At 53.2% G+C, this 66,409-nt stretch overlaps 6 protein-coding genes, 1 long non-coding RNA gene and 1 other non-coding gene across 12 annotated transcripts in view; 4 read left to right on the forward strand and 4 right to left on the reverse strand.

Moving 5' to 3' along the window:
• Positions 1–2,136, forward strand: part of ZBTB7A (zinc finger and BTB domain containing 7A) — a 19,013-nt gene extending 16,877 nt beyond the window's left edge. For both annotated transcript variants that reach the window (XM_036399435.2, XM_036399436.2), the window contains exon 3: positions 1,490–2,136. In XM_036399435.2, the coding sequence (XP_036255328.1) occupies positions 1,490–1,937 (448 nt within the window). In that variant the 3' untranslated portion in view covers positions 1,938–2,136. The remainder of the gene's footprint in view (positions 1–1,489) is intronic.
• A 9,116-nt stretch (positions 2,137–11,252) lies between these two features.
• LOC118696845 (uncharacterized) lies at positions 11,253–12,513 on the reverse strand. The gene is made up of 2 exons (XR_008508848.1): positions 12,319–12,513; positions 11,253–12,169 (listed from the first exon to the last, which is right to left on the reverse strand). It is a non-coding gene; the product is annotated as an uncharacterized LOC118696845 (long non-coding RNA).
• Positions 12,514–13,830: 1,317 nt separating this feature from the next.
• On the reverse strand, positions 13,831–28,952 carry PIAS4 (protein inhibitor of activated STAT 4). The gene is made up of 11 exons (XM_036399442.1): positions 28,882–28,952; positions 25,735–26,158; positions 21,994–22,078; positions 20,842–20,883; positions 20,464–20,554; positions 20,029–20,157; positions 19,842–19,947; positions 17,406–17,479; positions 16,723–16,883; positions 14,934–15,064; positions 13,831–14,504 (listed from the first exon to the last, which is right to left on the reverse strand). The coding sequence occupies exons 1-11, from the start codon at positions 28,906–28,908 to the stop codon at positions 14,299–14,301; spliced, it is 1,476 nt and encodes a 491-aa protein (XP_036255335.1). The 5' UTR covers positions 28,909–28,952; the 3' UTR covers positions 13,831–14,298.
• Positions 28,953–31,129: 2,177 nt separating this feature from the next.
• On the forward strand, positions 31,130–40,625 carry EEF2 (eukaryotic translation elongation factor 2). Its single transcript, XM_036399416.1, has 15 exons — positions 31,130–31,232; positions 31,846–32,060; positions 32,785–32,966; positions 33,063–33,274; positions 33,947–34,125; positions 34,394–34,499; positions 34,761–34,874; positions 35,032–35,170; positions 35,788–35,983; positions 36,126–36,384; positions 36,594–36,701; positions 36,783–37,136; positions 38,086–38,268; positions 39,111–39,243; positions 39,977–40,625. The coding sequence occupies exons 1-15, from the start codon at positions 31,230–31,232 to the stop codon at positions 40,168–40,170; spliced, it is 2,577 nt and encodes an 858-aa protein (XP_036255309.1). The 5' UTR covers positions 31,130–31,229; the 3' UTR covers positions 40,171–40,625.
• LOC118697177 (small nucleolar RNA SNORD37) lies at positions 34,557–34,625 on the forward strand. The gene has a single exon (XR_004981733.1). It is a non-coding gene; the product is annotated as a small nucleolar RNA SNORD37 (small nucleolar RNA).
• A 177-nt stretch (positions 40,626–40,802) lies between the features above and the next one.
• DAPK3 (death associated protein kinase 3) lies at positions 40,803–46,653 on the forward strand. Of its 2 annotated transcripts, none has more exons than XM_054517368.1 (9): positions 40,803–40,871; positions 41,705–41,850; positions 42,976–43,336; positions 44,061–44,190; positions 44,346–44,394; positions 44,537–44,563; positions 44,648–44,815; positions 45,243–45,288; positions 45,427–46,653. In XM_054517368.1, the coding sequence occupies exons 2-9, from the start codon at positions 41,789–41,791 to the stop codon at positions 45,967–45,969; spliced, it is 1,386 nt and encodes a 461-aa protein (XP_054373343.1). In that variant the 5' UTR covers positions 40,803–40,871; positions 41,705–41,788; the 3' UTR covers positions 45,970–46,653. The 2 variants fall into 2 exon arrangements, with proteins under 2 accessions (XP_054373343.1, XP_036255338.1); XM_036399445.1 differs by having other exon boundaries at positions 44,663–44,815.
• Positions 46,654–48,733: 2,080 nt separating this feature from the next.
• NMRK2 (nicotinamide riboside kinase 2) lies at positions 48,734–54,866 on the reverse strand. The gene is made up of 8 exons (XM_036399476.2): positions 54,706–54,866; positions 53,105–53,195; positions 51,944–51,992; positions 51,578–51,749; positions 50,684–50,755; positions 49,669–49,775; positions 49,173–49,258; positions 48,734–49,080 (listed from the first exon to the last, which is right to left on the reverse strand). Exons 1-7 carry the CDS (start codon positions 54,729–54,731, stop codon positions 49,173–49,175), a joined length of 603 nt encoding a protein of 200 aa, XP_036255369.1. The 5' UTR covers positions 54,732–54,866; the 3' UTR covers positions 48,734–49,080.
• Positions 54,867–65,968: 11,102 nt separating this feature from the next.
• Positions 65,969–66,409, reverse strand: part of ATCAY (ATCAY kinesin light chain interacting caytaxin) — a 14,605-nt gene continuing 14,164 nt past the window's right edge. For all 3 annotated transcript variants that reach the window (XM_036399459.2, XM_036399457.2, XM_036399458.2), the window contains one exon: positions 65,969–66,409. This exon is cut by the window's right edge and continues 1,652 nt beyond it. The gene's annotated coding sequence lies outside the window, so the exon portion shown is untranslated.

Raw genomic sequence — 66,409 nt, forward strand, 5'->3', positions numbered from 1 at the left:
TCCATGCTATTTATTCCATATTATTCCTTTGCTCTCCTTCCCCATCCACGGCCCAGGGCTGGGAACAAATCCCTTCCCCATTCCGTGGGAGGGGTTTGGGAGGGGGTTTGGGGTGTGGCAGGAGGAGGAGGGGGCTGCTCCAGCCGGGTGTTCCCGCACCCAGCCCGGCCCTGCTCAGGGATTTTTGCTCCCTGGCGTTTCCTGGTTCCTCTGCGGTCACAGGGGGAGGAGCAGCACCCATAAAAAAAAAAAAAAAAAAAGAGAAGAGTTTGGGAGGTTATAAAATGCCAAATTGTAATTTCACGAGCCACTTCGTGTGTCACTCAGAGCTGGACACGACCTTGGGGCTTTGATCCTTCCCCGGAGCTTTAGGATTTCTGGGATCCTGTGGGTACAGGGAGAACGTTCAGGGCTGGGATCTGAGTGATCCGTGCAGGAATGGGGTGGATCCGCCTGGGAAGGGTCGGGCAGGTGCTGGGGAGGGCAGCAGGGGCTCCCCTGCCTGGCCACGTGCTCGGGGCTGGGTTTGCCTCCAGGAAGCAGCGATGGCTCAGGTGGCCCTGCTGGGCCCTGGCCCAGCCCCAAATGAGCCATGTGTGACCCCATAGCTGTGACCAGCCTGGGCTGGGCAGGGTGTGACCCCATAACCCTGCTCAGACTCTATGTGGGGCACTCTGTGACCCTATAACCCTGCTCAGACCCTGTATGGGCCAATGTGTGACCCCATAACCCTGCTCAGACCCTGTATGGGCCAATGTGTGACCCCATAACCCTGCTCAGACCCCATATGGGGCAATGTGTGACCCCATAACCCTGCTCAGACCCCGTATGGGGCAATGTGTGACCCCATAACCCTGCTCAGACCCTGTATGGGCCAATGTGTGACCCCATAACCCTGCTCAGACCCTATATGGGGCACTGTGTGACCCTACAGCCATGCTCAGACCACATGTGGGGCAATGTGTGACCCCACATGTGACAGTGTGTGACCCTACCCTCTCACCCTGCACTGGGTGATGCTCAGCCCCACAGCAGGAGCTGCTCAGGCCCATTCCAATGTCCATCCCCACACCAGGAGCTGCCCAGGCCCATTCCAGTGTCCATCCCCACACCAGGAGCTGCCCAGGCCCATTCCAGTGTCCATCCCCACACGAGGAGCTGCTCAGGCCCATTCCAGTGTCCATCCCCACACCAGGAGCTGCCCAGGCCCATTCCAATGTCCATCCCCACACCAGGAGCTGCCCAGGCCCATTCCAGTGTCCATCCCCACACCAGGAGCTGCTCAGGCCCATTCCAGTGTCCATCCCCACACCAGGAGCTGCTCAGGCCCATTCCAGTGTCCATCCCCACACCAGGAGCTGCCCATTCCAGTGTCCATCCCTGCTCCAGCCCCGTCCCAGTGCCACCCACGCCGTGTCACCTCCTCCACACCCCTCCCTGCCCCTCCACGCCCCCAGTCCGTCCCTGACGTGTCCGTGTGTCCCCGCAGGCAGGACAAGCTGAAGGTGCACATGCGGAAGCACACGGGGGAGAAGCCCTACCTGTGCCAGCAGTGCGGGGCCGCCTTCGCCCACAACTACGACTTGAAGAACCACATGCGGGTGCACACGGGGCTGCGGCCGTACCAGTGCGACAGCTGCTGCAAGACTTTCGTCCGCTCCGACCACCTGCACAGGCACCTTAAAAAAGATGGATGCAACGGGATCCCGTCACGGAGGGGCCGCAAGCCGCGGGTCAGGGAGGCCGGCGGGGCCATGCCCCCCACGCCCACGGAGGACGGGAGCACCCCGGCCCCCGAGCCCGAGGACACGGCCGCGGGCAGCGAGGAGCAGCAGCAGCAGCAGCAGCAGCACTTTGAGGAGAATTCCAATAACGAAGCGCCGGGATTGAATGTAGCAGGAGGGTCGGATGAGGGTAATGAGCAAGGACTCTCCTAAACCAAAAAAAAAAAAAGAAAAAAACCATAAAACCAACCCCAACCGATGAAACGATGAAACCTGAAAAAAAACAAAACAAAGTCACAAAATCTAGTTAGTACTTTTCCTCCGATTTTTCTCTTTAAAAGATGTTTCTCTCCCTTTTTTTTAAGGAAAAAACAAAAAAAAGCTACAAAAAAAAGAAAAAAAAAAAGAGAGATATTATATATTAACGTTTTCCAATCTTCCCATCGTAAGCGGGGCTCTCCCCCAAGGATCCCTCATAGCCAAGGACCTTTTCTTGGAAAGGCAAGGACGCTAGGGAAGCACGAGGTGGGGATGGAAAGTGGCTCTGTCGCATGGAAAAGAGCTTCCATGTAAATCCAAAGCTTTATTTTGTGTCCAAACACATGTTTAAAAAAAAAAAAAAAAAAAAAAGAAAAGAAAAAAAAAACTTATTTCAGAGAGAGATCTATTTAAGAAAAAAAAAAAAGGAAAAAATAGAAAAAAAAATAAGGAGAGGTAGGAGTTGGAAGGGCTGTGGCAGGGCGGGGTTTGGGATTTGGGGGCCGGGGGCTCCTTCCCAGGAGATCGGGGTCAGGATTTGGGGTCTGTCCCCCCAGCCCCCCCCGAGTGCGAGGCTCAGTCGGGCAGCGAGGGCTCCGGGTGGGGAAAAAAATTGCTGGAAATTGCTGGAAAAATTGCCTAAAAAAAAATTTTTTTTAAAAGAAAAAATCATGTGAGAGAAGGCAGCAGGTTCGGCAGGGTTTGTGTCGGGCACCCGGGGCTGGGGACGCTGGAGATGGGGACAGGGCAGGGCTGGGGCCACCAGGGTGGGGACACCAGGGTGGGGACACCAGGGATGGCTCAGCCGTGCCGTGGGTTCAGTGTCCATCCCTGTGTCCGTCCCTGTGTCCATCCCTCTGTCCACCCCTGTCCCTCCCATTGTCCCCACATCCGTCCCCACCCCGCAGTGCCCAGGAAGTGCCTGAGTCAGCCCAGCCCCCGCTGCCGGCAGAATTTGGGGCTGGGGGGTCCCAAATCCCCCCCAGGGAATTTTTCTTTCCCCCTCCCCCTTCCCTTAGGGAATTTTTTCCCCCACCCCCCCCCCCCCCCCCCCCTTTCCCCCAGGGAATTTTTTCCCTCCCCAGCACGGCCCCAAAAACGCCTCCAAATCCCTTTGGCAAAAAGGTTCTTTGGGGTCTCCCCTAAAGGAGCAGGAGGCCTTTGGGAAAGGGGGAGCAGCCTGGCCCCCCCCAGCCCCATTCCCACAAAGAAAAGAAAATAAAATATATATAAATATATATATATATATCTAGAGATGCTCTATGGCTGGAGAGGCGGGTCCCGACCCTTGGGGGGAAAAGGCACCTTTGAGTTGGTCACCTGTTTTCTAAATGCACATTTTTAAATGCTAAAAAAAAAGAAAAAAAAAAAAAAGAGTAAAAAACCAGAGAGATTTTAAGCCCTTTTATTTTCAAAGCACTTTTTAGATTCTCTTCCTTTTATTTTAATTTGTTTTTTTGGGTTTTTTTCCTTTTTTTTTTTTTTCTTTTTTTTTTTTTTTTTTTTTTTTTTTTGGTGTTTTTACTTTCAAAAGAAAAAAAGCAAAGAGCAGGTTTTGGCCGAATGTATTTTGGAGAGGGAGTGAGAGGGGAGTGTGTGCTGGGGAGGGTGGGGTGAGTGGTGGGGCTGGGGGAAGAGATGGATGTTTATTTAATGCAGAAAAACAAAAAAAAAAAGCAATAAAAAATTCCAAAAAAAAAAAGCTTAAAAATAATAAAAAAAGAAAAAAAAAAAAAAAAAAGAAAACAAAGAAGTCTTAGCACTTTGCGATGGAACGGGTACTTTGAGCTCACTTTATCTTAATTTAAAAAAAAAAAAAGCAAGATTCAAGATGTTTACAAGTCAAAAAAAAAAACTTTAAAAAAAAAAAAGACTTCTACGGAGAAAAAAAAAATATTATTAAAAAAAAAAGCCTAAATTTATTTTTGTAAGAAAAAAAAAATGTGTATATATATATATATATTTAACAAAAAAAAAAACCTAGAAAAAAAATACAAATATAGGCAGAATCCAAGTGAGATTGGAGGATGGGAGGAAGATGCTAATTAGGTTCTGTGACATGCCCTGACCCTCGGGAATTTTAAATAGAAAAAAAAAATCCATGGAAGCTTGAATTTTAGGCAGGAATCCTGGGGGTTGTGGCTCGCTCGCTGCTCCCCACAGCCTTGAGGAGGTTGTTTGTTTGTTTGGGGTTTTTTTGGGTTTTTTTTTTTAATTATTTTTTTTGTAGAAATAATTTTATTTTTACGATGTTTTTTTTTAGCCAGTGCCAGCGCAGAGGTGTTGGGATCCCTGTGGATTTGGCAAAAATCCCACCTGGAGCAGGGAAATTGGGATTTGGGCTGGGAAATTGGGGTTTGGGCTGGGAAATTGGGGTCTAGAGCAGGGAAATTGGGGTTTGGGCTGGGAAATTGGGATCTGGATAGGGAAATTGGGATCTGGAGAGGGAAATTGGGATACGAGCTGGGAAATTGTGATTTGGAGGGGAAAATTAGGATCTGGGCAGGGAAATTGGGATTTGAGCTGGGAAGTTGGGATCTTGGCTGGGAAATTGGGATCTGGATAGGGAAATTGGGATATGAGCTGGGAATTTGGGATCTGGAGAGGGAAATTGGGATACGAGCTGGGAAATTGTGATTTGGGCTGGGAAATTAGGATCTGGGCAGGGAAATTGGGATTTGAGCAGGGAAATTGGGGTCTGGAGCAGGGAAATTGGGATTTGGGCAGGGAAATTGGGTTATGAGCTGGGAAATTGTGATTTGGAGAGGAAAATTGGGATCTGGGCAGGGAAATTGGGATCTGGGCTGGGAATTGGGATCCAGGCAGGGAATGCCCCGGGAAGGAGCTGGGGGGACCCCAGATCCCAGGGATTTGTGTCCCTCCCGTTCCCCCTTTGGGCAGGAAAATGGAGATCCCGGGTGCCTGTGGGTCCCCAGCCCTCCCTGAGCAGGAGATTTGGGATCTGGGCAGGGAATTCCCATCGGGAAGGGGTCGGATCCCAACCCGGGGGCTCCGGGCAGGGCCGGCCCCTCTGGCAGCACCGGCTGAGGGTTTTTTTTTGGGAATATGCAAAGAAAATTCCGTGTGGATTTGTAAATAGAGACTTGTGGAGGTTCCTGTTGTGCTCGGGGTTGTGGTGGCTCCTCTGGTCCCGGTTTTTGGGGGTTTTGTTTTTATTTTTTTCCCCCTGTGGATTTTCCCACCCTCGCTGCTGCTTTTTCCTTCCCCCATTCCCAATCCCGAGGGAATCGTGGGGGCTCTGGGGGAGCAGCACCGGGAGGGGGTGAAGGGGGTGGGAGCTTCCAGGTGTGCAGAAAAGGGGGAAAAAAAGTGGGGGAAAAAAAGGAGGGGTTGGTCAAAAGAAAGGAAGGAAAAAACGGGGGAAAAGGAAATTGGAGGGGAGAAATAAAAGAGGGGAAATAAGGGAAAGAAAGGGGGGGGGGAGAAGGAAAAATGAGAAATGAAAGGTGGAAAAAAAAAGGGGGGAAAATGAGAAAAGAAGGAATAAATTGAGGGGGGGGGGAGGGCAAGGGGAGAAAAATAGGGCAAGAAAGAAGGAAAAAAGGAAAAATGCAAAGGAAAAGGAGCACAAAGGAGGAAGAGGAGAGAGGAGCAGACTCAGGATTCCCCCAGCGATGTCCCCGTGTCCCCCCTGTCCCCTCCCTGTCCCCCCCACTGGCAACACTTTAGCACAAGGTGAAGTTTGCACTAAAAATAAATCAAGAAAAAGAAAAAAAAAAAAAAGAAAAAAATAAAAAGCTCCAAATGCCCCAGGATTGTCCCTGTCCCGTCGCCTTAAAGCCCCCACCCCAAAATCCCCCCCCGTAGCTCAGCATCGAGATTTTTGTCTTTATTCTGATTAGTTTTAATTTAATTTGAGGTTTTGTTTTGGGTTTTTTTTTTGTTGTTTTTTTTTCTTTTTTGAATCCAGGTTGGGATGAAAGTGTTGCCAAAGAAAGTGCTGAGTTACGGTGGGAAGAGAGAGAGGGAGAGAGGGGAATAATAATAAAAGTTATTATTAATAATAACAATAATAATAATAATACATGACGAAATAATAAAATCTGGATCGAAGCCAAGCAGGGGCAAGGGGAAATAGGGAGGGGAAAAAAAAAATCTTTTTTTTTTATTATTTTAAAGAGGAAGAAATTTGTGTGTCCCCCCTTTTCCTTCCCCCATCCCACCTCCCCTCACGGGGGTCAGCCCGGGTTTAGGGGGGTTAATCCAGGTTTGGGGGGCAGAGCCCAGGTTTGGGGGCCTCAGCCCAATTTTGGGGATTAATCTGAGTTTGGGGGGATTCAGCCCAATTTTGGGGATTGATCTGGGTTTGAGGGGGGATTCAGCCCAATTTTGGGGATTGATCTGGGTTTGGGGGACTCAGCCCAATTTTGGGGATTGATCTGGGTTTGGGGGACTCAGCCCAGGTTTATGGGGTTTGATCTGGGTTTGGGGGACTCAGCCCAGGTTTATGGGGTTTGATCCTGGTTTTGGGGTCTGGGGGTGCCAAGGGAGGGCTGCAGCCCCTGCTGGGCTGGGAAGGGACAAATTTGGGGTTTTTTTTTGCCCCAAAATGGGCTCTGGGGGGGTCCTGCCCCCCAAACTGAGTGCGAGGGGTCCCATTTCTCATTTTTCCACAGGAAAGGGCTGATTCCCCCTCCCCACCCCAAAATTCTCCTTCATTCCCCCCTTTAAGCTCCCCCCAACCCTTTAGAGCCTCCCCAGCCCCAATTTCCCCCCCCCCAAATTTAACTATTTAATAATTTAATAATAAATCAAGACAAAACCCCCTGAATTTCTCTCTCTAAAATTTTCTAATTTGGTTTTTTTTTGTTGTTGTTGTTGTTTTTGATTCACGACCAAGAAAAAAAAAACAAAAAATTAATTTCAATCAAGAGAAACAAAAAAAACAAAGAGCAAAACGGGATGGAAATTTTGGGGCGGGGAGGGGGCAAAATGCTGCATTAAATTGTGTTTTATATAATAAAATTATCTATCTATCTTATCTATCTATATATATATATATATATACACAGCAAGAGCTGAAATGTCCCCAGGGACGGGGGGGACACCGAGCTCGGCCCGGGGACCCCAAAGGATGCTCGAGGTGGGGCCACTTTATTATAAATATTAATTTTATTTTCATTTTTTTTCCCTTTTTTTGGTTTTTTTTTTTTGTTTTGTTTTCTGGTTTTTTTTTTTTTTTTCCTGCGTCTTTCTATATAATCTATTAAAGAGATTCTTTATCTTCAAGCACTCGCAAAGGTTGCAGCGGTTTTTATGTGTTTTTTCCAATTTTTTTTTTTGGTTTGTTTTCTTTTTGTTTTGGTGAGGATTTTCTCGGGGGTGGGTGGGGGGGAGGAAAAGGAGTGAGGAAAGGAAGAGAGAACGAGAGAGAGAGAGAGAGAGAGAAAAAAAAGAAATATAAAGAAATATATGAAAAAAAAAATAAATAAAGCACAGAAAAGACATTCCATAGATTGTAACTTTGATAGTTCTTTATAAAGTGGGGGGAGATGAGGAAAAAAAATAAAAACTATGACAAAAAACGACAAAAAAAAAATTAAAATAATAAAAATTGCACTTTGGGGGGGGGCTTTAAAATAAAAAAAAAAAAAAGAGAGAAATAAACTATATATTAAAAATACACCCGGAGCCCGCTGGATTTCTTGGGGGAGGAGAGGATGGAGGGCACTGGCTCTTTTTGGGCGTGTCCCCCTAATTTTTGGGGGGTATTTTAATGATTTAGGGGGTTTTTTTTTGCTGGTTTTGGGGCTGGGGAGCCCCGGGCAGGGGGAGCAGGGCAGGGGCTGGGGGTTCCCTGGGGTTTTGGGGGGTCCAGGGCCGTGGCTGGGGGGGATTTTGGGGGGATTCCCTCTATTTTGGAGATGTCCAGGGCTGCACAGGGCATTTTGGGGGGAGTTCCCCCTGTTTTGGGGGTTTCCAGGGTTGTGGGGGGGATTTTGGGGGGATTTCTCCCATTTCAGGCAGTCCAGAACTGTAGGGTATTTTGGGGGGCAGGGGCTTCCCCTGTTCTGGGGGCTCCGGAACTGCACAGGGAATTTTTGGGGGAGTTCCCCCTGTTTTGGGGGTTTTTGGGGGTTTCCAGGATTGTGGGGGGGTATTTTGGGGGCTCCAGAACTACACAGGGGATTTTGGGGAGATGTTCCTCCCATTTCGGGGCGCCCAGGGCTGCTCTGGGGACGGGATTGAGATGGGGGGGGGGACTCTGCCTCAACCTGTGGCCGTGCCTCAGTTTCCCCGAATGGAACAAAGCCCCCCCTCCCTTACAGAATAACAGCAAAGGGGTGGGGGGGGGGGTCCCACCCTCCCAGTCTGCCCAGTGCCCCCCCCAGCACCCCCGGCCCCATTAAGCGGCTCGGGGGGGACGGAGGGGGGGTTTGGGGACCCTAATCGCGTTTGGGGACAGATGGCCGCGGTTTAAGGAGCCTCAGGGGACACGTTTGGGGTGTCCCCCCCCTCCCCAAACCCCCCCAACCCCATGGGGCCACCTCAAACCGTGACGGGGCAGTGCACAGGTGACCCCACACCCCAAAAATGCCCCCAAAATGCCCCCAAAATGCCCCAAATCTCGATGTGGCCGTGGGGGCAGGAGCCAGCCCGGCCCCCCCAGAGGGCACGGCCGAGGGGAGGGGATTAATTTGTGTCATAATCTGCCTTGTTCGGGGCTTTGGGGCTTTATCCCGGGATTTATGGCCGAGTCGTCTTTCTTAGCGAGACGCCCTAATGCCACTTAACACCTGGGAGCCGCGATTTTCATTAGGGGCGTCAGGGACAATTAGTAAGGGAATAATTAGGGCAGGAGCAGCCGCTGCAAGGGTTTAAGCCCCATATGTGCCTGAGTGTGCAGGGGAGGGGATTGGGGGACCCCCGGTTTGGGGGTGTCCAGGGGGGTTTCAGGGGGGATCGGTCCAAATTTGGGCCGTGCCTCAGTTTCCCTCAATGGGAAAGCTCTGTTAGGTAGTGAAGGCAAGGGGTGGGACAGCGGTGCCATCCTGGGGTGTCCTGTGGGGTGACAGCACAGAGGGGACACGGGATGGGGACGTGGAGATTGTGGGAAGGAGCCCTGTCCTGGTGACACCGGGGACAGGGGACACACGCAGGGGTGACCCTTGGGGTGAGAGCACAGGGGGGACACGGGATGGGGATGTGGAGACGCCGGGAATGAGCCCCGTGCTGGTGGCACTGGTGACACAGGGGACACACACAGCGGTGACCCTTGGGCTGCCAGGGAAGGAGGGGACACCCGCCACAGGCAGAGCTGTCCCCGGAGGGGTCACAGGAAGGGGGCCCGGGGCAGGACGGGCACGGAGCCCCGGGGCAGCGCTGGCAGCCGCCCCCAGCCCCAGCGCGGCCGCTCGGGCAGGGGGCACCGGGGGGGCCCGGCGGGGCCCGGGGGGCAGCAGGGGCAGCAGCAGCCGAGGCCGTACAGGGCGTAGGGGTGGAAGTAGCCGACGTTCACCCTGCCAGGGGAGACAGAGCGGGGTCAGCGCCGAGACCCAAACCCCTCCCAGGGGCCCCCAGAGCCCCCCAGAGCCCCCCAAGCACCCAGAGCCCCTCAGAGCCCCCCGGGCCTCTAGAGCTCCCCAGGCCCTCAGAGCCCCCAGAGCCCCCCAGAGCCCCCCAAGCACCCAGAGCCCCTCAGAGCCCCCCGGGCCTCTAGAGCTCCCCAGGCCCTCAGAGCCCCCCAGGCCCCCAAAGCCCCCCGAGGCCCCCCTGACCTGCGGACGCGGCGCCGGGCCCGCCGCCGGTGGTAGTCGCCCTTGGCGAAGTCCTCCAGGTTGGCCGGGTGGATGGCCCAGAAATGGCCTTTGCCGTTGTCGCTGCGGCCGGCCTTGACGAAGCACTCGTTAAGGGACAGGTTGTGGCGGACGCTGTTGCGCCAGCTCTTCTCCTGTGACCAGAGGGGTCAGTCAGGGTTGGAAGGGTCAGCCAGGCCCGCAGGGGTCACTCAGGCCCGCAGGGGTCACTCAGGCCGAGCTCCCCGGCCTCTCCGTGCCCACGCCAGCCCTGCAGAAGCCGGCCCGGGCTCGGCCAGCGGCACCGGCGCTCTCCCGGAGGATCGGGGGCAGCCGGGACCGGCAGGCTCAGGAACGAGACCTGGGCACCCCCGATGGAGGCACCGACCCGGGCAGGGCCGAGCTCTGGGCACCCCCGATGGATTTCCCGGCGGATCGGGCTCAGCGGAGCCGGCTCAGCTCCCCAGCCCAGTCCCCACCGCTCACCCCAAACCCTGGAAATCGGGGGTAATTCCCAGAAAACGCTCCCGGCCCCACAACCCTCTCACCTTGTTCTTGAAGTAGGGGTAGTTGTCCATGATCCACTGGTAGATGTCGGACAGCAGCAGCTTCTTCTCGGGGGACGAGAGGATGGCGGTGGAGATGAGGGCGATGTAGGACTGGGCCGGTTTGTCCCCGGGCTCCGGCGGGGGCCGGGGGGCGCCCGGGGGGCTCGGCCCGGGGGGCTCCGGGCTGGGGGCGGCCCCGGGCCCCCGGCCCGACAGGAGGTACTCGATGGTGAAGGAGGCTCCGGGCGGGCGCCGGGGCGCAGGTGCCGCGTCCCCAGCCGTGTCCCCAGCGGTGTCCCCCGTGTCCCCCATGGTGCAGGTGCTGCCGGCGAGTGCCGGCGCTCATGGCCCGGTAATTAGTGCAGATTACAGGGTTTGCTAATTGTGTTTTCACAAACGCGCTGCCCCCAAAGCGGGCTGTTTATCTGGCAAAGCCCCGGCTTTAACGGGATTTGGGCCCTTAAGCCTCATAAATAAAATGATTAATCCGCTGGAGGTGGAGGAATTCAAAGTGGCACCGAGGAGGTGCCCGTGGGGACGGGGCCGGGGGGTGCCCGGGGGTGCAGCTGCCCCCCAAAACCCGGGGAAGAACCTGGAGGGGGTGGGGGTTGAACCAGAGCCCTCCAGGCTCCGTTTGGGGCGACCCTGGACACGCTGGGAGATCCTGGGATTGCCCCAGGAGCCTCCTGCCGTGCATGAAAACCCCCAGGTCTCATTTTGGGGTGAGCTGGGAGTGATGCTGGGGACCCTCTGGAGAGCTCAGGAGCCTGGGGAGATCCTGGGGGAGATCCTGGTGACCCCAGGAAGGTTGGGGAGGCCCTGTGGGAAGATTTTCCCCAGAAAGATCCTGGGGATGTTGGGTGAGATCCTCGGGACCCCCTGGGAGAAGATCCTGGGGAATCCTGAAAAGCCCAGGGAGATCCTGGAGACCCTGGGGTGAGAAATCCCAACAAGCCGACACAGAATTAAATGTAAATCTTTCATTTTATTTAACAAACACTATAATTTGAAGAATGTGTACTGAGGGAAAGAAAAATAATTTTCTTTTTTTTTGTTTTGTTTTTTTCTTTTTTCTCTTCTCTTTACAAAACAAAGAAGAAAAAAAAACAGGATATAAGAAAAAAAAAAATAAAACCAACATATGTACAGGAAGAGCTGGCCAACTCCAACAGAAAGCACTAAAACAAGCATGGTGTTTCCAAACAGTTGCTTGGCCTGGAAAATTTAAAAGCAATTAAATTAGAATAAAAAATATTAGGAAAACAACTGGACTCTAAAGCTACTGTGCAGCCGGGGCCGCGAGCACAGAACTTTGTACAGTAAAATTAATCTGGGAGCTCTACCCGGGTTTTTGTCAGTTGTTTTCATCCCCCTTTTCCCACCCCCACCCCCGTTTCAACCTGAAAACATATTGCTTACAGCCAGGAAAGAGAAGGAAAAGCAAAGCCTGGGGCCAAGGGGTGCAGTGTCCCTGTGGGAGCGGGAGCAAAGGGGGCTCTGATCCCCAGCCCTTCCCAATCCCGGCCTGCAGCCAGAACCCAGCCAGGCAGGAGGGGAGAATCCCCCTCCCACAGGGGCTCAGGGACCCCCACGCCATGGGCAGATGGGGGTTTGGGAGAGGAGCCCCCTCCTCACTGTGGAGAGGGGTCTTTGCTTTTGGGCAAGTGGCCAACGAGGATTTAGGGCGGCTCTGGCTGGACCTCGGGGGCTTTTCCCTCCAGGTGGGATTGGCCACGTGTGGAATTCTCTGGAGTGAGGGGGAAGTGCTGGGAAAGGCACCAAGACCCCCCCTCCTCTCTGTGCCCCCCTGGCTGCTGGGGTGAGGGATGGAGGCTTTGGGGTGCCCAGAGCAGGGGAAGGAAGGATGGAGGGTTTGGGGTACCTGAGGGGAGGATAAAGGAAAGATAAAGGGTTTGGGGTACCTGAGGGGAGGATAAAGGGAGGATGGAGGGTTTGGGGTACCTGAGGGGAGGATGGAGGGTTTGGGGTACCTGAGGGGAGGATAAAGGGAGGATGGAGGGTTTGGGGTACCCTGAGGGGACGATAAAGGGAGGATGGAGGGTTTGGGGTACCTGAGGGGACGATAAAGGGAGGATGGAGGGTTTGGGGTACCTGAGGGGAGGATAAAGGAAAGATAAAGGATTTGGGGTACCCTGAGGGGAGAATGAAGGAAAGATAAAGGGTTTGGGGTACCTGAGGGGAGGATAAAGGAAAGATAAAGGATTTGGGGTACCCTGAGGGGAGGATAAAGGGAGGATGGAGGGTTTGGGGTACTCTGAGGGGAGGATAAAGGAAAGATAAAGGGTTTGGGGTACCTGAGGGGAGGATAAAGGGAGGATGGAGGGTTTGGGGTACCTGAGGGGAGGATAAAGGGAGGATGGAGGGTTTGGGGTACCTGAGGGGAGGATAAAGGAAAGATAAAGGGTTTGGGGTACCTGAGGGGAGGATAAAGGGAGGATGGAGGGTTTGGGGTACCTGAGGGGACGATAAAGGGAGGATGGAGGGTTTGGGGTACCTGAGGGGAGGATAAAGGGAGGATGGAGGGTTTGGGGTACCTGAGGGGACGATAAAGGGAGGATGGAGGGTTTGGGGTCTGGCAGTGCCCAGCTACACCAAGCCCCTCGGGGGTCTCAGGCCAGCAGTGGGCACAGGGACACGGCCCCTGCTCCTCACCCAGGGCCAGCTCCCTGCGGGCTCAGGGGGAAAAGCCAGCGAGGTCCAGAGCAAACCAGAGCCGGGAGGAGCCCGTGGGAACAGCAGAGGCCGGGACAGAAACTCTCCAAGACAAAGTCAAAAAGGTGACGCTTCGCAAACTCAAAAGCAACAACGTTTTGCCACCAAAGAGCACAGGAGGAGCTTTGGCTCTGGGGCCAAAGGCTGGGACAGAGAAGTGGAGGGGCCGGAGCGGCGGCAGCGCCCGGGCCCCACCCTCGCACCCGCCCGCGACGGGCTCGGGACTCAAAGAAACCTGAATTGGAGTTACCGAGGTAGTTGGCTAAAAACTGAGATTCCCCCACCCGGCATTTTCTGGAAGGACCCCCCTGCCCTGCTCCTGCTCCTGGTGCCAGGTGTGCCCAGGTGTGGGGGTGGCCTGCAGGTCACCGTCCCCATCCCCAGGCCTGGGGGTGTCCCTGCAGGTCACGGCCGCCGCCTCCAGAACCAACCTCAACGAAAAGGGAATGCGCAGCCCTTGTCAGTCTTCAAAAACACCAAAGTTATTGCACTTCAAAAATACAACAGATCTGTGGTTCGAGCCCCCCCCTCCCACCCCCCCGCCCCCCCCATGGCTTCTGCTCAACTAAAACGAGTCACTACTGCACAAATCTCTACACTTCCCTTGGGATTAGGGTAAAATTCCAAACGTGTCTCTTTACATGAGGTGCAGAGCTGCTGGAGCTCTGAGCTAGAACAGTGCCACTTCCAAGCCAACATCTCACCCCTGGCACCCCATGCCCCCAGTCCCACCCCTACAAACCCCCCTCTATCCTCTCTGGGTTATCCAAGCCCCCCCAGAGCCCTCCCCGCTCCCCCCTCCCGCCCCGCCCCGGACTCACACGTCCAGCAAAACCTTTAGATTAATTAAGGAATGGTTAATTAACAAGAGGATCAAACTGCACACGGCTTTGGAGATGCAGGGGTGGGTGTCCTGGAGGTGTGCAGGGGAGCTCCCCCGATCCCGGGATCCAGGTGAGGGAGGATCCTGCCTGGCTTAAGACACTTTCTTTACTTCAGGCTCCAGTTCAGGGTCAGGCTCTGAGTGGGGTCGTTTTCCAACCAAGAAGCAGCTCAATGGTTTTTGTTTTTTGTTTTGTTTGTGTCGTTTTTTTTTTTTTTGTTTTTTTTTTTTTTTCTTTTTTCTCTCGTTTTAATGAGTAATTTGGAATAGGAAAGTCACAGGAGATGAAGGAGGGATGGAGATGAGGTGGGAGAGGACATTCTCCCCCTCCTCCAGTTTAATAAGCACCAGAGTATTCAAGTCTGTCCGTTGGGAATTCCGAGCCGTGGCTGCAGTCAGCAGGCAGAGACTAAACCTTTCTCGTAGGAGCAGCGTCGTTTGGGCTGGGGTCCCTCATCATCATCATCCTCCTCCTCGTCCTCCTCCTCGTCCTCCTCCGAGGATGAGCTGTCCAGTGTTAAATCCACAACATCCGCCGGAGCTTTGCCGTTCTCGCCGGTGCCGTTGGGGGCGGCCAGGAGCCCGTTCACCTCCGAGGAACCTGGCACGGGGAGGAGGAGCTGAAACCACCCCTGCCCAGCTCAGGCAAGGATCCAACGCTCCTGGCTGGTCAGCCTGGACAAGGGAAGGCTCCAGGGAGAGCCTAAAGGGGCTCCAGGAGAGCTGGAGAGGGACTGGGGACAGGGGATGGAGGGACAGGACACAGGGAGTGGCTTCTCACACCCAGAGGGAATATTGGGGAGAAATTCTTCCTTGTGAGGCCCTGGCACAGGTGCCCAGAGCAGCTGTGGCTGCCCCTGGATCCCTGGAAGTGTCCAAGGCCAGGCTGGAAAGGGCTTGAAGCAGCCTGGGATAGTGGAAGGCATCCCTGCCATGGCAGGGGGTGGGACTGGATGATCCTGCAGGTCCCTTCCAACCCAAGCCATGCTGGAATTGTGTGATTTCCCCCAGGGTTTCCAGCCTTTCTCACCTAGAACCAGGATGGGACACTGAGGGCTGCAGCTCCGCTCCTTCTCGGCTCGGATGGGGCACCAGGAGCCATCCACCAGGTACTCGATCTCATCTGCATCTTCACATTCTGTCAGGATCTTGGACAGGAGCCTGCAGAGGGGACAGGAGGAGCTGTCACAGCCCTGGCACTCAGCAGGGTGTGTGCAGTGGCCCTGGAGCCAAAGGAACCTGCTGCTGGCTCCTGAGCTGAGAGCCCTTGGAGTCACGGACTTTGTTCCCCATAAAACCAGTGCAGGTTCTGACTGTGCAAATCCACCCCAGCCCTTCCCGTCCATGCACCCGAATCATCAACTACCAGCTTAATTAGCTGCAATTAAGGACAGTTTTTCCTCTTCACCCAGTTTCCCAGGCACTGCTTCCAGGCAGGCCCCTGCTGCCCCATCCCATGGGACGTTCCCAGCAAGGCTTTAGCAAGAGGTGAGAGATCCTCTGGCATCAGGAACTCAGCAATCCAACCAGCAGCACTTCCCTTCCTTCCAAGCTTTATTTCCCAAATCTCCACAACAGCCACCAGAACATTCCTGCATCAGGAACACCACGAATCCATGAAAATACTCCTGGAATGAGGCCCTGATTCCAGAGAAACTGGGGACTTGCTTCATTCCCTGTGTCCCAGCGCTTGCTTGGGATGTTTAGTTGGAAATGCTGCTCTGCCAGGCCTCACTCCCTCCTGGACTTGAGCACTTTCCTTCAGGAGGAAGGAGAACTCTTAGTGGAGAGAGTTCCAAGGTCAGGAAAACTTTGTGGCACCCCAGTGGGAGAGTTCCAGCTTTCCCCAGCTCCTGCAGGAATTGCTCCCACAGCCAATCCCATCACCAGCACAGCAACCACCAAGCTGCAGCTCCCAAAAAGCTGACAAGGCCCTGAGGATCCCAGACCTGACCAACCACCTCCCACCCTGCTCAGGAGCCTCGGGCTCTTTCCTGACTCCCAGCACCCAGCTGAGTGCCAGCTCCCTTCCCTCACTTCCAGGGAATCTGGGAAGGATTTCACCCAACAGAACTGGCATCAAACCCAGCCCTGAGCAGGAGCTAAAGTCTGCTGAGCCTTGCCCAGGGACATCCTGCTGCTCCTCATGCAGGACACGGGCATGGCTGACCCGTGTGGGTTCCACAATCCCACCCCTCGCAGCTTCCCCTCCACCTCCCCCTGCCAGAGATCTCCAAGGAACTGGATTTTCCTGTCAGGGTTGGCCAGGGCACAAAGCAAACAGGTTATCTGTGCTGAGGCTGCTCCAGGCTGCCTGGAAAGCCACAGCTCCTGCATCTGCCGAGGCCCACAAGGGCAGCGACGCTGCAGGAGCGCTCGGTGAGGCTGGGCCAGACTGGTCTGCTCACTTCCCTGTGCCAGGGGAGCTGAGCCACCCCAAACATCGCTGCAAACTCTCCCTGCTCTTGAGAGCACCTGCAGTGGAGGCCAATCACACAGCCACGAGGGTGGAGATCATTTCCCAGCAGGCAGGAACCACGTGTGCTGCTCCACCAGTCCTTGGCCAGTGGTCCCAGTCTACAGAAGGCTCCCAGCGTTTGTGGGCACAAAGCTGCTCCCAAACTCACCCCAAAAATGCTGTACCACAAGCCTGTTCCCTCCCAGCACATTCCCACTTGCTCTAACACACCAAAACACTGAAACCAGAATATGATGCACCAGCAGAATAAACTTTCAACAGTTTCAAAGTGAACTTCAACCAAGAGCTGGATGCTGCACCCAGCAGGGAAGGGGAAAGGGCAGAGAGGTGCAAACCTCACCCATCAATGATGAGCTGGTCGTAGGGGGCAGGTTTGTCACACACAGGGCACATCCATGTGGGCTTTTTCTCATTCATCTGTAGGTAGAAGACGGCATCAAAGCACTGCAGGTGTGCACAGGTCTCGGCCCGGCACGGCACCGACAGGCGCATCTTCACCAGCTGTGGAGCAGAGAGCAGAGCATCAGCCTGGACACCTGGCAAGGAACCCCCAGACCCCCTCAGAAAGAAAAACATCTGCCAGTTGGCAAAGCTGCTCTGGGAGTATGGTTTGGGTTCTTGACAAAACCAGGCTAAAACAGAGCTGGAGCTCCTTGGTTCGGGATTAAACTGGGAGAGCTGGGGGTGCCAGTGACTGAAGGGCTCCAGGAGAGCTGGAGAGGGACTGGGGACAAGGGATGGAGGGACAGCACACAGCGAGTGGCTTCTCACACCCAGAGGGAATATTGGGGGAAAATTCTTCCCTGTGAGGGTGCTGAGGCCCTGGCACAGGGTGCCCAGAGGAGCTGGGGCTGCCCCTGGAGCCCTGGCAGTGCCCAAGGCCAGGCTGGAGCAGCCTGGGACAGTGGCAGGTGTCAGGTGTGTCAGGGAAGGTGTCACCCTGTGGCAGGGGGTGTCACTGCAGGGTTTTAAGCTCCTTTCCAACCCAAACTCCAAGTCCATGAGGAGCCTGCAGGGTCTCACCGGACAGATGAGGGACACTCGGACCCCGGTGGTGGCGATTTCACTGTCGGGGTCCAGGCGTAGCTTCTCTTTCACTGCAGGGAGAGCAGAGGACACAGCATTTAACAAAACTCAGCCTTGGCAGGGCTGTGCAGCACAGGGGGAGCAGCTCGCCCCAGCCCTGGGGCGTGTGTGGATCACTTTCCCTGTCAGGGAGGGAATGAACACATGGACCTGGCGTTAATTCCCTCCCGAGCTCAAAGGCAGCAGGAGTTGGGGAAATGTCTCCCCCTGGCACTTCCAGCTCAGAGCAAGTCCCCATCCCATCCTTTTGCCATCAGGTTATCAAGCCTCCTTCAGCACTGCTGGGCTGCCACTCCTTGGCCTCTCCACTGGCCACCTGCTTTATCCCAGAACGTTCCACAGGAGCCACAAACAGGCCCAGAGGCAGCCAGGCAGAGAGCTCAGAGCAAGGCAGCCATGCAAGGCCGGGCACAGCAGCCATCCAGCACAGATCTGGGAAGAATCAGATGTCAGGAAAGGAGGAATCCTGCCCCTGCTGCTGCAGCCTGAAAGGAAAAACCAGAGGAGAAGCAGGGAAATCAAAGAAAGCAGCAGATGGGCAGGTCCCACGTGTGCAGGTCCCACACCAAGGTGCAAAAATCAACAAAACGAGCTTTGAACTGCTCCCAAAGTCCTGAGGAGGAGCTGCTGCTCCCACTGCTGTCTGCAACTGCCTCTGACACTTCCATCACTGTTTTTCTTTGGAGCAAGTCAACCATTTCTTTTGACCTTTTCAGATCATAACAAGATGTCTCCAGACAATGAGGCTACATGCAGCTCTGCAACACCCAGCTTTAATTAGAGAGTGACTTCTCAGATGTGAAATTCCCAGGAGATTACAAGATTTGGGCTTGTTTTCCTCACATTAGGAGCCTTTTCATCCAAGCTTAATTTTTTATGAAGTTCTTTGTAAGAGCCTTCTCTGTGCATCAATTACTGGGAGACCTGGGAAGGAGAATTTTCTAGGATCTCCAGATCAGGATTTTGGATCCAAAGCCATAAATCTGTTCTCAGACAATGTTCCTGTATGAAGTTCTACAGAATTTTATGCAAAGCAAGATGAGTCAGCAGTGAGATGTGACTGAAGCCAAAGGGCAGCTTCAGTGACAGGGAAGTATTTGCAGAGCAGACCAGAGCTAGAAAAGCAAAGTTTAGGATCTCCTCAGGTTGGCCAGTTCTGGATATCCAAACAACTTCCAAGCACGAAAACACGAAGGAGCTGAAGTAAGACATTGCTCTCATTTGGTTTTATTTAAATTCACCAAATAGAACTGATTCCTGCCCAAAATCCAGGTGTCTGCAGGCTGGATACACCTGGAGCCATCACCTTTCCCTGGGAACTACCATCCACCTCCAAGACTGGCAGGCTGAGGAAGCTCAGCGTGGAGAAGAGAAGGTTGAGTGGAGACCTCCCAGAACATTCCAGTCCCTGAAGGGGCTCCAGGGATGCTGGAAAGGGGCTCTTCATTAGGAGCTGTGGTGACAGGACAAGGGGGAATGGTTTGAAGAGGGCAAATTTGGGTTAAGATGTGCAGGAGAAATTCCTCCCTGTGGGCAGGCCCTGGCACAGGGCGCCCAGAGCAGCTGGGGCTGCCCCCGGAGCCCTGGCAGTGCCCAAGGCCAGGCTGGAGCAGCCTGGGACAGTGGAAGTGTCCCTGCCATGGCAGGGGTGGCACTGGATGAGCTTTAAGGTCCTTCCAACCCGAACCATGCTGGGATCCCCTGACAGTTTCTTATCCTTGGGAGGAGTTTTCCAGGATCTGGGCAGTTTTAAAGACCATCAGGATCATGGGGTCAGTTCTCCCACGCAGAATGAAACACTGAGAAGGTTTTGTCCAGCAACATGAGAAATTGGGAATCTTCCACACTCATGAGCTCCAAGTCAGATTCCACCTTGGAAAAGTAACTTCCCCTCATTTCCAGCAATGTTTTACATGAGCCTCACACCGGGAGGATTTACCTGAGTGGTTTGGGATAAGCATCTCTGGGGACCATCTCTTCTCTGAAGCTCTCAAGGCATATCAAAGTGCTGCTGGTGACATCCCAGTGCCACCCCAAGGAGTGCCAGGGACTGGGGCAGCAGGACATTGTCACCAGGATCCCTCGCTCCAGAAAAGTCCTTTGGGAATCCCGAGGTCAGTGCTGCTCGTACTGACTCAGCTGAAGGCATGAAGCCCTTCCAGTCCCAACGACAGCGGCACAAATCCTACATCCACCTACAGGGAGAGCCACCAGAACCACGGCTTTGGGGTGACCTCCCACGGCTCCCACACAGCTCTCAGCAAGTCTGTTCAGATAAAAAGTGGGGTTTACACAGCTGGAGGGGAGCAGAGGTGTGAAAGGTGGTGGTTATTCCCCAGCAGGCTGCAGCCAGGCCCTTCCTGAGCCACTCACCCAGTGCTTTGCAGAGCTCCGGGTGCTTGATGCCGATGGTTTTCAACCTCTGCAGCAGCTCTGCTGAGGTCATCTGCCGCACCAGGTACAGCCCCACCGAGTAGCTCTGCGGAGAGAGGAAGGAGAGGGTGAGGAGGCTGCTCTGCAGGGCTGCCTGGGCAGCTCTGGGGGCTCCCTGGGCTCTCACCTTGCCGTAGTTGCCCCAGGTGACCGTGATGCGGTTGGTGGCCGCTGACAGGTACATGAGGTGGGTGAGGTTGATGGGCCTGCAGGGCCTCTTGGGTTCCACCCCGGGTTTGTTTGAGGGGTAGTAGCCCTAGGGCAGGAAGATTAAATACAGATTATTTATGTTTTTTACTCAAGGTACATCTGTTGATCAGCTCCATTAAATTACACTCAGCCCCAGATCTCAGGGATGGGGGGGAAGGAGCTGAGCACAGCTGGAGCACAATTAAACAGGACCGAGCCTTTATACAGAACAGCTCATTAACAGCATGGCTAATCCATAAAAAAAATTACCTTTAAACTAAGTAGAGCACTTCTATAGTGTGGCATCCATCACATTTCCTTGCACACTCCCCAAACTTCCCCCCAGATTTTCCTCCCCAGCCCCAGTCCTCACCGGCACGGAGCAGTAGCTGTGGTTCACCTTGACGGCGATGTTGGGAGGGTACTGATCCTCCTGGGGGGAACTGGTGTCTGTGTAGCAGATTCTGGGCACAAACAACACATCCCATAATATCCCAACGCTCTGCACATCCCCAGCTCCCACAGCCCCCATCCCAATCCCATCCCAATCCATGCTCCCTCAGCAGAGCCCATCCGGGTGGGACGCTGCTGCTTCTGCTCGAGGTTCAAAAGTGGAGTTTAAGAGGCCCAAGAACAAAAAAGTCCACAGGAAATTCTCTCTGGAGCCATGAAATCCACATTGGAACTTGCTGGAACCTTCCCTCCTCCCCTGCTCTGCCCCTGATGTTCAATGAGCCCAGCCCAGACCTACCTGAGCACCACCTGAACCGATTTCACACCGGGTTGCAACTCCCTGATAAATGAAAGAACAGAAAACTTCTAATTAATTATGTAAAAAAAATCCCTACCCCCAAAAGAATCACCCAAACCAGCTGCCAGACTCAAGAACTTCACTTGTTCCTAATTTTTTAAAATAGAACTTCAAAAAATTACCTCCCAGAACTTTATTTAAATTGTACAATTCCCCCTGCAAATATCAGTGATCCTGTAATTATTATTTTTTTTTTCCTGATGCACCAACCTACAGCTTTTCTCTGGGTTTTTTAAAACTGTTCAGGTGCCTTCTGGTGATTTGTGAGAATTTATAAAAACTGGGTTTTAAGGTCAGGTTTACCTGACAGTGTTCAAGACTCTCTGTGTTTAATTATTCAGCTGAAGCTGCTCATGCAAACCAAGGGACTGAATATTAAGGCCCCACTGTGAATATTGCAACCTCCATCAGGGCTATTCCTGACAGGATTTTAACTTCAATCAGGAAAGAAATGAAAGACACAACAAGGATGTTTTACCAGGAGGCAAAATAACCAAGATATTCTTTCTCCGGCTCTTTAATTTATGACAAGGAGAAATATTGAAAGGTTTTATGTTAAATTTTTGGAGGAATTCTGCGTGAAGGGAGCAGGTCAGGCGAGAGGAAACCTCCCTGCCTGCACTGCCACCTCTGAGGGCAGCCTTTGTTTGACTCAAAAGTTGCATCTGACAGAGGTCAGGGTAAATCCTAATCCCAGATGTTTCCTCCCCACCAAGGAAGGTCCTTTCACATGCAAAGAGCTCCACACTCTGCCTTTTGAACCTGGCCCAGAGGAGAGGCTGCAGCCGCTCACAGCACCAGCCCAGCAGAGAATTTAGGTCATCGATGGTTTCATCCCCACTTTCCTGCCCAAATGCACCATTCCAGAGGGGGATTAGAGCAGCACAAGTGAAACTTAAGGACCTGGATGGGGGAATTTGCAGCTCCCACTCCTCCCAAAGCCCTTTGCTGTACATGAGGAGCAGCCTGGTGTCCTCACACAAATCCTGTTCCCTTGCAGAGAACAAAAGCTTCCACAGGCAGGGAACACTGAGCAATGCTGGAATTATGCAGCTGCATTTTCTGGAACTGTTAATACCCAGTGAGGAGTACCTGGAATTTCTGATCAGCTCCACTTGTCTTGGTGTTAATGCAAAAATGCACGGACTTTCCTGAAGCTTCTCATTATTCTGTGGAACTGAGGAGGAAGAGAAGAGTGTCCATCAAACTGAGAGCAGCAGCTCTGAGCACGAGGTGATTGCCATGCTCTGGTTATCTCCAAGTCTTGTTTTCTCCCACGCCCCAGAATTGCAGTTTTCACCTGTTTTGGTAATTCTGCTTTGATTAAAGCTTTGCTCATTTATTGCTCACTGTTCGGTGTGACCAGCACAGGCTTTGGATCTGATTTTTCTCTTTTTAAATGATTTTTCCTCCCCTCAAACAATCCAAGAGCCATCAGCTCACCACGTCAGCGGTGTCACAGTGTGACCACATCCTCGAGAAGCCCAAGAGGAGACCTGAGCCTGACACAAAAGCCCAAAACCAACCAGACAGAGCAGGCGGGTTCTGGACAAGAGAGAAAACAACCCCAGCAACAAGAGAGATTAGCTCAGATAACAAAAAAACAGCACAAAAAGCAGCTGGAAGAGACAAAACACGGCTTCAAACCCCCTGGCCTTGAGGGTGGGACAGCAGCTCACCCTCAGAGAGGCTGCAGAGAGCCCAGCATTAACTGGGGCCTTTTGCATGCTGATAATTTTAAGATCAAGTGCATTTAATGTGGGGAAGATGAAGCTTGAGACGTGGGAAACTTTTGTCGCAACCTGTGCTTCAATCCAAACACGTTTTATTTTCAGTTTTGTGTCTCTAAGCAAAGTTCAGACCCTGAGCTGCTGAAAGTCACAGGAGGAACACAAAGAGGAAGTGCTAAAACAGCTTTTTAAAAATCATTTAGCAAGAATTGGGTGTTTTGCTTTGTCTCACTTCCATTGCAGGGTTATTCAAAGCCACCAGGAGTTCAGAAGGAGGAAAATGCACTTTCATGTGAAAAAGAGGAGATGGAGGAAGGATAAAACCTCAGCAGCTCTTGGAAGACCTGGGGACAACTTGAGTCACTCCAGGTGCTTCCCCTCTGGTCCCTTTTCTGCTTTAAAAATGCAAATGGAACTTGCAAAAATACATTTCAGAAGTAAGAATGAAGATATCTTTGTGGAACTTTTTGTTTAATTCCAGTTTCTGCCCAAATATCTTCTGACAAAAAACAACCAGCAGAAAATAAAACATTTCACGAGGTATTTTTAGCAGGTGATGATTGACAAGGACAATACCAAAAAGTAATTTTAATGTTTCTGATTAAGAAACTGCCAATAAACTGAGTCCTGCTGATTGTTCAGCCACACAAAGACAAAGCAAACCTGATTAGGAAAATCGAGGGGCTGCCCACAGTTTATTTTGCATTTTTCTCAGCTGGCTCTTTATCCAAAACCTAAACTGCTGCTGGAATAGAAACCCAGAACCTGGGAGGTGCAGCCTGGGCAGGACCTGAAGCTCTGCTGGCTCCGCAGGAGCCTCAGGAGGCGGCAGCAGGGGAGTCAGGAGAGCCCTGCAGGGCCCAGGGCTGGTGTCACCTACCAGGGCTGCCTTTAATGAGCCCTGGGGCAGGGGACAGCGATGGCACCTTGGGACACGCCCGATGGCACCTTGGGACACACCCGATGGCACCTTGGGACACGCCCGATGGCACCTTGGGACACGCCCGATGGCACCTTGGGACACGCCCTGGCAATCCCACGAGCGCACCCAGCCCCCTCTGCCTCCGGATGCCTCCACCTCTTGGAAATTCGTTTTCCTTCAGAATCCCATATTGGAATTGCTGACTAACGCGCATTTAACGCTGCACAAACCGTTCCCCACACCGTTATCGTGTTTGAGCTTGGCTCTGCCACCACTCAGCTGTTTTGTCACAGCATTAACGCCTTCAAGCGAAGAAGAAATTACATAAAATCTGACTAATTAGACCTTTGTCTTTTTGTTTCTGCACAATGAAATCTTTATCTATTTTTTTTCCCCCCAAACCACAACAAATGTATTTTCAGCAAAGCCAGACCAGCCCAAGTTGTCAGAATTCTCTACCAATTGATTCTACGTCACCACATGGATTTAGGAGACACTCAGCAGAACTCAACTTCTCTGGACACGCTGAATTTGCTACCAGAACGTTCTGTTTAACATCAGTTAACAACATCCTTTGTTTCTCCAAATTAAATAATGAAAAATCGGTCCCCACACCCCAGGGAAAAAGCTCTCCTTCCAGTTTTACTGGTTACCCCTCAAAACACACAGAACCACACACAAATAACAGGTCAAAAACACAGTTTGAGGTGTTGCCACTCTCTTTTATCCACGGGATGCTTCAGGTCAGGGATTTTTAGTGCTGAAAACCAGCATTAGTGTGGAACATGGCTCCACAATCCACAGGAACCAAACAAGGTGGGATTCCAAAGTGAGCACATTCCAGGCCTGAGGAAAATCCCAGGAGCACAGGGTTTGGATTGGGAAGGACCTGGAGGATCATCCAATCCCATCCCACAGTCAGGGACACCTTCCACTGTCCCAGGGTGCTCCAGCCAGGCCTTGCACACTGCCAGGGCAGCCACAGCCTCTCCTGCCCTGTGCCAGGGCCTCCCCACCCTCCCAGGGAGGAATTGCTCCCCAATATCCCATCTAAATCCCTCCTCTTTTAGTTTGAAACCGTTCCCCCTTTGCCAGCACCGTCTCTCTCTGTAAAAAGCTGCTCTCCCTCTTTTGTCAGCCACCTTTAGGCACTGGCAAGCCCAGAGATAAATATTCCTGTGTAAATTTTGAGCATGGGGGGAGAGAGAGGGGGAAAGAGGGGAAAAAGAAAGAGAAAGGAAGGAAAAAGAGAGAAGGGGGGAAAGTGGGGGGGAAGAGAGGAGGGAGGAAGAGAGGGAGAGAAGGGGGGGAAAGAGAGAGAAAGGAGGGGAAAGAGAGAGAGAAAGAGGGGAAAGAGAGAGAGAGAAAAAGAGGGGGAAAAGAGAGAGAAAAAGAGGGGGAAAAGAGAGAGAAAAAGAGGGGGAAAAGAGAGAGAAAAAGAGGGGGAAAAGAGAGAGAGAAAGAGGGGGAAAAGAGAGAGAGAAAGAGGGGGAAAAGAGAGAGAGAAAGAGGGGGAAAAGAGAGAGAGAAAGAGGGGGAAAAGAGAGAGAGAAAGAGGGGGAAAAGAGAGAGAGAAAGAGGGGGAAAAGAGAGAGAGAAAAAGAGGGGGGAAAGAGAGACAGAAAGAGGGGGAAAAGAGAGAGAGAAAGAGGGGGAAAAGAGAGAGAGAAAGAGGGGGGAAAAGAGAGAGAGAAAAAGAGGGGGGAAAGAGAGACAGAAAGAGGGGGAAAAGAGAGGGGTCTCACCACCCCATCCATCAGCCTCTCCTGCCACACAACTTTAGAAACTCCTTAAAAACACACCTTATATACCAACTCACGTTTATCAACTTTATTCAACTTCTACCTTATTTATCAATAAGGTATAAGTTATTTAGCAACTTTCTTCAACTTCTACCTTATTTATCAACACCCCCCCCCTTATTTATCAACTTTCTTCAACTTCTACCTTATTTATCAATAAGGTATAAGTTATTTATCAACTTTCTTCAACTTCTACCTTATTTATCAACACCCCCCCTTATTTATCAACTTTATTCAACTTCTACCTTATTTATCAATAAGGTATAAGTTATTTATCAACTTTCTTCAACTTATACCTTATTTATCAACCCCCCCCCTTATTTATCAACTTTCTTCAACTTCTACCTTATTTATCAAGGCCCCGTCTCCCCAAACTCACCTAACTCTGTGGGCTTCAACAGCTCGTCCAGCGTGGTGTAAAAGGGCAACTTGACCAAGCGAACCTCGGGCTTGGCCACTTTGGGGGGCAACCTGCCCAGTCCGTTCAGGTATTTGCCGTAGAGGGCAGGGTAGTCGATGCTGGCGGCGGGCAGGGTCCGGGGCACGGCGCTGCCGCGGTCGTACGAGGAGTGCAGGGCCAGCGCCTCGGCGCGGGGCGGCGGCGGCGGCGCCACCTCCGAGCCCTTCTTGTTGTAGCGAGTCTCGTAGAGCTCCTTGATCTTCTTGAACACCTCGGGGCTGCAGTCAAACTGGACCAGCTGCAAAGCTCGGGTCACTAGTTCGTGTTTTAGTCCGCTTTTACTCCTGCCAACAAAACCCAGCAACATCTGAAGATCTGAGACTCGGAAACTCATCACCATGTTCTGGGGGATAAAAAATTAAAAGATGTTCTCATAGTTATAAAAGGCAAAGGTTTAGTTGTCACTTTATAACTACAAGGCAAGATATTTAAAATTTTCCCCTCAAAGAAAGACCCCCAAACCTGTCCAAACCCGCTGCTGCCATCTGATTTTGGTTCCCATTTATTGTTTGAGCAACACAAACACAGAGATCACCCACTGAAGGACAAACCCACCAGCACAGGCATCAAACGACTCCAAAATCACTTGGACAGATGCTAAGCATCCTCAAGAGAGCTCAGCTGGAAGTAGGAGCGGCCTCAAAGGTCTAAACCAAGAGGCCTCACTTGTGGAAGAGCTCATGAACTCCTTCAGCAGCCTGAGGATCCCGAACTCCCAGAGAAACACGGAAAACTTCATCCCAAATGGTGCCAGTGCAAGGCACAGGGAGAAAATCAACATGAGTTAGGTGAGGCTGAGGTGAACTGGGGCCACCAATCCTGGACTTCCAGATGGGGAAAGCCCCTCCAGAATCCTCCCTACATCCACAGGATCTTTAAAAACCCCACACATTGTAGAGCGCGGAAGGATGCTGAGATTGTTGAGGAGAGCAGTGTGCTCCCAGCAGAACAATGCCAAGCGCTTCCCTGTGATCCCAGCCAGGAGCTGCCTTGCAATTCTCAATTTCAGTGTCTGATAAGCAGCAAAACCCAGCTCAGGGCTCCCAAAATTCCCTCTCTGTGGCAGCCCAGGCCTGCAAGTGTCGGCAGAGTCAAAGGCCACAAGGGAAGCTCCCATCAGGAATTCTTCCTGGCGAATCCACAGCTCCAGGCTGGCGTTTCAGACCCCCAAACAGCCTTAAAACTGCAAAGAAGCAGCTAATAGAGTACACAGGCTGGAAAATTCAAGTTGCCCTGGAATTAAACTTGGTAGATATCCACACGTATTCACTCCACATCCTTCCTGGTTTGTGGGGAAATTCAAGAAGAAACCCCACAAAAAAAACCCAGCAGATCTTCCCCAACCTCTACCTCACTCTTGAATTAATAATTAAAAAGAAAGCATAAAAGATAATCTAACAATCTTTATCATTTCCTGAAATAAACCAGCTACAGATTTTTTTTTTTAAATTTTTTTAATTAAGAAATCTACAACTGTTTCCAGAAACATTTCACAGCCACTTTTGGCTATGTGGGAATTAGATGAGAGAGAAAATGCCACTTGGTTTTCTCCTTTTCCCTTACATATGTCATTTAATCTGAAACCCCAAAAAGCTGTTATGTCACTGTCTGTAGTTAGAACTTCTGGGAGTCGTGATGAGTCCCAAAATATCCCTGATGAGGGAAAAAAAGACTGATGACTAAAGAGGAGAGAAAAGATGTTTAATTGCCAGAAAGTCAGAATTTCAGAGCCCTGCATTCATGGTGCTGCTCCAGCACACACCACCTGTGAAATCCTGGAGGAATCTACTTTGTGCCTCAGTTTTGTTCAACTCAAAAATAGAATCAGGATCGTTAAGGTTGGAAAAGACCTCCAAGATCATCAAGTCTGATGAAATCCCACCAGGATCATTAAAGCGTGCTAGGAAATTGAGAGAACCTTGTCGTCCCCGAGGGATTTGAGGAAAAAAGGTGCATTTGGAAAGATAAATTCATCAAGACACAGCAGCAGGAGGCACCAGGGCATCCCAGGAGCTCGGGAGACAGGAACTCCTCCTGTGGGAATTGCTCCTGGAGCCCCTCACCCAGGACTCTTGGCCTGGAAAGCGGAGCTGGAGCCCAGAGTTTCCATTTGGAAGGAATTTTGAAGGAATTAAGGACGATGAGGTTTGAGCAGCAACTCAACAACAAACCCCAGACAAAGCAACCCGAGGGCTCGAGGTTCCCCGTGCGAGCAGGGAGAGCACATGGAGCGCCGAGATTCCCGACGCTCCTGCCTCTTCCTCCTCTCAGAACGCTCGTGTGGGACGGCTCTGACCCCACCAAAGCCCCTGCGGCCACCGCGGTGCCTGGGGAGCGCTCCGGGACCGCAGGGGGAGGGCAGAGCCCCCCAAAAACCCTCCCCGGCCGGGATGGCTGCCGAGGGGCTGCTCCTGCGGGCGGGAAGCGCTGCCCGGGGAACGCTTCCAGGGAACACCTCAGGGAACACTTCCAGGGAGCGCTCCCCGGCCGCTGCCGTTGCTCCTTAACCGCCCTCAGCACCGGCTGCCCCCGGCTCCCACAGAACCGGGATCCCGAAGGGACCGGGAACGCTCCCGCTGCTTCCCGAGACACAAACCGCCTTGGAAACACAACTCCGAGCGTGGATTCTCCTCACCCCATCCCAGCGGGGCCCTGGGGCCGCCCCCGCCCCCGGCAGTGCCGGTCCCAGCGGTTCCCCGACCCCCGGACAGCCCCGCACCAAGCGCTCAGCCCCGGGGCGGGCAGCGGGACCGGCCCGGGGGGCGCGGGGGCAGGACCAGCCCTCCTTAATCCCGGCAGTTAGCGGGGCAGGCCCGCCGCGGGGACACCCCGAGGAGGGCGGGCAGCACCGCGGCCCGGCCCGGCCCGGTTCGGCCCCGGGAGGTCCGGCGGGGGCTGCGGCCCGGAGGCCGGGGCGGGGCAGTCTCTAAGGTAAAAAGGCGAGGGGGAGGCCCCGGAGCGCCGCCCCCGCGGTCCGCAGCGCCGCCCCCCGCCTTCCCTCCGCGCCGGGAGCCGCCCGGTGCCGGCCGGGCCCCGCGGGCGGGGCGGCGGCGCCGCTTCCCTCACCTTCGCCTCCACCAGCTCCGCCGCCATCTTGGGCCTCCAGCGTCCACCGCGCCGGCCGCCGCCGCCGCCGGGTCACGTGACGCCCTCGCGCCGGGGGGAGGGCGGGGCCGCGCCGCCAGCGCCGCCCAATCGGCGCGCGCGCTCCTCGCTCTACGGCCACGCCCTCCGGGCCACGCCCCGCCAGGCCACGCCTCCCCGGGAGTCTTAAAGGGGCCGCACTCCGCTAAACCGGGGTAACGGCGGCGGGAGCGGTGGGGGCAGGGATGGAGGCGGCCCCGCGGGCACTGCGGGAGGGAGAGGGAGTGGGCGTGGGCAGGCGGTGGGGGCTGCCCCCAAGATGGCGGCAGGTGGTTGCCCCCGGGGCAGGGCAGGGCCCGGTGGGCACGGCCCGAGGCTCCGCCGCCGTCCCGGTGAGGAGGGGATGGGGAAAGGTCCTGGTGCCCCGGTTCCCGGGGAAGGGAAGGCAGGGCAAGGGGATCTCCTGGCCAAAATTTGCTCCATGGCAGCGACGTCCCAGAGACTCCCGAGCCTCCCTTCTCCAGTCAGTGTTTGTGCCCCTTTCTGCAACTTAACACATCGCTAATTAACAACACCTTCCATATAATAATAGTAATAACTGTAATAATAATAATAATAATAATAGTAATAATAATAGTAATAATAATAGTAATACTGTATTGTAGTTTGCATCTTTCTCCAGATAGGCAGCTCCGATCTCTGCTCTGGGAGCAGGAATAGGAGCCCAGGAACGGCTGGAGCTGTGCCAGGGGTTTAGGATGGGGCTCAGGGAAAGCTTCTGCCTCTGAGGGTGGTGGGCATTGCCCAGACTCCCCAGGAATGGGCACATTCCCACCCTGCCAGAGCTCCAGGAGCCTTTAGGCAACACTCTGGGACAGGGTGGGGTTGTTGGGGGTGTCTGTGCAGGGTCAGAAGTTGGACTGGATGATTTCAGGGTAACTCCAGTGTTTGGGGTGAATTGCTGCACTGGGTGAGGTTTTTCAGCACTCTCCTTGCCATCGACCCCACATACTAATTAAAGAAAAAAGCAATTAACAGTTTCTCAGGAAGAGCAGGATGTTAATCAGGTTTCCCAGCTTTCCCTTCTAGGCTGGCAAAAGCCGGGGTCGGTGCTAAAAACCCATCAGATTGCTATGGAAACCCCAAAGGCTGATAATTCATCCTGTCACGGTGGCAGAGCCGGGCCCAAAGCCCTCCTGGGTGTCCCTCCATGGCCATCCTGCCTGTCCCTGCCTCACATGGGCAGCCGGGGCTGTGTGGGGAATTTGGGAGCTGCCAGAGACAGAATTGGGACTGCCCAGCCTGGAGAGGAGCAGCTTTGGGGTGAGCTCATTGTGGCCTCCAGGACCTGAAGCGACCCAACAAAAAACAGAGACTTTGGACAAGGGACAGAGGGACAGGACACAGGGAATGGCTTCCACTGCCAGAGGGCAGGGCTGGATGGGATATTGGGCAGGAATTCCTGCCTGGGCGGGTGGGATGGGATTCTCAGAGCAGCTGTGGCTGCCCCTGGATCCCTGTCAGTGCCCAAGGCCAGGCTGCAGCCCCCTGGGGCAGTGGAAGGTGTCCCTGCCATGGCACTGGATGTTCCTCCGTGTCCCTTCTGACCCAAACCATTCACTCCATGATTCCTGCCAGCTCTAGGGCGGCACAGGGACAGGTTGGAGCCCGAGCCCTGAGCTCAGTGCCAGTCCCGGGCCCGGCGGGGGCTCCGGCCGGTGCTGCCCCCGCGCTCCTCCCCGCCCGCAGGGGGCGCTGCAGCACCGGCCCGCCCGGAGCATGCGCACTGCGGGCACCCTGCGGGACCGGGGCGGGGCGGCCCGGACCCACCGGTGCCGGGGCCGTCCCCTGCCACCGGGCTCGGCCGTACCGTCTGCTCCTAGTGGCGCAGCCGCCGTGCTCGGCTGCCGCTCGGTGATACCGCTATGAGAGCGGCCTCACCGATCCCCGGTGCCCCGGGTCGGTTCTTCGCCCCTCCCGCTGCCGGTTTGACTTTCAACCCGCTGCAGCCCGGGCGGGGCGGGACTGTCCCTGCCGGTCGCTGTTCCCCCGGTGTCGCCTCGCTGCAGTCCCGGTGCAGCCGCGGTGACACCCACGTGGTGCCGGCGAGGCGGAACAGCCTCCCGACCATAGAGTCCGCGGGATAGAGCGGCGCGGCCGCGCACGCGCTCTGCGAAGGCCCCGCCCCTCGGCGGCGCCGCCCTATAAGAGGGCGCCGGCTGACGTCAGCGCTCTCTTCCGCCCGCTCTGCGCTCGCCAGCGAGACAGGGCCGAGCCGCCGCCATTGCCGTGATCCCCCCGCCCCGCAGCATCCGCCGCCATCCGCCACCATGGTGAGCCCCCGCCGCCCGCCGCCGCTCCCGGCGCGATCCGCGGCCGTCGCGCTTCCCGTATCGCCGGGGATGGCGGTTCCGCGGGCGCCGCGGGTCACACGGCGGAGGCTGCGGCCTGTGCTGCCGGGCTGGGCCGCGGCTGCGGGGAGAGGGTGGGGCGGCGAGAGGGGGCCGGTCCGGGCGGCCGTGACACCCCCGGAGCCGGCAGGAGCCGCCGGTGTCGGTGCCGGCGCTGCCGTTGGCCCGCGGGGCTCGGGAGCGGCCGCGCTGATGTGGCAGCGCGGTGGCGGCGCCGGGGACGGGGCGCTGCGGTGCCGGTCGTGCCTTATGTAACGCTGCGGTCTGGGCTGTCACCGGCACCCGCACCGGCCCGCGCTCGGTTTTGGGGGCGATTTGTGCCCTGCACCTGCTGACACCGCGGCTTGAGGGGTCCGGGGCAGGGAGGGGTTGGTGCCGCAGCCCCGCTGCGGTGCCCTTGCTGCGGGTTGTGTTGTCAGCCAGGCAGAGGTGGTGTCACCGCGATTATGGCAGGTATTTATGGGCGATTCGGCTTCCTTGGAATCTCCAAAGCTGTTTTTGTACACGCTGAGTCCCCCTTCTCCCCTCCCTCAAGGTGAACTTCACAGTAGACCAGATACGGGCCATCATGGACAAAAAGGCCAACATCAGGAACATGTCCGTGATTGCCCACGTGGACCACGGCAAGTCCACGCTGACGGATTCCCTGGTGTGCAAGGCCGGGATCATCGCCTCGGCTCGGGCCGGCGAGACGCGCTTCACCGACACCCGCAAGGACGAGCAGGAGCGGTGCATCACCATCAAATCCACGTGAGTGCCCTCCCTCGGGCTCCTGCTGCTCCCTGGGCTGAGCTCTGGGGAGATTGGGCTCCTCCAGGAGGTGGAAGAAAATGCTGTTGGGCTTTGGTCTAGTCCGGAAGCTCATCTCTGCTCATGAGGGTCTTGAATGGTGGAGCAAGTGTTGACTGGCTTGTGCTCAGTCATTGAGCAGTTCTTTGCTGGGCACTGGGGAAGCAGGAGCTTCATACTCCAGTTGAGCACCAGGATTCTCGGATGAACCATGGATGGGGTGTGGAGACCCTTGGGAGCATCTCTGGGGATCCTGGTGGCTGTGCTGCCACAGGGAGTGTGAGGACTCTGAGGGCTGGAAAAGGGGTGGAGAATACGGTTTGGATTGGTAGGAAAATCCTAAATCCATGATTTGGGAATGGAACCCTTTATGGGTGCTGGAGAATGCAGGGAGTTGGAGGAGGTTGGGATTCTGCAGGATGTTACAGTTTAGGAAGGACAGGTTGTAGCCTGTGCTCCTGTTATCTCACACACTGACCTCCCTGGAATACACTTCAGGAAATCCTGGAGCCCAGGATTCAGGTTGGAAAAGATCTCCAAGGTCACCAACTCCAACCTTGTCAACCAGAGCAGAGCACTGGGTGCCACCTCCAGCGGTGGCAGCTTTTTGTGTGGGGCGAAACATTTCTAAACTTTTGGGAAGAATAACACAGATCATTATTTTAACGTTTTCTCTTGCTTTCAGAGCCATTTCTCTGTTCTACGAGCTCTCTGAGAACGACTTGGCCTTCATCAAGCAGAGCAAGGATGGTTCTGGTTTCTTGATCAACCTCATTGACTCCCCTGGGCACGTGGACTTCTCCTCAGAGGTCACTGCAGCTCTGCGAGTCACTGACGGTGCCCTGGTCGTCGTGGACTGTGTCTCTGGTGAGGATTCCTGCAGCTGGAGAGCATTTTGGGGAATTTGGAGCTGGAATTTGGAGCTGGGGATAGCTCATTCCTAACTGCTGGTGTGTTTGGCAGGCGTGTGCGTGCAGACAGAGACCGTGCTGCGTCAGGCCATCGCCGAGAGGATCAAACCCGTGCTGATGATGAACAAGATGGACAGAGCGCTGCTGGAGCTGCAGCTGGAGCCAGAGGAGCTGTACCAGACCTTCCAGCGCATCGTGGAGAACGTCAACGTCATCATCTCCACCTACGGAGAGGGAGAGAGCGGCCCCATGGGCAACATCATGGTGAGGGAGGCTCTGAGCGCTGGGATGGAGCCACTCTGGGGAGAGGGAGCAGCTCCCTCCTCAGGGGGAATTCCCTATCCCAGGTGGAGGACAGGGGATCCTAAGGGTGCCTGAACTCCCAGGCTTGGGATGGCTTGGGGCTCCTGCTGGCTCCCCTCCCAAATTTCCTGTTCAAGGCCTGAGCAAATAAAGGCTGGGATTGTTGCCCAGAGCAGCTGTGGCTGCCCAGTCCAGGAAAGTGTCCAAGGCCAGGCTGGATGGGGCTTGGAGCACCCTGGGATTGTGGAAGGTGCCCTTGCCCATGGCAGGGGTGGAATGGGATGGTTTTTAACGTTGCCTTCCCACCTTAACGTTCCTGGGAAGGGATCAGGGCTGTGGGTGACGGGTTTTGAGGAGAAGCTGGAGGTGTCCATGCCTTCCTGATCCTCCTTGGAGGGATGGGAGTCCTACCTGCACGTGAACCTGAGCACACACCTGGTGGGAGTGGAGGAAAACCAACCCAGTTCTGTGGTGCAGAGATAAAATGGTGCCTGTCCCAGCCCTCAGAGGTGGTCACTGGGACAGAACAATTCAGAATCTCAGTGTCCCGAGGGCCCATTTTGTACTGGGCTGTTTTTGGGATGGGGTGGGCTGAGGCTGCTCCCCTGACCCAGCTCTGCTGTTCCCTCTCAGATTGACCCGGTGCTCGGGACCGTGGGCTTCGGCTCGGGCCTGCACGGCTGGGCCTTCACCCTCAAGCAGTTTGCTGAGATGTACGTGGCAAAGTTTGCTGCCAAGGGAGATGCCCAGCTCAGCCCCGCCGAGCGTGCCAAGAAAGTCGAGGACATGATGAAGAAGCTGTGGGGAGACAGGTGAGGCAATGGTGGTGATTGAAATTCCAGATCAGCTCTGCATGGCTGCAGCCTGGCACTGCAGGGGATGGGTAAAGGGAGGCAGGGCGTGGTTGTGCCAGGTTTAACAGGAGTTAATTACATTTTGGTGAGTGCTGGAAAGCTGATGGAGGGGGAAAGCAGGAAATGGCTCTTCCTCAGCAGCCCTTGGCTCTGCCCTGAGCAGGCAGAACAAGCTGTGTGTCTGTAGCTGAGCATGGACAGTTGTCTGATATCCTTCTCCCTGTAGATACTTTGACCCTGCTACTGGCAAGTTCAGCAAATCTGCCACCAGCCCTGATGGAAAGAAACTGCCCAGGACCTTCTGCCAGCTCATCCTTGACCCCATCTTCAAGGTGAGTTCCTCAGAGTTCCTCCTTGGCCGGTGCCTCCCGCTCTGGGCTTCTGTTCCGTGCGTGATGATGGAAAATTTCTTCACTTTGACCTGACTTGTTTGATTGAAGAAATTCAGCTGTCTGACACACCTGGGGGCACATGGGCTGTGTCTCCTGGGGGAGGCTGGGTGCTGAGGAGGAGCAGGAGTTCTCTGCAGGTGCAGTGGTGCAGCTGCTCCAGACTGGGTCACAGCAGCGCTCCAATGGCTGCTCTTGTCTCAGGTTTTCGATGCAATCATGAACTTCAAGAAGGAAGAGGCTGCTAAACTGATTGAGAAACTGGACATCAAGCTGGACAGTGAGGACAAGGACAAGGAGGGCAAACCCCTGCTGAAGGTGAGGCTGGTTTGAGTTCTCTGGGGAGCAGCTGAGCAGTTGTGCTGCTCCAGCTGTGTCAACATCAACCTACTTGGGGGAGACTGGGAGGTGGGGAAAGAGTGGGAGGTGAACCCTTGTTGGGAACACTCTGACTGGGTCCTGCTGCTCTACCCAGGCCGTGATGAGGCGGTGGCTGCCGGCTGGAGATGCCCTGCTGCAGATGATCACCATCCACCTGCCTTCCCCCGTCACAGCCCAGAAGTATCGCTGCGAGCTGCTCTACGAGGGCCCCCCTGACGATGAGGCTGCCATAGGTAGGAGGAGCTGCTGCTTTGCTGCCAGGCCTCAGCCCTAGCACGCCTCTAACCAGCTTGATCTCCATGTGCATGGCTCAGGAGCGTCTGAAATTGAGTCTGTGTCTTTTCTAGCGTGGATCAAACAGTTTAGTGGCTCACAGCTTGTTTCTGGAGCACTGAGCTGGTCGAGTAATCTCAGAGTAGCCAGGGGGTCCATGTGAGCCTGGATTTGTTAAAGACATTGCTTGTTGGTGTGATCTTCCATGGAGTCTCAAGGTAGATTGGGTTGGAAGAGATCTTGGAAGTCAGCCCCATCTTCTGCCATGGGCAGGGACTCCTCCCACTGTCCCAGGCTGCTCCAAGCCCCATCCAACCTGGCCTTGGACACTTGCAGGGATCCAGGAGCAGCCACAGCTGCTGTGGGCACCCTGTGCCAGGGCCTCAGCTCCCTCCCAGGGAACAATCCCTTCCCAGTATCCCTCTGGTAGTGGGAAGCCATTCTCCATTTCCTCTTGTCCAGACAAAAGCCCTTGGGCTGGGATGGTGGGTGCAGGTCTTGAGTTGGGGTTTTGGGCTGGGTGCCAGATACGTCAACACCTCTGCTGCTAAGCTGGTCTCTCTCCTCCTCTCCACAGGCATTAAGAACTGTGACCCCAAAGGCCCCCTGATGATGTACATCTCCAAAATGGTGCCAACCTCTGACAAGGGACGTTTCTACGCTTTCGGCCGTGTCTTCTCTGGTCTCGTCTCAACTGGCTTGAAAGTCAGAATCATGGGACCAAACTACACCCCTGGCAAGAAGGAGGATCTGTACCTGAAGCCAATTCAAAGGTGTGTCCTGTCTGGGGTGTTGAGGGGTTCTGGTGCTGTCTCAGCTCTCCTCTCATGTCTGAGGGCCTGTCAAGGTGCTTGGCTATGGGCTCAGTGGGATCTCCTCCCCATCCCAGCCTCACTAACCCAACTTTCCCCTCAGGACCATTCTCATGATGGGCCGCTACGTGGAGCCCATCGAGGACGTGCCTTGTGGAAACATCGTGGGGCTGGTCGGTGTGGACCAGTTCCTCGTGAAGACTGGAACCATCACCACCTTTGAGCACGCCCACAACATGAGGGTGATGAAGTTCAGCGTCAGCCCCGTGGTGCGCGTGGCCGTGGAGGCCAAGAACCCGGCCGACCTGCCCAAGCTGGTGGAGGGGCTGAAGCGCCTGGCCAAGTCTGACCCCATGGTGCAGGTGAGTGCCTGGTGCAGGAATGGATCCGGGGGTGCTGCCTGCACTCCTGGGCAAGTATTGAGTTGGGTGTTGGTCCCTGGCTTGGTGCTCTGACACCAGCAGATCGGTGGGGACATCCAGAGGTAGCTCAGTGGGTCAAACACAACACGGAGAGAGTTGCTGGTGTTTGTGGCTGTGGCTCGTTCTGAAGCTTCACCTGCTGTTCCCAGTGCATCATTGAGGAGTCAGGGGAGCACATCATCGCTGGCGCCGGGGAGCTGCACCTGGAGATCTGCCTGAAGGACCTGGAGGAGGACCACGCCTGCATCCCCATTAAGGTAGAGAGGCTGAGTGCTGGCTGAGCTCAGGGCTGGGGCTTTGTCCAGCTCTGGTGCCTCACGCCCACCCCGTCCCCGCAGAAATCGGATCCCGTGGTGTCGTACCGCGAGACGGTGAGCGAGGAGTCCAACGTGATGTGCCTTTCCAAGTCCCCCAACAAACACAACCGGCTGTACATGAAGGCACGGCCCTTCCCCGACGGGCTGGCCGAGGACATCGACAAGGGCGAGGTGTCGGCCCGGCAGGAGCTGAAGCAGCGGGCGCGGTACCTGGCTGAGAAGTACGAGTGGGACGTCACCGAGGCCAGGAAGATCTGGTGCTTCGGGCCCGACGGCACCGGCCCCAACATCCTCACCGACATCACCAAGGGAGTGCAGTACCTCAACGAGATCAAGGACAGCGTGGTGGCCGGCTTCCAGTGGGCCACCAAGGAGGTGAGGCCTGGTGTCTTGGTCTGGGTGGCATCCAGGGTTCGACACGTCCTTGTTTTTGTAATGCTTCTCATGGAGCAAAATGTAATATCTGGGCAGTGAACAACAGAACTGGCTTCAGGAGGAAAGGTGCTCTGAGGGTCTTGGCCTTATCTAGCAATTATTTTCAGGGTTAGACAGGAGAGGACTGCAGGGTAAATTGACAGACTGGGAACAGCAACTGGAAAGATTCATTTTCCTGTTTACCATTCAGTTTCAGTCTGAGGGAGATTTCAGGCCAGCAATTTCTATGACATTACTGAGACCAAAAAAAACCCCAACCATTTTCCTTGGCCAAATACTTGGGTTTCAGCACCATAAATGTGTGACAGCTCTTGTGGCTTGAACCTCAGATCTGATCACGAGGATGCTGCAGTGCTGGCACAGGGCTGGGACCTGGTGCCCCTTAAGTTGGGAAAGACCTCCTAGAGTCCAACCTTTGTAGGTTTGAAGGTTCATCCTTCAGCAAGGATGTTGAGTGGCACCTGGATAGGCTTTCTGCTCAAGGAGCTACTGCCTACAAGGGTTTGAAGGTTCATCCCTCAGCAAGGAGATTGAATGGCTCCTGGGTGGGCTTGCTGCTCAAGCAGCTGCTTCCACAGAGCTCCTGTGAGCCAAGGGAGCAGCACCTCATGTGGGGACACTGGTGACATTACATTTCGATCACGAGGATGCTGCAGTGATGGCACAGGGCTGGGAGCTGGTGCCCCTTAGACCCCTTAAGCTGGGAAAGGCCTCCCACAGTCCCGCTTTGTAGGTTGGAAGGTTCATCCCTCAGCAGGGAGCTCAGGTGGCTCCTGGGCGGGCTTGCTTCTCCAGGAGCTGCTTGCACAGAGCTGTGAGCTGAGGGAGCAGCACCCCCCGTGGCTGTGTGCCCCGGGTGGTGACGCGTGTCCCCGCCGTGCCCTGGCAGGGGGTGCTGTGTGAGGAGAACATGCGCGCCGTGCGCTTCGACGTGCACGACGTGACCCTGCACGCCGACGCCATCCACCGCGGCGGCGGCCAGATCATCCCCACGGCCCGGCGCTGCCTCTACGCCTGCGTGCTGACCGCCCAGCCTCGCCTCATGGAGCCCATCTACCTGGTGGAGATCCAGGTGAGCAGCGCTCTCGGGATATTTGCCAGCATTGCAGGTGGGACCTGCCTGGGCTTGTCTGGCCCTTGCTGCTGAACCAAACAGTGGCACTGGGGTGTTTGTCCCCACAGACACTTTTGGCTGCCTGGGTCTGTGGTGTTTGACCCCACAGACACTTTGGGCTGCCTGGGTGTGTGGTGTTTGACCCCACAGACACTTTTGGCTGCCTGGGTGTGTGGTGTTTCACCCCACAGACACTTTTGGCTGGCTGGGTGATGCAGTTGGCACATGGGGACAAGTCCAGGCCTGCAGGAGCTCTGGTGGTGCTGGGATGGAGCTTCCCCCCATAACAGGGGCTGCTCCTCAGGTTTGCCTCTGCCAGAGGAGCTTTAAGGAGATGGTGAAGGAAAGGAGTTGGTTCTGATGGAGGGTTTGGATCCAGAGCTTTATTCTGGCCTCTGAATGCAGCACCAGCTCCAACAGAACTCCCTGAGCCCGTGGTTGCTGCTCCTTTGAACCCTGGGGAGAGGGGCGGGGAAGGGGCAGGGAGCCACCAAGCAGGGACAGGAGGGGAGGGACAAAGGACACCTGGATGCCCAACGCCCCCCAGGGGTAGAGGGCATCCTTTGGATCTGCCAGTTACTCAATGCCCTTCTGGAATGCCAGGACTGACAGACAGTGCTGGGCAGGGGTCAGGGTGGGGAAAGGAGAGGTGACACTGACACACCTGGGAGGGAATCTGCAGGGGAGGGACCCAGGTTCTGAGGTGAACCCTGAAATCACAAAGCAGTGCAGCCCCTGCCAGCCCTCAGGGAAGGGGGGATGGCAGCTGGGTGCAATCCTGACTCCAATCTCTCCTGCAGTGCCCGGAGCAGGTGGTGGGAGGCATCTACGGGGTGCTGAACAGGAAACGTGGCCACGTGTTTGAGGAGACCCAGGTGGCCGGGACCCCCATGTTCGTGGTCAAGGCCTACCTGCCTGTCAACGAGTCCTTTGGTGAGTCCTGGAGCCATCCTGGGAGGAGGGAGAGCCTTGGGCAGGGCCTCAGGAGATCCTCGAGTTGAGCTGTTCAGCCAGCACTGAACCGTGTCCCCAAGTGCCACATCCACACAGAGGGGGACTCCAGCACTGCCCTGGGCAGCCATGCCAGGCTGACCATCCTTCTGGGGAAAAAGTTCTTCTTCTGGGGAAATCTCCAAGCCTTCCTTGGTACAGCTTAGGGGTGTTTCCTCTCATCCTGTCCCTGGGTGCCCAGGAGAAGAGACCAAGGTTGCAGAACATTTTGGGTTGGAAGGGGACATTTCAGGGTCTTTCAGTGCCACCCCTGCCATGGGCAGGGACACCTTCCACTATCCCTGGCCTTGGAGATTTCCAGGGATCCAGGGGCAGCCACAGCTGCTTTGGGAATTCATCCCAGCCCTTCCCAGCCAGGAATTCCTTCCCAATACCCCATCTATCCCTGCCCACTGGCAGTGGGAAGCCATTCTCCATGTCCTGCCCTTCCATATGTTTGTCCAAAGTCCCTCCCCAGTTTTAGGCATTAAAAGGGTCTCTAAGTTCTTCTTGGAGCCTTTTCTCCATTCCTACCTCACATTGGTTGGGATCTCAGGAGGCTTTTGAGAGCTGCTCTGGGTTCCTCCATGGAAACAAGGAGAGGGCTATCCATGGACGCAGCATTGAACTACGACCACTCCTGTCCTTACCTCACCTTTTATCTTCTCCCTCGCAGGTTTCACAGCGGATTTGAGGTCCAACACGGGTGGCCAGGCCTTCCCCCAGTGCGTCTTTGACCACTGGCAGATCCTGCCCGGGGACCCCTTCGACAGTGCCACCCGGCCAGCCCAGGTGGTGGCTGAGACCCGCAAACGCAAAGGGCTGAAGGAAGGAATCCCTGCCCTCGACAACTTCCTGGACAAACTCTAATGACACTCATGGAACTCTGGGAGAGCAGGAAAAATTTAATTAATTAGCGTTATCACCCATGCCGCCAGGGGCTATAGACGCCTGTGACCACCATCTTGTTAATTAAATGGGTTTCATAGCGATTTTGAGAACTTCAAATGAGGAAAACAAACAAAAAGAAAAAAAAAAAAGCCTTATAGGTTTCTGTGTTGCACATGACTCATCTTTGCCATTGTAACTAAAACATTTCCACTAGATCTGCCCAATTCTGTATTTATTTGACTCAAAAAAAAAAAAAATACTGCTGCAGAATGGCCTGGAAGGGAGTGGGGGCGTGCTTAAAGAGGACAAGGAAAATGGGGGGAAAGAGAGAGGGGGTGAGGGTGCCTTATCTGCAGCGTGACTGTCCGTCGTGCCCATCGCCGCCTGTATTAGTGCCACTGGAATTAATAAAATTGGATAAATGGTGACGAAAAGTGAATTTTTGGGGTGTTTTTAAGGGTGAGGGTGGCGCCCTCTGGTGGGAGCGAGGGGGTGGTGCTGCCTTGGACCCGCCCATCCGCGGGGCGGGGCCTCTGGCGGGGAGTGGGCGGAGCTTGGGTGCATGAGGCTGCCGCGACGTGGGCAGGGCTTCATGCGGAGGTGGGCGTGGTTTGTGCGGGAGGGGGCGGGGCCTGCTGTGCTGGAATGTGGCGGCGACGACGCGGGCGGCGGCGGCCCAGGTTGGGAACGGGGGCCGGTGCTGCTGAGGGGTCCGTGAGGGGCGGTGTGGGACCGGGAGGGGGACGGGAGGGGCTGTGCGGGTGGGAGAGGGGTGATGGAGGGAGGCTGCGTGGCGTGGGGAGAGAGGGATGGCGCGGGGAGCGGTGTGCGGGGGTTGTGAGGCCTGTGGGGTGGGGTGGGGAAGGAACGGGAGGAATGGGGGGGGCTGTGGGTGTGGGGGCTGTGGGGCTGGGAGGTGCTGCGGGTCGGGAAAGGGGTGGAGAGGGATTGGGGGGAGCTGTGGGATAGGGAGGGGCAGTGTGGGATCGGGTTGGGAGGGGCCGTGGGGCTGGAAAAGGAAGGGTAGGGATTGGGATGGGGAGGGATTGGGGGGCCGTGAGTGTGAGAGGGGCTCTGGGGAATTGGGGTGGGGAGGGGCTGTGGGGCAGGAAAGGCATGAGGAGACGGGGTGGACGGCGGGTGTGGGGCCTGTGGAGCAGGGAGAGGCTGTGGCCCCCTTCCCTTCTCTGTCCCCTGGGTTTTGGGGTGTGGTGAGACCGGGGGGCATCCCCGGGATGAGCCCGTGGTGCTGCCGCACGGCACCGCCCGGCCCGGGGCTGCGCATCCCCCGGGGACCCGGGATCGCTGTGCTGGGTGTCGGTGTGAGCTCCCGGGACACAGCCCCGCTGTTCCCGGTGCCCTGGGTGTCGGTGTGATCTCCCGGGACACAGCCCCCCTGTTCCCGGTGCCCTGGGTGTCGGTGTGAGCTCCCGGGACACAGCCCCCCTGTTCCCGGTGCCCTGGGTGTCGGTGTGAGCTCCCGGGACACAGCCCCCCTATCCCGGTGCCACAGGTGCTGATCCCCGGCTGCTCCCCGCTCCTGACATCCAGCGCTGGCAGCGGCGGGGCGGTTCCCGCTCCGGAGGGCCCCGCAGCCATGTCCACCTTCCGCCAGGAGAGCGTGGAGGACTTCTATGAGATGGGAGAGGAGCTGGGCAGGTGAGGCTCGTCCCGCTGCCTTCTCGGGGGGCTTCCATGGCTGCAGCCCTGCCGGGAGCTTCGCTGGATCCGGCTGCTGCATCCCCCGCGGTGTCCCTGCGCCCCCTCTGTGCGCGGTCAGGCACCTCTGGCAGATAGAGATTTCTTTAAAAAGCGTTAATTAACGTTGTTCCCGGTGGAGCTCCCGTCCGGGGCTGGCGGCTTCCGGCCCTCCTCGCCTGGCCCGGCGCCTGTGGGAAGGATCCAGGGTGACTCAGAGCCCGCAGATGGGATTTAATCAGCCGGGATGCAGAGGCGGCGCTGGGGGAGCCGCCTCGGGATCCTCCAGCGCTGCCCCGGCCGCGCCGTGGCCCCTCCTCGGGCACTTGGGCAGCCAAAGCGTTTTGGGTCACTTAAGTGTTTTTTTTTTTCAAGCAGAGGAACTTCCAGGAGTTGCTGCAGGTTCTTTTGCCTCTCTGTGGCTGGGGTTGTTTGTGAGCCGTGGGGAGGGATGCGGTGGCCATGGCTGGACCCATTCTGCCCTCCAGGGCTGTGTGTGTCCCTGGCCACGATGCAGGGCTGTATAAAGGTATAAAAGAGTCTCCCTGGCATGATTCAGGGCTGTATAAAGGTATAAAAGAGTCTCCCTGGCCATGGTTCAGGGATGGATAAAGGTGTAAAGGAGTCTCCCTGGCCATGATTGAGGGATGGATAAAGGTGTAAAGGAGTCTCCTTGGGCATGATTGAGGGATGGATAAAGGAGTCTCCCTTGCCACGATTCAGGGATGGATAAAGTCGTAAAGGAGTCTCAGGTCCAGGTGCAGTCACTCTGATTTCTGACATTTCCCCTCCACCTGCCTTCTCCATCAGGGCTTTGGGGTCTCCTGGTGACCACTGGGCTCTGGGGTTTGCTCCTGGGGGCTCCTGCCTGGGAAGGAGGAGGGCATCTCCCACCCTGGCTGATCACAGCAGCACCTGAACAACCCAGGGAGGATCGGCAGCTGCCACATTCCTGGCAGGAATTTGCCAGAGCCCGGGAGCGGGTGGGCATCCCCAGATCTCAGCTCATGGCGGGGAAGGCTCATCCTGCAGTGCCCTCCGTGGAGCTGTGGCAGGCAGGACGTGCTGTGCTCCCTCCCCCTGCAGCGGGCAGTTCGCCATCGTCAGGAAGTGCCGGGAGAGGAAGACGGGGCTGGAGTACGCGGCCAAGTTCATCAAGAAGCGGCGGCTGTCGTCGAGCCGCAGGGGCGTGAGCCGCGAGGAGATCGAGCGCGAGGTGGACATCCTGCGCGAGATCCAGCACCCCAACATCATCACCCTGCACGACATCTTCGAGAACAAGACCGACGTGGTGCTCATCCTGGAGCTGGTGTCCGGCGGGGAGCTCTTCGACTTCCTGGCCGAGAAGGAGTCGCTGACGGAGGAGGAGGCCACACAGTTCCTCAAGCAGATCCTGGACGGGGTGCACTACCTGCACTCCAAGCGCATCGCCCACTTCGACCTGAAGGTGAGCTCTGGGAGCTGCAGGAACCCTGTGTTCAGCACTGGGAGCAGGGATGAGCCCCCAGATGGGCTCTGGGAGCTGCAGGCACCCCGTGTTCAGCACTGGGAGCAGGGATGAGCCCCCAGGTGGGCTCTGGGAGCTGCAGGCACCCTGTGTTCAGCACTGGGAGCAGGGATGAACCCCCAGGTGGGGTCTGGGAGCTGCAGACACCCTGTGTTCAGCACTGGGAACAGGGATGAGCCCCCAGGTGGGGTCTGGGAGCTGCAGGAACCCTGTGTTCAGCACTGGGAGCAGGGATGAGCCCCCAGGTGGGCTCTGGGAGCTGCAGACACCCCGTGTTCAGCACTGGGAGCAGGGATGAGCCCCCAGGTGGGCTCTGGGAGCTGCAGACACCCCGTGTTCAGCACTGGGAGCAGGGATGAGCCCCCAGGTGAGCTCTGGGAGCTGCAGATCCCAGTCTGGGAGCAGGGATGAGCCCCCAGATGGGCTCTGGGAGCTGCAGACACCCCATGTTCAGCACTGGGAGCAGGGATGAGCCCAGCTCCCAGGTGAGGTGTGGAAATCAGTGCTAGGGAGTGGGGGTCAGTGCACTCCTGCAGAGCAGTGGGGCTGGAGCTTGGGATCTCTCCCAGCTTGAGGCACTCATCCTCCCCTCTGGAATGAGGAGCCCAGGGCAGCTTCCCCAGGCTGCTGTGTAGGGACAGACCCAGCTCCTCTCCCCCCACAGCCAGAGAACATCATGCTGCTGGACAAGAACGTGCCAAACCCTCGCATCAAACTCATCGACTTCGGGATCGCCCACAAGATCGAGGCTGGGAATGAGTTCAAGAATATCTTTGGGACCCCAGAGTTTGTAGGTGGGCATTCCTGAGGGCTCCTTGGGGTACTGAAAGCTTTGGATTAATCCTGGAGAGACACCCAGCACTCGGGTGCTGCTGCTGCCAGGATGTGTCCATGGGGCCAGGCTTCCTTCCCCCACAATAAATCCATTTTCTTCCCTTTCCTCCTAAAGCCCCAGAAATTGTGAACTACGAGCCCCTGGGGCTGGAGGCCGACATGTGGTGAGTGATTCCCCTCCCGAGCCCCTTCCATGGCTCCAGCAGCCAATCCCCTCGTGCTGCTGGATCTGCCCTCGTGCCAAAAGCTCTGTGTGGCTTCATCCTCCTCCGTGTGGCTTCATCCTCCTCTCCCTCTCTCTTCCAGGAGCATCGGGGTCATCACCTACATCCTGTGAGTATGAGGCAGCTCTGGAGGGGACAGGGCTGCAGGATGAGCCCCCCACCTCGGGCTGGAGCCTTTTTGGGGTGTCCCAAGCCACTCTCTCCTCAGGCTGAGCGGAGCCTCCCCGTTCCTGGGGGAGACGAAGCAGGAGACGCTGACCAACATCTCCGCTGTCAACTACGACTTCGATGAGGAATATTTCAGCAACACCAGTGAGCTGGCCAAGGACTTCATCCGCCGCCTGCTGGTCAAGGACCCCAAGTAAGGGACAGGGAGCACAGCTGGGCTTCCTCTGGGAGAGGGGACAGTCCCCCCTGCCCACCCTGCTGTGCACAGGCAGCTCCTCTCTCCTGCCTGCGCCAGGGTGGGGTGAGTTCTGGGACCACCCCAAGGGTGCAGTAGCTCCACTGGGGTTTGGGAGGGTTTGAGCCAGGCCCCCAGGGCTCAGGGTTTGGGAAGGAGCAGCGGGGACAGGAGGTTCCCACAGCATCCTCTGCCTGTGCTTCCCTTGGGAGGCAGTTTGAGGGGTTGGGGGCTGGACACAGCTCCTGCCTGGGGGGGCCCTGAGTGCAGCAAGGCTCAGCCTGACCCCAAAGGCAATCACAGGATCCAAGCTGCTTTTCCAGGGCTGTAAGAGGGAAAGAGGAGCAGAGCCTCTGCCCTGATCCCAGCCTTGCTGTGTTTGCAGGAAGCGAATGACCATCGCCCAGAGCCTGGAGCACCCTTGGATTAAGGTGAGAAGTGAAAGAATCGGCCCTTTTTGGGTGCCTGACCCCCGAGGCCGGGGCTCTGCTGCTCCCCCAGCCCTGTGGGGGCCGGTTTGGTGTCACTGCCTGTGACACCTGCTGCAGCCACCACTGTCCCTGCCTCAGGTGATCAAGAGGAGGAACGTCCGCAATGAGGACAGCTGCAAGAAGCCCGAGCGGCGCCGGCTGAAGACCACGCGCCTGAAGGAGTACACCATCAAATCCCACTCCAGCATGCCCCCCAACAACACCTACATCAACTTCGAGCGCTTCTCCAAGGTCATGGAGGAGGTGGCCGCGGCCGAGGAGAGCCTCCGAGAGCTGGAGAGGAACAAGAAGTCCTTCCAGGAGGACATCGAGGCGCTGCTGTCCATCTACGAGGAGAAGGAGTCGTGGTACAAAGAGGAGAACGAGAGCATCAGCCAGGACCTGCGGCAGATCCGGCAGGAGCTGCAGAAGACGGAGGCGCTGAAGAAGCAGGCGCAGGAGGAGACCAAGAGCGTGGTGCAGGCGGCCAACGGGCTCAAGCGGCGCTACCGCAAGCTGGAGAACCACTACGAGGCCCTGGCCAAGCAGGTGGCCTCGGAGATGAAGTTTGTGCAGGAGCTGGTGTGGTCCATCGAGCGCGAGAAGCTGCAGAGCAGCGAGGGCGACGGCAGCATCCGCTAACCCTGCTCACCCCCGGGGGCTCTGGTGCCCCTGCTCACCCCTGGGGTCTGCAGTGCCCCTGCTCACCCCCGGGGGCTCTGCTGCTCCCCGGTGCCCCTGCTCCTCCCTGGGGCCTCCGGTGCCCCTGCTCACCCCCGGGGGCTCCACTGCTCCTCAGTGCCCCTGCTCATCCCCGGGGACTCTGGTGTCCCTGCTCACCCCCAGGGACTCCACTGCTCCTCAGTGCCCCCGCTCCTCCCTGGGGGCTCCGGTGCTCCCCGGTGCCCCTGCTCACCCCCGGGGCCCCTGGTGCCCCAGCTCACCCCTGGCCTTGCCGGTGTGCAGGGGGTGCTTGTGCCTCCCTGGAGCCCCCACCTCGGGGGGCTGGGGCTGTGCCACTCCGGGGCTTCCCACGTGCAGCTCCTGCCTGGCTCGTGTCCCTGCCCTCCCTGGGATGTTTGTCCCCTCCTGTCACCCGGGTCCCCTGAGCTGCCCCAGTGCCCCGTGGAGGGGTTGGTGGGCAGGGCTCCCCTCTCACTGCAGCAGCAGCCACGCATGGGCTGGGACCAAGGACTGATCCCTGCGTGGCCTCACGCTCCGCAGGCCCCCCTGCGCCCCACATTCCCCCCAGGCTGCTGCACCCCCTGTCCCCCTGTCCCAGCCCTGGCTCCCCCTTTTCCCACAATAAATAAAGGTTTCTGTGTAGTGGGGTGGCTGCCATGGTGGGACAGGGCTTGGGAGGGAGATAAGGATGTGCCCCGTGGTGACAGCTCCCCCAGTGTGCTCCCATCCAGAGGGACTTCCTTAATTTGGGGGAAGAATGCTTTTTATTCCTTATGAAACCCAGTGCTGGTAGGTGAGCTTGCTGTGGTGGGCATGGAGGGAGGTCTGGGGGTGGTTTGTGGGGTGTTCCCAGCCTGGGGGAGCCCCCAGCTCCTCTTGCCTGAGATCCCTCACTCCTGGGAACAGGGGGGAGCCAGGTCCCAAAGCGTTCTCACGTTCCAGAGAACACCAGAGCACGGAGCACGTTTCCCCCGGGAGCACCGCGGGCTTTCCGACTGCCTGGGGCCCCCTGGAGCCAAGATGCAGCAGAATTTGATCCGGGGGAAGCACCAGCCAAATGCCAGCGGGCGGCAGGCCAGGGTGGCTTCACCTCCAGCTCAGCTCCAGGCCCAGGGCGTTTGCTCCATTTGGGGTTTATTTGTCACTCTTCTGTGTCCCCTGTGGCTCCCTGGGGACCAGGGGGGCTGTGCCCCATGGCCCTGTCCCTGCTGACGTTCCAGCAGGTGTAGGTTTCACCCCCCTGCACGGGACACGTGGACCTGGGATGATTTGATCTGCCCTGGTGTTCCCTGCCAAGGCCCTTGGCTGCCGGGGGAGGTGGCGTGACCGGGGCTGTCCCAGTGTCCAGCACGGCCACCAGCCCTGGCCACGTGAGTGAGGGGACACCTGGGGGCACGCGGTGTGGATCTGGCGCAGCCCCGGCTCTGCCTGCACAGGCAGGGGCTGAAGGGATGGATGGAAACCCTGCAGTGCCGGCTGTTCCCCAGCTGGCCAAAGGTCACATAGTGAGAAACATTTCCTGGATTCTCTTCCTGCCCGGGCTTTGGGTTTCACGCTCCCAAAAGGCTCTTGGAAGTCACCGGTCATTCACCCCGGCCCTGGAGCAGGCAGGGGGATCTCGCTCACGTGGATGCACGAAATGACACCAAAATAGCTCTAAAAAAGCCGAATTTGGGGTGTGATTCACGATGCCACAAGTCTCCTAATCCCGAGGCCTGCAGGAGTTCTGGAATGGGCTGTGCTGCCCCAGGGGCTTCCAGCACTGGGACGTTCCCAGGATGTTCTGCTCCAGCCCCCTCTTAGCAGCTGGAGCTGCCACCCCCCCTCTGTGGACAGAGACACCAAAATGCCTTTTTTAGGCTCCCATTTCTGCTTCCCAGAGCTTGGCAGGCGGTGGGAGCGAGGGCTTTTCCCTTATAAGTCTTCACAAGCCCCAAACGCTTTTGTGCGGCTCAAGCCAACCTGTGCAGGCACAGGGAAACCCCACGGCTGCAGCCCTGAGCTCTGGGCAGTGCTGCCCAGGGTGACAGGTCACAGTCCCTGCCCGGGGACAGTGCCAGCACGGTGGGGTGGGTGTCCCCAGATCCCTTTCTGGCCATGCCATCCCTGCCCAGCACAACTGGGAAAGCATCGGGGTGGGACAAGAGCAAGGAGATGGACCTGGCTCCCCTCGGGCTGCTGAAAGCCCCCCTGGGTGGGTTTCTGGGTTATTAACTTAAAAATTAACTAAAATTAAATTAATTAATTAAAAGCAGCTGCTTTTCCAGAGCAGTTCCTAATTCAGGCCCCAAAATCTTGGGAAGGGACCCCCCAGCCAAGTTATTTCAGTGCTGAGAGCTGCCCGTGCTCATCCCCCAGGCGCTGCATGGGGAGGCCCCGCACGCATTCAGGGATGGCACTGACCCCTCTCAGGCTGAAATCTGGATGCTGTTTTACCTTTCATGCCTGAAATGGCTCCTCAGGAAGCACAGTTCTCATTTCTAATTCCCTGAGAAATCCCCCCCAGTTCACCTCATGGTTTAAATCCACAAACTGAGCCATTCCCACCTGGCTGGGGCCAGGTGAGCACCCAAACCCTCGCAGTGAAGGGAGGAGCTTTGAGGCCACCCAGGGCTGGAATCCCAAACACCCATGAAAAAGGGGCTCTTGTGTTTTGGATGAGCTTCACACCCGTTTTTATTGCAATAAAGCTGAGTGATGAATTAAACCAGGTCCTCAGAAGGAGACTGAAGTGGATTTTTAGTGAGTTGATGATGTTACAAACAAGCCTTGCACGAAGCCTTTCTGTCTGCAGGAGCTCTCCTGTTTTCCCAGCACAGCTCTACTTGCTCTGCTATAAAAATGCCGTTTCCAGCTTCTCTGTAAGCCAGCGGAATATAAAATAATTAAAAAATAAACCCCACCAAGGCCATCCTGTCCATGTGGTGGGAATAAGTTATCCTCAGTTTTCAATTATATACAGAAGGGACTTGCCAAAGGGCAGTGGGAGGGGAGTTCACACAAATTCCCACTCCCACTTCCAAGTATTATTTACATCGCTGTACACGGATCTTCGGGATCCTCCCAACCCTGGAAAAGGAGGAAGGGAAAAAGGGTGAGATCCCAAACTGTGAAATTCCCCAGAACAATCCCTCATCCTCCACCCTCTGGATTTTAGTTACCTATGAGCAATTTAGGAGCTTGTTGTGAATATCTTCAAAGACTTGGTTGTAGAGTTCATCCCTGGACTTCAGGCCATCTAAATAAACTGGGAGAGAAAAGGAGTCAGGCTGGGCTTCCCATCAGGATAAGATTTTAAAGATTAGTTTTTAAATATTTCATATTTTATTGACCCAAAGGACAACTTGGAAAAACAGAACCATCCTGAAAATACAGTGGCCTGTGAAATCCTTATCCATTATAAGGATTATAATTATAAATCCCTTCTTTTCCTTTTGGAGTTTTTTTGTCCCCTCTGAGTCCTTAAGAGTACAAAGCAAAAGGAATAAGTTCTTAGCTCTAAAACTGCCAGTACTTATCCAAAGTAGGCCAGGATTACAACTTGGGAGTAAAAATATCGCCCTGCATCATCACAGTGGAAGCTTCCTCCAATGAAATCACCCAACTCCTTAAATCCCAGTGCCAGGACTGAGGGATTTGTGTTTGGGGAACACTTACCCACGTCCACCCCAGAGTCCTCCATCTCCTTCCTGTGTTTGAGGTACATGGGCCAGACGTGGCCGTCGAAGAGCCCCGGAGGGTCGGGCACGGTGTAATTCCGTGTACTGGAACCACAGCACGGAGAAGGAGCGTCAGGGAGGGGTTAGGAAAAGAAACTCTCATGGAAAGGGTTGTGAGGGAGCAGCACAGGCTGCCCAGGCAGCGCTGCAGTGCCCATGGCTGTGGTTGGGCTCCTGGGGACGTGGTCAGTGGTGAGGGGTTTGTGGCTGGACTGCACCTCAGAGGGCTTCTCCAAGCACAGCCATTCCACGCTGACCACATCAAATCCCTTCCTCCCCTGCCGGGCAAACTTCCCACTCCAATCCAGCTCATGGCGCCAACGCATCCCAGAACTGTCAGTGTCCATCCCTGGCAGTGCCCAAGGCCAGCCTGGGGTGGTGGGAGGTGTCCTGGCCATGGCAGGGCTGGCACGAGATCACCTCTAAGGACCTCCCAACCCCTCCATGACTCCATGAGATGATCTCTAAGGACCTTTAAGGACCTTCCAACCCCAACCAACTCCATGATTTCATGAGATCACCTTTAAGGATCTTCCAACCCCAACCAACTCCATGACTCCATGAGATGATCTCTAAGGTCCTTCCAACCCCAGCCCCTCCATGACTCCATGAGATCCCTTTAAGGACCTTCCAACCCCAACCCCTCCATGATTCCATGATATCACCTCCAAGGACCTTTAAGGTCCTCCCAACCCCAACCCCTCCATGATTCCATGATATCACCTCCAAGGACCTTTAAGGACCTCCCAGCCCCAGCCCCTCCATGATTCCATGATATCACCTCCAAGGACCTTTAAGGACCTTCCAACCCCAGCCCCTCCATGATTCCATGATATCACCTCCAAGGACCTTTAAGGTCCTCCCAGCCCCAGCCCCTGCACGGCTCCATGACCGAGCGCAGTGTGTGAAGGACAGGAGGGCAGGACTGGAGGCACACCCAGCCGTGTTCTCACCTCCTCCTCCTCTTGCACTCGTCGTAGGGCACTGCCAGGTAGTAGCGAAGGTCGAACAGCTCGATCAGAGGCCTGGGGAGGGGACAAGGACAGAACGTGGAGGTGTCACTTTGAATAACAGCAAATGGAATCACCCCAGACACCACAAAAATCTCTCTGCCTCTATGGGATTTGTGTCTGTTGAAGACAAGCCAAGGGTTTGTTAACTCAAAACCATGGGAAGCTTCTTTCTGAAGGCCAGAATGGCCCAAGCAGGGACTTTTCCCACCCAAACACCACCCACTGGTCCTGAGGGGGATCAGAGGGGATCCTGTGGAGGATCGGGCACAGGGCTGGGAACCCTGGCTCTTCCTAGATCACTCCAAAATCAGTTTGCAGCAAAATCTGGGACAGGGCAACTCCCCAGCTCACGTTCATGGAAGTGTCCAAGGCCAGGCTGGATGGGCTTTAAGGTCCCTCCCAAGCCCTCCTGGGATTCCAGGGTCCTCCACAAAACCCCAGGGAGTTGTCTGTGCCACTGAGCTCAGTGCAGGCAGTGTTAAGCAAGCACGGGACAGAATTCCTGTTCCTGAGCTCCAGCAGAGATTCCAGGCAGCGAATGGATCATTGCCTTGCTCTCACCAAGGTGGGGAGGGATGAGGGGGGAGCCTGCAAAAATCCTGCTCTGAAATTCCCCTGGAGTTCAAGGCTGTGCCCCAAATCGGAACCTTAAATTCACCTCACTTCTACATTTAGGAGTTAATTTTACATTTTTTTTTCAGCAGGAAAACTCTCTGGGGTGAGAATACAGAACAAGGCAGGAAGGGGAAATCAGTAAAAAGGAGTTTTTTAGCTCTGGCACGAGGGGTGTAAGGATCTCCCCTGGCAAACCACGAAGAGTTCTCCAAACCTTACTTGTAATTATAAAGCAGGAAGCCTTCAATGACCAATATATGGATATCTTGGGAGGCTGGCTCTCTAGAGCCAGGTGTGACATTCACCCCGTGCGAACGGGCAAACTTCACCGGGTTCTCAATCCAGGCCCGCACTGTGCTCACCAGTGCCTCCATATCCAGGGAATCCAGCACTGGTCAGGAGAAAGGGACACCATCAAACACCATCACACACCACGGGCTCCAAAGCAGAAAACAGATTGAGCTCGGTAAAGTTACAGTTACGGAAATTTACTGTTAAAGCTTTTAATAATGGAAAAAAAAAAAAAAAGAAATACTTAGGAAAAGAATATACATTACTGCATCCTATAGGGAACACTGCTCTTACCATCCCACTGCTTAAAGCCGTCTTCCCCGACTTCTATTTGATCTTGTGGCTGAAATATAGTGAGCAATAAAACATTGCTGCAGCCTCAGCGGGATCAGTTCCCTCCTGTGCCATCGGCACCCGGCCACTACTGCCACACAAACCACCCCTGGGCACTGCAGGGACATCCACACTCCCAGCCTGCCCCAACCCCACGAGCTCTGGGAAGCTGCCCTGGCTCACTCAGACCACTTGGGATAAAGATTTTTGTGTTAATCGCTCGTTTGTTTAATTGGCAAAGTACTACAGGGTGTTGGTTGTAAATCATACAGGAGCTTTAAAGTGCTGATACAGTTAAATAAGTGCTAGAATGTATGGTTTTTTTAAAGACTAGGTATTTGAACTCCTCTAATAAAAATGCAGGTGGGTACACCAGCACTTTGGTTGCTCAGTTACTGCTTTCCTTGTGTTGGCATTCACTCAAAAGGGAAGTTACAGATTTTTATGGAAAATCAAACAGAATGCCTTCCCCAAGGGCTCCTGAGTGATCAAATCTGTGCAGCACAGACTGAGCACACGATGCTGGGGCTGGAGCACTTCATGCTTTGGGGGTGACCCACAAGTGCTGCAAGTCCATTCCTGCATCTCTTGGACTTCCACGTGTGGTGGGGTCCAGGGATATCCTCATTCCCATGAAACCTGCAGGGTTTAGGAACACTCTGCACTCCCAGGCAGAAGGCAGTGAAGCTCTTCTGCATTAATCTCTGCAATATTTTAATTGGGTTCTGATACAGATCTATCAAAGTTCCCCCATAAAACCCCCTTTCTATATCTAAACCAGCATAGAGGTGCTTAAATGCTAAAGCATAATTTAGCAGTCTCATTCTTAATTTAATAAAATAACGTGGGAAATCCCAATATGGAGAAAATCATTCATGCAGAGCACAGTAAATAACCTCTGCCTGAATTCATTCACTAAATTTAAATCTGTTGTTAACACTTAAAGGCTCCTGTGGCATTTATAAAGGTCAGGAACTTCCCACCTGCCCAGTCATTTAAAAATCAAATATATATATATATATATATAAACCCCCACAAAACCAGAAAGCTTGTGACTCCTAAGCTGTCAAAACTGACTTGCCCTGCATGTACAATTAACGCTGCAAGGAAGAGGACACTCACCTTGAAGAAATCATCCTGATGGACCACGCAGCAGTTGGGGAGCGCCTTGACGAGCCTGTTGGTCAAGGTGGTTTTGCCACCATTGGTGACCCTGCAGGGAGCGGGGCGAGACAGAGGTGGAAGAATCGCATTAGAACCGGTCTGGGAGCCACGGGCACCCGCGGCGGGACAGACACCGCTGCAGGAGCCGAGCCCTGAGGGATCCGAACCCCGCCCGGCGGCGGAAGCCCCTGAGGGGACCCGGGAATTGACCCTGAGGGATCCGAACCTCGCCCGGCGGCGGGAGCCCCTGAGGGGACCCGAGCCCCTGAGGGGACCCCGGCATTGACCCTCGGGGTCCCCAACCCCTCCCGCGCCCCCCGTTTGAATTTCCCGCCCCTCCCGCGCCGCTCGCCGATTGGCTGCGACCACCACTCCCCCAGCCCCGCCTTTTCCCCGGCTGCCGATTGGCTGTCACCGCCCGCCCGGTCCCGCCCCTTCCAGCGCCCCGCGCGCGCGCTCGGCCGCGTGTAACGGCCCCTCCGGTTCCCGCGCGCGCGCAACGGCGGCGCTGAGGGGAGCGCGCGCGCGGGGCCGCCATGGCCGGTCCCTCACAACCACGGGGTTGCCATGGCCGGTCCCTCACAGCCCGGACCCCTGAGGGAACGGGGCCGCCATGGCCGGTCCCTCACAACCACGGGGTTGCCATGGCCGGTCCCTCACAACCGCGGCCCCGCTGCTCAAGATGGAGCGGCCTCGCTGCCCTCATACGCCCCATAACCCGTTTAATGTAAAAGCCCTGAATAACTTAACTATTCCTCCTTTTTTTTAATCCCGAGGCAGTATAAATCCCTCGGTCGCATATTATTAAAATATTATTCTAATAACCCATATTACTATTCACTGTTCCATTTCCGGAGCTCTCCCGCCGCACTCTCACACCCCGTCCTAGAACGAGCACACCTTAAATTCTGCTTTTTAAAATTAAAATCAATGCCCTTTATACACCACCACCCCATTTTATTAGAAACGGGATTTCCCCCCTCTTCGTCTTTCAGAGAAAATTTAAAAATAATTTTCTTGGTCTATCTGGCCTCTAAATTTACTTGAGTGTTTTTGCCATCTCAGCATCCCTCCTGTTAAAACTATAAAAGGATAAATAAAACTGTGGATGAAAGTATCTCTAAAAATATATAAACGTGTAAGTATAAAATTTGTATTATAAATATGTATATAACACAAATAAGTATATAATATATATATATAAATGTATATAGATATGTATGAAAGGATGTGCTGCCCTGCAAAACTCTGCTGAAGCAGCATCCATCCTTTAAATCCTATAAAGCATACAAAAGGACATATCAAATAAAAGTACGTCTAAAAGTATATATTAAGATATATATTAAAGAATATATAAAAGTGGATGTCTTTAAAGTGTTTCTTAAATACACCCTGCTGTATTTAAGCACCACGAATTAACACTCATCAAGTTGCATCATCTCTCAAATCCTATATCCCGAATACCCTCAAATATCTCAAATCCTATACCCTAGATAAATAACCCGCAAAACTTAAACCAGGAAAAACATAACATAAACCAGATTTTAGCAAGGACTTACCCTCCGATGCCTATAATATATTTCATTTTGCCGAGTCGCCTCTTCAGCCGGAATGTGGCGAGGGAGAGGGGGGGGGGGGAAAAAAACCCGAAATTGGGAAGGCTGAAAGAACTTAAAGCGGAACAAAAACCTCGCTGTCCCCGTTCCTTTTTATCCCCCTAGCTCTGCTCTGCCTCCCCGAGCCTTTCATTGAGGAAAAGGCGCTTTTGGGGCGGATTTATAGGGCCGTGTCCCCGCCCCGGGCAGCCCTGTGACCGTCATGAGCCGCGATGTCACGTTCGGGGCCGGGCCGGCCAAGCCTCAATGTCACTTTTTGGGGGGCGTTCAACCCCTCAATGTCACATTTTGGGGGGGTTTAACCCCTCAATGTCACTTTTTGGGGGGGTTTAACCCCTCATTGTTACATTTGGGGGGGGGGGGTTCCACTCCTCAATGTCACATTTTAAGGGAATGTCACGTTTTGAGGGGCTTCAACCCCTCAATGTCACATTTAGTGGGGGTTCAACCCCTCAATGTTACTTCTTTGGGGGGGGTTCAACCCCTCAATGTCACTTTTTGGGGGGGTTTAACCCCTAAATGTCACTTTTTGGGGGGGTTCAACCCCTCAATGTCTCTTTTTTTTGGGGGGGGCGTTCAACCCCTCAATGTCACATTTAGTGGGGGTTCAACCCCTCAATGTCACATTTTGGGGCGGTTTAACCCCCCATTGTCACATTTATGGGGGGGTTATAAATGTTATAAATTATAAATGTCACATTTAGTGGGGGTTCAACCCCTCAATGTCACGTTTTGGGGGTGTTCATTCCCCCAATGTCACATTTTAGGGGAGTTTTAATCCCCTTCAATGTCACATTTTGAGGGGATTTAACCCCTCAATGTCACATTTAGTGAGGGTTCAACCCCTCAATATCACATTTTGGGGGGGTTCAACCCCTCAATATCACATTTTGGGGGGGTTTAACCCCTAAATGTCACTTTTTTGGGGGGGTTAACCCCACAGTGTCACATTTTAGGGGAATGTTACATTTTGGGGGGGGGTTCAACCCCTCAATGTCACATTTCGGACAGTTTCAACTCAATATTGTCACATTTTAGGGGGGTTTAACCCCTCAATGTCACATTTTGGGGGGGGTTCAACCCTTCAGCATTACATTTTGGGGGGATTTAGCCCCCCAGTGTTACATTTTGGGGGGGTTTCGACCCCTCAGTGTCACATTTTAGGGGGGGTTTAACCCCCCCATGTCGCTTTTTGGGCAGTTTCAACCTGACCATGTCATATTTTAGAGGGTTTTAACCCCCAAATGTCCCATTTTGGGGGGGTCCAAGCCACCCCCCAGTGTCACATTTTAGGGGCTTTTCCACCCACACTTCAGTCTCCCATTTTTGGGGTGTTCAACCCCACACTGCCCCAATTTAGGAGGATTTCATCCAACCCTTCAAGCCACACTTTGTGCTGTCCCAACCCTCTAATTCCACATTTTTTTTGGGGGGGGGGAAAGGGAGGCTTTAACCCCTTCAAAAAATCCCATTTTTGTAGGAATTCCTCCCCACAAAGTCCCATTTTTGGGGGAATTTCAGCCCAGCCTGCAATGTCCCCTTTTTGGGGGGCTCGTGCCACCCCCGTGTCACACTCTGGCCCTGCACCTGTCCCTCTCCCTCGCTGGCCCCCTCGCCGTGGTGGCCAAAAATAACTTTTTGGCCAGCTCTTCCTTCTCCTAAATTAGTCATGGGGCAGGTGGAAATGTCACCCTGCCGCCAGCCCGGGGAGCCACAGAGGAAATGATTAAGTTGGGATTTTTCCCTTGCTCTCTCCCCTCCTTTATTCCCCAATTCCCCTCCTTTACTCCCCAATTCCCCAAAAATCTGATTATTTCAAACTCATCTAGGGGAGGAATTTTTTCTCTAAACTCCTGGAATAAAAGGAGGAATTACATTTACATTTTTAAATTTTTTTTTTTTTTTCCTTTTCAGTCCAGCTGTGTTCAGAGAAAGGAATGTGGAGTGAATCTTCCTGGAATGTCTCTTTACAAGGAATTTTTGGAGCAGTTTATTTGTTGTAAATAGACACAAATTCCTAAACTATTATCTCTCCAGAGAGCCTCCTCCTCCCCAGTTAACTCACATAAAATAAAGCTTTTTAAGGTAAGTTGACTCTGCACCTTGTGGAACCTGTGCTTTAATTTGAATTATTCCGGATATTTCTTAATTAGGGTTCTTGGAGCAATGTCAGGCTTTTCAACAATCTTTTTGGACGTTTATAATGTGCATTTTTAAATAATATCTTGCCTTGTTCTTCCTTTTTATAAAACCACAGAGTGGCAGGATTAAAAGGTCACTGTTAAAAATATTCAAGGTTCCTACAGTGAGCTGTAAAGGGACGGTAAAAAAATCAGTGGCACCAAATTTGGGTATTTGGGGTCCTGTTTGACATTTTACCTTGGGGGTCTTCAGCTTTTACAGTGTAAAATCCAAATATCCACGATTCCGAGGGAAGTTTCTGAAGGAGAATATTTTATATATATATATATATACATATATATTTTTTTAATATTTTTCCTCAAATTCTGTTTGACACCATTAACTTTTATTCAGACTTGCTCCTGAGCTGTGTTTAAGTTTAAATTTTCTCTTTCAGGCATGAAGAAGGTTTGTGGCCTCAAACCTCCTTTGTCTGAGCCCAGCTGTGTCCGTTGAGCTGAACTAAAAATAAAAAAATGTTATTTTTCTCTTCAAAGCTGTTTCTGCTCCTCAGCCACCAGGACAAGGCCAAGCGCTAAAATGAGCTGCTCATGAATAAACATGAGCTGCAAATTAGGGAAATTTTAACTGTCAGAGGTCACGATTCTGTGGGTTTTACAGGGAAGATATTGAAGGCAAGAAAAGAAATCGGGTTTCAAGTAGAACCTGGTGAATTTATGGATGGGAATACAGCAAATGAGCTTTTTCAGTCTTAATTCCAGTGTTCCCATTGTTCTTATTATTAGGGGAAATATTAATAAATAATAAATAATATTATTAAATAATAAATAGAAACAATAACATTATAGAAATATATTCTATAATATTATATAAAATAATGTATAATATAACATTATATGTGATATATACAATAATATATATTGTAGATATACTAAATAATCTATAATATATAAAATATTGTGTATTATAGATTATATATTATATTGTAATATAGTATATAATCTGTATAATAAATCATAATATATAATGTAATATAGTATATAATCTGTATAATAAATCATATTATAATATATAATATGAATATTATAATAATATTATTAAAGAATAAATATTGATAAGTAATTTGGTTGTTCCTTGCACTCTCACCATAAATTCCAGGGTAAAATTATAATTCCAGAGAAATCTGGAGCTTGGATTCCTGAGTTTGAGCAAACCCAGGGAAGTTGAAATTCCAGCCCTTGAAATTCCATCATCCCCTCAGCTGACAAAGGTAAAAAAATGATAAATTTTCCTCAAATTAGCTCCTACTCAAATTTTTTTATTGCTTTTCTCACCCATCCCCGAAGCAGGAAGTTGTCTGGGTCGAGAAACCCAACCCCAGGGATGATTTTACTGCACTTGACCTCATGAGAAGGGACAAAGAAACCAAAGAGGCTCCAAAATCGTGTCCAGGTTCCGAGGGGACACCGGACCCGGCCCCCTCTGCTCCAGTTCTCTTTGCTCTGCAGACCTGCTGATCCAAATACTTCTGGGGAATTCCAATCCAGTGGGTGAAATCTGTGCTTTTGAAACTTGTGCTTTTGAAATTCGTGCTTTTGAAATTTGGTCCCGGCTGGGTTTGCCTGCAGGGCCGTGGCTCGGGAATACAGGTGAGGATTTTACCCTTGGGGAAAAAGAAAAAATGAGATTTTGGCCTAAATTGTATCAGAAGAATCAATGGATTTTTGGTGTATCAAAAGAAACAATGGATTTTTGGTGTATCAAAAGAAACAATGGATTTTTGGTGTATCAAAAGAAAACAGGAATTTTTGGTGTATCAAAAGAAAACAGGAATTTTTACTGCTGGAAGCAGACAACAGTCGGGGTGGGAGCAGCAGGATTGGATTGTTTGGGATCAGGGAATCAGAGCAGTGTCCCATTATCTCCACAAGGAATTTCAACATTCCCGTTTCTCCTGGGAATGGGAGGATTGAAGGACACGGCTGTGGCTGCTGCTCTTGGGGGTTTTTGAAGCTCAGTCCCCATTCCTGTCAGTGTAAAACTCATTTCTTCTCATCTGAAAGCTCATTTAAAAGCTCCTTTTCCTCACTGTAAAAGCTCTTTTCTCCTCGGTGTAAAAGCTCCTTTTCCTCACTGTAAAAGCTCATTTAAAAGCTCATTTTCCTCAGTGTAAATGCTCATTTTTCCTCAGTGTAAATGCTCATTTAAAAGCTCATTTTTCCTCAGTGTAAATGCTCATTTTTCCTCAGTGTAAATGCTCATTTTTTCCTCAGTGTAAAGGCTCACTTCTCCTCATTTAAAAGCTCCCTTCTTCTCAGTGTAAGGCTCATTTCTCCTTGTTTAAAAGCTCATTTCTGCTCACTGATAGAACTCAGTGTAAAATCTCCTTTTCCTCAGTACAAAATCTCATTTTTAAACTTTTTTTCCCCAGCCCCTCAGTGCTCCCCTTTGCCCAGTTTGTTTTTAGGGGTGATTTTTCTCTCTCCCCTGTTCCTGCTCACACCCCAGCCACGCTGGGAGCTGGAATTCACCCTCATAGCTGGAATTCCCAAATTCCTGCCTGGCCTGGGAGCTGCTGCTCCCCTGGAGGTGCCTGCCTGTATTTGGGCATCCCATTCCAGCTGAATCCTTCCTTCCTTCCTTCCTTCCTTCCTTCCTTCCTTCCTTCCTTCCTTCCTTCCTTCCTTCCTTCCTTCCTTCCTTCCTTCCTTCCTTCCTTCCTTCCTTCCTTCCTTCCTTCCTTCCTTCCTTCCTTCCTTCCTTCCTTCCTTCCTTCCTTCCTTCCTTCCTTCCTTCCTTCCTTCCTTCCTTCCTTCCTTCCTTCCTTCCTTCCTTCCTTCCTTCCTTCCTTCCTTCCTTCCTTCCTTCCTTCCTTCCTTCCTTCCTTCCTTCCTTCCTTCCTTCCTTCCTTCCTTCCTTCCTTCCTTCCTTCCTTCCTTCCTTCCTTCCTTCCTTCCTTCCTTCCTTCCTTCCTTCCTTCCTTCCTTCCTTCCTTCCTTCCTTCCTTCCTTCCTTCCCCAGCAAAACCCACCTCAACGCTGCCCAGCTGCGGCAAACTTCACCCAAACCATAAAAATCTCAAATAAAAAGATGAGTTATGCAAATGGCAATGCTCAGAAAGGGCTTTTTTTAGCCCCCATTGCTGGCGAGCTGCTCGTGGGTCATCTGAAAGTTCCTTTTTTTGGGGTTTGTTTGTGGCAGAGATACGTTATCTGCCTGACACTTTACTCATACAAATGCCATTCACCAGGGAGTCTGAATCAAAGACGGGCAATGTTCCCTCTCCCAGCGTTATTTTTAGAATACTAATGTTTACTGAAAGCTCACATTAATATTCTTTGTTCAAACTTGGCTAAATTTAGCAGGAGGCAGTTTAATAATCCTGGAGCCACGGGGGAATGATTCCCCTGGGATTGCTGGGTTCCTGGGTGCCCTTTCTGCTGCAGAATCTGACTCATTTCTTCTGCAGCTTTAATTCGCAATTTTAATCCTCCACTAATCATGGGACATTGTTTATGGGGTGAGTAAGGTTGCACCAAGGTTCCTCCTGCCCGGAGGGGACGTCAGAGGCAAGGAATGGGGATAATTTTCACTTGGGATTGTTGAAATTTGGGGTTGTTTATTCCTCCCAGAACTCTGGGGGAGTTGGGTGGCTCAGGGTCCTTCTCCAAGGCTGGGGAGCTCCCCGAAGGCTCCGTGATGGGAGCAGAGCAGGGAAACAGAACCAGCAAGAGAGGAGAATTTACCCTGAACCCCAGGGACTGCAGCAGCAGCTCAGAAGGAGGAAAAGGAGGGGTAGTGGAATAGCAGAGTTAATTAGAGCGAGGTTTGAGTGGCTGGCATCTCCTCCTGGTGGCTGCCAGCAGCAGGGTGACATTCCCGGGGCCAGCAGGTCCTGTGGGAGATGTCACATGGGGAGCCTGGAAAAGGCAGCGCTGGGGAGGAGAAAATAACGGGGGAGTCCCTGCTTTGGGAAGGGGGATCGGCCTGGAATAATGGGAGTCCCTGCTTTGGGAAGGGGGATCGGCCTGGAATAATGGGAGTCCCTGCTTTGGGAAGGGGGATTGGCCTGGAATAATGGGAATCACTGCTTTGGGAAGGGGGATCGGCCTGGAATAATGGGGGAGTCACTGCTTGGGGAAGGGGGATCGGCCTGGAATAATGGGGGAGTCACTGCTTGGGGAAGGGGGATCGGCCTGGAATAATGGGAATCACTGCTTTGGGAAGGGGGATCGGCCTGGAATAATGGGATTCACTGCTTTGGGAAGGGGGATCGGCCTGGAATAATGGGAATCACTGCTTTGGGAAGGGGGATCAGCCTGGAAAAGGGTCCTGGAGGAGAAGAGGGACCTCACTGGGCAGGGACAGGGCTCAGGAAGGGCTGGGGCTGTGCCAGGGATTTGGGATGGAGATCAGGGAAAGGTTCAGGGGTTTGGGATGGAGATCAGGGAAAGGTTCAGGGGTTTGGGATGGAGATCAGGAAAGGTTCTGGGGTTTGGGATGGAGATCGGGGAAAGGTTCTGGGATCTGGGATGGAGATCGGGGAAAGGTTCTGGGATTTGGGATGGATCCAAGGAAAGGTTCTGGGGTTTGGGATGGAGATCAGGAAAGGTTCTGGGATTTGGGATGGAGATCAGGAAATGCTCTTCCCTCAAGGGTGCCGGGCACTCCCAGGCTCCCCAGGGAATGGCACATCCCAGCCCTGCCAGAGCTCCAGGAGCCTTTGGAAAACCCTCTGGGATCGCTGGAGCAAAGGTGGAGCCCACAATAAGCCCCAAACATGCCCAGAAGTTGACCCAAGGCGCCGAGTGAGAGATCCAAGTGTGTGCTGGGAAGGGAAGGAATGTTCCAGCCCTTTCCCTCTTTCCCTCTCACATCATCGCTTTGTTTTCCTCCCCTTGGCTGTGATTCACTGGATCCTGAGAGATGGAGCAGTGTGACAGTGAATATTCACTGATTTATTTGATTTATTTATCTGTCGGTGCAGGCAGGAGCCCCAGGCAGGTGAAATCATCCCAGAAATGATCCCGGGGGAAACGGAGCTGACCGAAACCTTTGGAGGGATGGAACGAGGCAGGATCAGCCTCAGCCCTTCCTTCTGGGGGAAATCCTCATTGTCTGCAGCCGGGGGTTTGGGTTTGTGTCTGGAGAGCAGCCAGGATGGGAGCCCTGGGAATATCCTGTGTGCAATGGGGTTTAAATATTGAATATTAAATATTGAATATTGAATATTAAATATTGAATATTGAATATTAAATATTGAATATCTCCTGGAGGCTGCTGCACCCAGGAGCCCCAGGCAGTGTCAGGAGCCCGTGGGAGGAGAGATCCCCGCTCAGAGACAGGAGATCCCAGCACGGAGGAGGTGGCAAAATGGGATTTTCGCTCAACTGAAAAACTCGGATTGAAGTTGAAAAAGATTTTTTTTTTTTTGTTAATTCCACATAGAGCTGAATGTAAATTCCAAGTTGGTTTTTTTTTTTTTTTTTAAATTCCACATAGGGCCAAATTTAAATTCCAAGGGTTTTGTGTGTGTGTGTGTGTGTGGTTTTTTTGGGGTTTTTTGGGGCTTTTTTGGTTGTTTGGGTTTTTTTTGTTTTTTTTTTTTTTAATTCTACACAGGGCCGAATGTAAATTCCAAGATGATTTTTTTGTTTGGTTTTTTTTTGTTTTTTTTTTTTGTTTTTTTTTAATTCCAAGTTTTTGTTTGTTTTAATTCCACATAGGCCGAATTTAAATTCCAAGGTTTTTTTTGTTTTTTTTTTTTTTTTAATTCTACACAGGGCCCAATTTAAATTCCAAGTTTTTGTTGGTTTTTTTTTATTTTAATTCTACACAGGGCCCAATTTAAATTCCAAGTTTTTGGGTTTTTTTAAATTCTACACCGGGCCCAATTTAAATTCCAAGTTTTTGCTTTATTTTTTAAAATTCTACACCAGGCCAAATTTAAATTCCAATTTTCTGGTTTGTTTGGGTTTTTTTGTTTTTTTTAATTCTACACAGGGACAAATTTAAATTCCAAGTTTTTTGGTTTTTTGTGTTTTTTTTTTTTTTAATTCCACACAGGGACAAATTCCTTCCCCCGATCCCACCTCTCCCTGCCCTCCCTGGGTCCTGTCCCTCCATCCCTTATCTCAAATCCCTCTCCTGGAGCCCCTTCAGGCCCTGCAAGCCCCAATTTGGTCACCCCAAAGCTCCCACGTGGTCGTTGATGCCATAAATTGAATATTTGAGCTGCAAAATTGCAACCCCAAAAAGCTTTTCCGTAGAAATTAAACAAAAAAGCAGAAGATGAGCAGGAAAAAAAATGGTATTGATCCCGATGGGATTTTGGTTTTTGGGAAAAAATAAGATAAGAGCAAAAAATCTGCTTCATACAAATTTCCAGCAGAAGTGTAGCCCTAATTTAAAATTAATTTCAATTAATTTGCATTTCCTGAAAGAATTCACAGCATGACTACAGCAGTGCCTGTTAGAGGATTAGACTTGTGTGTATTCCTATTTCCAGTTCATTAATTATGTTAATGACTTGTCTAAGCCCACTCAAATTAGACATCTCACTGTAAATAGTTGGGGTTTAAATATTAAATAATATCAACTATTAATAATATTGATATTACAAATAAAAAAGGGGTTATCGGGGTTTGGGTATTTTTCCATTTAAATGTCTTTGGGTTGATTTTTTGTGTGTTTGGGTTTATACTTCAATTTCCAGTCATGGTATTAATTGGATTATAAAAATAAATGTAAAAATAATGTGAGATTAAACAACTTGAGGCAAGGAGGGTCCTGTACAGAAAAATCCTGAACAGGTTGAGAGAAACCCAAGGAAAGGAAATTTTTCCATGGCTCTTTTTTTTTGGGAAAGAATCCTCCAGAACAGGAGTTATTTCAGTAAAAACACTTGGAATTTTGCAGCGTCAGAATTTCCTTTGGATGCCTTTCTTCAAGGGAACAGCATCCAAACAACGAATTTCCCTCATATTTTCCACATGAAGCCGAATCCTAAATAAAATCTACTTGACAGGAGGAAGGGTTGGCTGAAGGATTAGTCTCATTTTAATAGAATATCCACGGAATTTATGGAATAATACAAAGCAAAACTCAGGGCACAGATGAAGAGTCTGCTAGCACAAGCCACCTAATTACAACCACTGCAGAAAATGACATTTCACACGTTTGTACAGGTGGGGTTGGGCTAGAAAGGAACAAAAAAAAAAGAAAAATACCCAAAAACAAAACCCTGGGATTGTTGTTTATTGTCAACTCCGCTTCACCAAAACCTGCTGAGTTTCTGGCTGCCAGGAAGGAAGGAAAGAAGGAAATAGAAAAGAGGAAAATGTGCTTTTTGTGGGGTTTTTTTGTCCCTTTCTCCTGCTCCAGGCCCATCCCAGCCCTTCCTCGACTCCTGGCTTTTTTTTTTTTTGAAATCCTCTAAAAAAAGAGGATTTGTTGCCTTCAAAACCTTTTTTCTGCACCTCTGTGGGGAATAAAGATAGAAAAACAACCATGAGGGAAGCTCTAAACATCCACTGGCATTTCCACAGCACTGGACAGAAAGGATTGGGATGAATTCCTGCCCTGGAATCCAGCTTTGGTTCCTGTGCCTTCCTTGTGAACCACAGCAAAAACTCATGGCCAGCCCCAAATCTGGGTGGAAAAAGCAGAAAAGTTGGAGTTCCTGGAGCTGAGGGCAAATCCTCCAAGGGAGGGGAAGGGAATTCCTGCTCTGCACAGGAAGAAATTGGATTTTTCAGGCTGATGTGGAGTGAATTGAGGTCCTGCCATTAAACACACAACGAGTAAAACCACCAGGATTTGGTGAATATGGGCATAAAGGAACTTTTTTTCTGCAGCTAAAATGTGGCTTCCCATGGGAGAAAAATCTCAGGAAAAGTCAAATCAGACCAGAAAGTGCTCAGTATAATCCAGGGAATTGAGAAGTGAAGATCCTGGTCCTCCAGGGATGATTTTCTGAGGCAGGGACGGGGCCTTGGTGCTCGCTGGGGGCACTGAGCAGTCCAGCAGTATTGCTAAAGGGATGAGTTTATTTCATTTTCTTCTTTAAACATATTTATATATGTATATACTGGTCAAAGTTCTACTGGAAATGCACTTCCACCAGCAGCAGTGCAGATTTCTCCCCACCCAGCTGAGATTTGTCACCCCACCTCTGGCACAGGGACATTTTCCTTTTTTTGTGTTTTTGTCCAAGAATTTGTAGCTTTTTGCTTTGCAATCAACTGGCTGAAATAACTCAATGATAATTAATTTAATTTTTTTTTTTGATGCTCTAAAATTCACTTTTGACATTTCTAATTTCTCCTTGATGAGGCTGCAGGGTTCTTCTCTGTGTTAAAAGACATAAAAACTTTATCCATGTGTCCATCATCCATCCATCCATCCATGAACATAAACTTTACATGCTTATAAAACAGTGAAAAATTAAAATCTAATGCACACCACTTGGAGTGCTCCATCGCAAAGTGCACTTTTTGAAACAGAACAAAACCAAAAATCTCTTCCAAGAAGTTAAAAATTGATTTTTTTTTTGTATGGGAACAACTGCCCACCTCCATCTCATGAAGGGAAATTGGGGATCTGTCCTTCTCCCAGCTGAAATTCCCTTGCTCTGAAGGAATTACTTGGAAAAAGGTGAAGTTTCATTCTGTATTTTTTCTTTTTTCCTGAAAGTGCAGGCAGAGTGGGTTTGGGGAGGAATGAAACAACCAAAAAGCAAATTCCATCCTGGTGCGGATCCCTCACGAAAGGAGGTTGGGATTCCTGATCTCCCACATCCATCTTTTCCATCCCAGCTGTATTTTTGAACGTTTTTTGATGCACAGACATTTTCCAGAGCTGGATTTTGACCCCATCACTCAACGTTTCATCCGCTTTGTTGTTGAATAATTGCAAACTTCCCTTGCAGTTCCAGCGTGGGGCGGTCACGCTCTCGGCGGAAAGCTGATGAATTTCCCTCTAAATCCATAAAAACAAAGGGAAAAAAAAAAGAAAAGGAAAAAAAAAAAGAAAAGGAAAAAAAACAAAGAAAAGGAAAAAAAAAAAAAAGAAAAGGAAAAAAAAAAGAAAAGGAAAATCAACTTGAAGTGTTCTCAGTGAAATCCCAGCCTCTGGGCCCCACGAGGAGCTTTGAGATTGTTCATGGTGGGAACTGAAATTGGTTTAATCAGCACAGTCTTTCCTTCACCCCTGGGACAGAGGCACAGGGAGGGAATTTGGGGATTCCTGGCTGCTCCTTCTGCCTCCAGACAGAGCTGGGAGCTCAGCACACCAGGGAGGAGTCACCTGGAAGAACCCCGAGCTCCACAAACACCTGAAGGGCTCTTCTTGCCTCGAATTTTGCAGAATTCCTTGTGAAATCCCATTGGTTTTGGTTGGAAAGGACCTTAAATCCCATCCAGTGCCACCCTGCCATGACCCCAGGGCGCTCCAAGCCCCTTCCAGCTTGGAATATTTTGTCAATAACAGGTTTGTAATTATCTTG

Source organism: Molothrus ater, chromosome 26 (genome assembly GCF_012460135.2).
Source record: "Molothrus ater isolate BHLD 08-10-18 breed brown headed cowbird chromosome 26, BPBGC_Mater_1.1, whole genome shotgun sequence".
NCBI classification, from domain to species: Eukaryota; Metazoa; Chordata; class Aves; order Passeriformes; family Icteridae; genus Molothrus; species Molothrus ater.

What these genes read in the sequence shown, in the direction of transcription:
- PIAS4 (XM_036399442.1), bottom strand. Translation starts at nt 28,908, where the DNA reads ATGGCGGCGGAGCTGGTGGAGGCGAAG. An exon ending in CGGAGCTGGTGGAGGCGAAG is followed by an intron (nt 26,159 to 28,881) that starts GTGAGGGAAGCG and finishes TTTATCCCCCAG; the next exon opens with AACATGGTGATGAGTTTCCG. An exon ending in GAGTGTCCCTCATCTGTCCG is followed by an intron (nt 16,884 to 17,405) that starts GTGAGACCCTGC and finishes TCTGCTCCACAG; the next exon opens with CTGGTGAAGATGCGCCTGTC.
- EEF2 (XM_036399416.1), top strand. An exon ending in TGCATCACCATCAAATCCAC is followed by an intron (nt 32,061 to 32,784) that starts GTGAGTGCCCTC and finishes TCTTGCTTTCAG; the next exon opens with AGCCATTTCTCTGTTCTACG. An exon ending in AGTCTGACCCCATGGTGCAG is followed by an intron (nt 36,385 to 36,593) that starts GTGAGTGCCTGG and finishes TGCTGTTCCCAG; the next exon opens with TGCATCATTGAGGAGTCAGG.
- DAPK3 (XM_054517368.1), top strand. Translation starts at nt 41,789, where the DNA reads ATGTCCACCTTCCGCCAGGAGAGCGTGGAGGACTTCTATGAGATGGGA. An exon ending in GGGCTGGAGGCCGACATGTG is followed by an intron (nt 44,395 to 44,536) that starts GTGAGTGATTCC and finishes TCTCTCTTCCAG; the next exon opens with GAGCATCGGGGTCATCACCT. An exon ending in TGGAGCACCCTTGGATTAAG is followed by an intron (nt 45,289 to 45,426) that starts GTGAGAAGTGAA and finishes TCCCTGCCTCAG; the next exon opens with GTGATCAAGAGGAGGAACGT.
- NMRK2 (XM_036399476.2), bottom strand. Translation starts at nt 54,731, where the DNA reads ATGAAATATATTATAGGCATCGGAGG. An exon ending in ATCAGGATGATTTCTTCAAG is followed by an intron (nt 51,993 to 53,104) that starts GTGAGTGTCCTC and finishes ACTATATTTCAG; the next exon opens with CCACAAGATCAAATAGAAGT. An exon ending in TTCCTGCTTTATAATTACAA is followed by an intron (nt 50,756 to 51,577) that starts GTAAGGTTTGGA and finishes TCCCCTCCCCAG; the next exon opens with GCCTCTGATCGAGCTGTTCG.